Consider the following 68,816-nt stretch of genomic DNA (forward strand, 5'->3'; position numbering starts at 1 on the left):
TGCCAACATAATGGGAAACAAATAGCCTACATGTGAGAAATTGGACAGCAATGTCTCTCTCTAAATCATGAAGGGACTACTCGACAGACATCTTGTAAACCAACAGGAAATGGAAACCTAAGAGCTACAGCCCACTTACACTACTGTCATGACTACAAAATTATCATTTAAGAACAGCGACAGGACAGGATGTACTTAGAAGCACAAAACCATATCAGAGACGAAAAGAACACGGAGTACATATTCATTCACTGCAGGGAGGATGATGAGCTAAGTCCACCAAAGAGGAAGATAACGGCTTTATGAGCATACACAGACAGGTGGTCGGCTCATTCAGAGGAGGAGCGTGGATGGAGTTATCTCTTAAATATAACCACATCATTGAAAACAGTACACATTTCTAAATCCCATTTCTTCAGCTTGTCCATCGACTAAATAAACTAACTTTATTTTGAATCAATATTTCATTTAGAAGATCTGGTCTATCATGTCTTCTTTCAGTGCTGAAATTAAGCCACATATCCTATTAGCCAATGTGCCCCTGCGAGGAATGGATTTTCTTAGAAAGAATCCCGACCAGTGAATGATAACCTGAAGAACACTTTTTTCTCTCTCTCCTTCCAGTAAATCGTTTGTAAAGACCGGTATTGGAGTGTCAAGGTTGAGCCATGACATTATTCAGCTGGGTACCAGGTGCAATGAGCTGAGGCGGAAACAAACGTACCTTCAACACCACAGCGAATGTCAGCGTAAGCAAAAAGTAATTTGCGGACTGTAAATGTTGGAGATAAAAGGGAAAAGGGATATCAACAGCACATTGATGAAACTCTTACACCGCTTCACTGTTTTCATTTTCCTCCTTGTTAAATCCTTCTTAGCGGGTGAGATTAGCTCTCTGCTCAATTTGTACACGAGCCATTTCACAAAAAGACGGGCGAACCCCGGGGCACAGGGGATCTGCTGTGGTTGCATTCTCCCTGTGTAGCCTGTAAGTGTGAGGCTCTTGTGCTGAAATGACTCGTGCACCTGTGAAATCAAGCGGGAGAAACTCCCCAGGAGAGCAGGAGAAAGTCACGGCTCACGTAATCCAATATCTCATCAGTTAGCGCTTTAATCCACGTTAGCGGCGCGGCTCGGGGGCCGACAATGTCCCACTTTGATGACGAGACTGGCGTATTTCAACTAAAGGTGTTGCTATTTTGTACCCAATGTCAGGGTCCCCAGAGGATGCATCCTTTGTTGATCCCTTGACTTTCCCTCTAGGGTGTTTTTTTTTACTTGTCTCAACAACTATCGGATGGATTGCCATGACATTTAGTATTGCTATGTGTCAACAATAGCATCATTGATGAATTCTAAAACATGATTGATTTTTAGTCGACACACTGCTTTACAGGTAACGCCACACAATCGTATTGTAAGTCCTGATATATTCTTCATCTCCAACAGCACGTGATGGCAAATAGCCAGTTTGATAGGAACCGTCTTAAATGCCGAGGACCTTAAACCAGTAACTGATGGTATAATATCCCTCTGTAATGTTCTTATTGCCTGAAACCACACAAAATGGTTTCAGCTAATTAGCACAGGAAAGCACGACTGTAGGGGCTTATAGCAGGTAGCAGGTTTCACATTGTTTTTGTGAAATGATAAGTGCATTGAGGGGCTTGTTTTTACTCACTGAGGGTGCAGTTAATTAGGTTGGGAAGTGTTTTTCTGTGCTTAATTACATCAGTGTTCACTAAAACCACATTCATCATGCTGTAACCCAGTCCTTGCACTTACAAGTATGAGACTCCACATATTCGTCTTCTTTTGTTTCACATTTTGGATTGAAGAACACAAGTTTCTCTAATTAAATTCTTTTTTTTTTTAACCATTCATTTGATGGAAGCTTATCCGTGTGCAGATTTGATTAAACTACTCTGAATGTCATTTTCTATCACAGTAGCTGGTAGATAACAATATTCAAAGTGTTGCTTAGCTACACTAAGCTGAATGAAATGTAAATGCAATCAGTTCAAAGTGATCGCGGTTGGATGAATACTTCTGAGTAAAGAATAATCAAAGTCTGTTGAAGGCAACAGATGGAGAACTGTAAATGAATAAAAAAAAAATGTAATGTTTAAAAATGATTTTATTTGAAAAGAGGGCTTTTGAGAAAGAGGAGTCAAATCCTCAGAGATGATTTAAAAGAACAATGTAATGTTTAAAAATGATTTTATTTGAAAAGAGGGCTTTTGAGAAAGAGGAGTCAAATCCTCAGAGATGGTTTAAAAGAACAATGTGATGTGGAATCAACAAATAATGAAACGTTTACAACTTATATTAGAAGCAAAAGTAAAAAAACAAAAACAGTAATATCAAATAAAAAAGTATATACGTAGCTCTTTATACTAAAGTAGGCACGACAGATCACAATCTCATGTTAATTTAAAGGTGAATTCAAAATTCAGAGCATTAATATGGCAGCAAACAACAATTTGTAAAGTTGCATTCCCTCTGTGTGTGATGTAATCACAAGCTTCTCCAAGCATCTCTTTATTTACCTAGCTGGCCCCACTGACTGTTAATCTGCACTATGCTCAGACAGCGGTTACCGCTGACAACGCTGTAGCAACCCATGATCTCACTGCTGAAGCCCTCACAGGTTAAACTTTTAGCTCTGTTAGCATTGCTGCCACCGTTTGCGCTGTTAGCACCATTAGCTGCTAGCCGCTGGCTCAGCCATCACCATGTTGACAGCCGTGTGGAGGCAATCTTTCAACAAAGAAAAAAAAAAGGCTCTGAATTTGGAATTTAGCACCTTTAAGCATACACTATAGTAAACAACCTGTCTTGATAAGCAAGAAACAACGTTTCTGAATACTCAGTAAAACAAACAGCCCAAGTAAGTTTTGGGCAAAACAGTGAAGACCAAAACCTCTGCGGCCAGAAAGGCTGTACAAACGCTCCTTGATGTAAAGATGTATGAGATTCAGTCGGTCAGGCCTTGTTTCCCATCCTTCAAAAGATCTTCAACTTCAAAGGTTTTTGGGACAGTATTTTCTCTCGAACCGGGCTACGTCGAACTTCCGCAGGCAGCCTTTGTAGTTCATGTAGCGGATCTTTCCGAAAACCTCTCTCTCCTTCCAGCCCTGGTCATGGATGCCACAAATAGACCACATGCAACCTACAGGACGGACGGACACACAGTGGGGAGGGGAGCATGAATATGGCAGAAAAGTAAATTCAACGCATCAGTGTCAGACGGGGAATCATATCTACGTTCTCACCGACAAAGCCGTTGGGGTCCTGGCCGTCGAGCGAATAGCGATCGTTTAGGTATAGAGCAATTGAGAGCGCCTCCTCTGGTGACGAAGTCCACTCCAGAATCTTTTTGGCCCAATACATCCTCAGGAAACCATGCATCTTTCCCTCTGTGACCATCTGGTACTAATGCAGATAACATGAAATAAACAGCAGTAATGAACAAAGCTTAAAGTATCATGAAACAGCCGGCAAATATTGATTAAAAACAATTAATGAATGAATGAAAGAAGAAGAAAGTACCTGAGCCCCGTTCCAGAGTTTGTCATGTGTCTTCGCTTTTTCGAGCTGCTCACGCGTGTAGACATAGGGCCTCTTGTCTTTGGTATGATCCTTCAAGGTCTTCTGAGCCCACTCATACGCACCTGAATAACACACACATGCACATATAATAAAACATTAAAACAAAAACAGAAAATGTGCTCTACTACCTATCAATTTAGGAATCTAAACGGACCCTCCACATGGTCGTATTTCTTGTTGTAGAAGCAGAAGTTGTCAGTCAGCTCTCTGCGCACAACCAGCTCCTCGATGAAGGAGGCGACGGAGTGACCTGCAGACTTCCCACTGCACTGAACCTGCAGCGCCACACGCTGGGCTGACAGGTGGCCTAACGAGGAGGATGGAGAAGAGATGGTTGAAGAGGATAAGAAAAGTGGCCGACAAAGATGGATAAGTGAGACGGCCATGGTGAGTCAGAGTCGGTGTGTTTTTACTCAACTGACCAAAGCGGAGCCAGGGCGACAGCTGGCTGAGGGCGGCAGCATTCGGGTCATTGCGTTGGGTGTCAAACATTTTAAGGCGTACATCGATGAAGGACTCCAACATGGCCGTCCCTGCCTTGGTGCCCGGTTTAGCCCACTCCGTCTCTCCTACTGTTCGGTCAACCTGCAGGGAGGCCAGTGTTTTGTCCCAGTCTACTGGCTGTGAGGTGATTGTGGGAGAAAAAAAAAACAAATCAGTACAGGTCAGAAATAAAATATACACTCTGGTGTTGTAGCGAACTGGAAACTTCAAAAGGAGGTGAAGTTGTGAGCCTCTCACCTTGCTTAGGTTACAGGAAGCTCAAACTAGTGAATATCAATCACAGCACTGCAGTTAAAGGACACACGACTTTCATATCTAATGCCGAGAAGGAAATCTTAACTTTTCGACTGTTTATATTCACTCATCAATCAATGCACAGAGAAAAAGGAGCAGCTGAAGGTTTAAAGGAAGGATCTTTATTGCAGCAATCTGACTTCCAAACTACCCATCAATGAGCCCACCGACAGCCTTAAAAAAACACTTCCAAAGCAATGAAGGTTTTTATGAAAAGCAAATTATTATCAAGATGTCTTAACCGATCCAAAAGTCCTTGAATGTGACATAAAAACATAAGTGCACGACTTTTTTCCCCTCCTTATTTTTTATTCACAGCAGTCTCAATGTGCCCTTCGCTGTTAGTGCAACACTTACTTTGGCTGTTCTTGTAGCTGTGTAGGCGTGTTTCTCTACAAGAGGAAGCTCCGTGAGGAACTCTGGCAAAAGTTTTGTGATTTTCCCTCTGATTGTCCTGGCAGCATACTCAAGTTTGGGTGATGCTACCAAGCAGGGAACAATATTGTGGGCATCAACCTAGAAAATGGAAAAATATAAATGACAGCCCTCGTGGGCTCCAATAAAAAGGCAATACACATAAAATGAGAGCATGGTCATTTGCATTTATTTCATGTGAACAAATGTGATGAGGACAGGAAATAAAGCAAGGAAATAATCAGCGAACGGCAGAAGAAATCAAACAAATTATCTAACAGTGTGATAACCAAAGTGCAGGGCATCACATCAACCCTCTCTGAGAGCAGGTCTTTACCTGTATGAGGGGGATGTCCTTTGGTAGAGTCTTTTTAACATCCTCCAGCCACTGCAGTGGCTCTCTGAGGGGGGAAAAGTCCGTCACCACGGCCCCCAGGCCACGGTCAGACACAAAGCCGGGGAGGACGTCCACCACTGAACCACGCAGCAGGTGGAACTGGATGTCTAAGGCCTTGCCTGTCCTGTTTGGAGGGCACAGAACAACGTTTAACGGACTTGGTAGATGGTCAAAATGTCAAGAAAGTGGCTTTCTGACTTGTGTGCCTTCTAAACGCCCCCAACCATCACCCACTGTGGTATCAGTAACTGGGACTTTTCTATTGATAACATTTTATTGACTATAGCAATAGAACAATTTCCACTTTATCATTTGATCTTTAAAAATTGCATTCAATAGCCCACAATTACTCAGAAGCGTGTTTTGGCCAACCAACTGTTTGTTAAAAAATAATATAATAACAGCAAATGTGATATTTAAGGAGCGCAAACGAGAATGTTTAAATCTTTTACTTTGTTATCCACATTAACAAAAAACACTGTAAATCTGTACATGATTAACAATTCATCGATAGTTTTAGCACTACATTTAACAAATAAAATGTCAAAAATTTAAGTTTTCTGTCAGTTAATAAATTCAAACCATCTTAAAAACCCCTGTGTTCACTTTATAATTGTACTCTTTAAAAGGAAGTGATTAATACACTACTGGAATTTTGTTGCTGTACTAAAAAAAAAACATACCTTTGCCACTTCTTCCAGACCTTTCAGCATGAAGCTGTAATGTCTGAGTGTGGACAGCTCGGATTCTGGGACAACCAGGCAGACACAGATGTGCAGAGGGAGGTTCTCCTTGGAAGCGAGCCTCTGGGCATGGATCAGCGCCCAGTTATCTAAAACACACAAAACATGTTGCAGACGGAGACTAAACTCTATTAGCATTTGTCGACTTCACTGGTTGAACTGCTGCTAGTTGTTTTCAAGTGTTTACCTTGTACTCTGTGGTCTCTTAACATCCAGTAGAGTACTCCCTCTGATCCCTGCTTGATCTTCTTAGTGTCAGATATAAAGCGCAGGCGCTTTTTGTTTAATTCCATCTCCTTCTCCTCGGTCCTCTGCTGCTTCATAAGGTCCTGCAGCCAGCCTCCAGCCCTCTCCTTCTCCACCTCCTTCATGGGGGGCAACTTCTGCTGCTTAGGGCCGGACACTCCGGCGGAAGCAGATGTTGCCTTGCGTTTTTTGCCAGACATGCCGGAGGGAGGATACTGAAGTAGCTCTCTTGATTTCTGCGGGCAACAAGCCTGAAGAAGCGCCTTGGCGCCGAGTGGAAAGATGAGCTGCAGGGTAAAGCACAGTGGAAATGGTGGAAAATCTCAAGATAGCACGTGCAAAAAATAGCGAAACAAACAAACAAAAAACTAGCTACGGCTATATTGGAAGATAGCGACGACGCCAGATACGGTTCTCATTCAAATGACGGTGAGCTGAAGATGTAACTTACCTCCTCCGAATGAAGTGCAACACGCAATGAATACAAGTAACGCCAAGTCTGATAGTGGTGTTTTAAAGCTAGCCGACCAAAACAAAGGGCAGACGCCGTTTGCATACGTCCAACCCCTTCTTACTACCAGTTACATGTGCACGCTGATGTTTGAGTTTTGTAACACGGCTTCTGTTGCACTTTACTACGTTTCCCACAATGCCAATGGAATGTCTCCAACGGAGCATGCGCAGCGCAGCTCGCGTTCGGAGGAGGGTTGGCGAAACGTTAGCCTCAAAAGGGACCAGCAGCTAGCACGACCGCTAACTATATTTATATCCGTCTTTACATTGAATCGTTTGTCGTGGTTTTAAAGTATGAACAAAGGTGATTTTACAGCAGCTCGGGGGAGAAAACCAGCGGGTCCCGACAAAGTCGACATGTCATTAGGTAAGGTCCCCCATAACGTCAACGTTACTAGAGTAACGTTACTACAGTTAGCTGGCGTAAATGTTAGCCACTTACGGGTGGGAGGTTTGTCAGCTGCTAGCTAGCTAAATATAGCTCAGTCGAGCTTTCGGACGCATTTGCTAATCATTGCTCATGTGATAAATTTAACAGATGACATCATTCGGTTGAACAGAAAAGAGCAACAGTTAGAAAGGAGACAGGCCACTGTGAACCGCCGGCCAGTCAAGAAGAAAGGCCGTTTCGCCCAAGGAAAGGGAGTTTCAACAAGGACGGTTGGACCAGTCCAGAGAGGTGTGTGCTGATGCGTAGTTTCCTTGTTGGGTTTTTTTTTTTTTTTCTCAGTCCACTTTGTAATGCCGCTAATGTTATCTTAACCAGGAGGCGGTGTGCCGCGAGGAGGGGCACCTAAATTAAGAAACAGAAGAGTCCCTCCCCCACCTGGTCGACGACGGGGTCAGGGAGTTATCACAGGACTGGCTGCACGGCGGCCAGCTACTCTGCTGAAACGACTCGGAACACTGAACAGAGCAGCAGTCAACCAGGTAGCTAATGGACGACATACTGGTGTTGACGCCACAACAGGGACGTGTGACTGTCCTCTGATATATAGACCTGACTGTAACTATGTAAACATGTATTAGAGGATGTTTGAGTACCACATCTTAAGATAGGAGTGCTTCAACTGAGACACTGTCTCTTGAATACAACATGTAAGATGTAGTAGAGGTGTCAATGATGAGCCAAACTGACGCACACAAAACCTATAAGAAAGAAGAGTGCATGATGAGTGACTATTTTGAGTGTAATGAAACCCGGTCTGTATGGTGCCGATTGCGCTGATGCTTGACCAACTTTGTCAAAGACCTTGTCCCTGCCGACAAAGATATATTTCAAAGACTTCTGCATCCAAGCCAGTTTGGCTCGCCTAGTATACAAGCAAGCACACCAACACTGTACTCCTCCTGCTTTTAATGACCTGGATCTACCAGACGTTCATCACTACCAGAGAGTTTTCTCCACATCCTGTCGCCTGGCAACAGGCACTACTGTCTGGTATTCAGGATCAGCAAACTCACTGCCCCTACTGTCCATGCGAGACGCTCTTAGAAACTTTTTAGTATTGCTCCCATCAACCCAGAGTTGTTATTGATTTCTGACAGATATTAATAGAAAATAATTTCTCATTTTAACTCTGAACTAATCCTCTCCCTCAAACTTGTGATGTGCTAACGGCTTGCTCTCTATTTTTAGAGGCAGTGCCACTTTTCAAAGGCTTTGCCATTGGTTAAACTATATCTCTCCTTCACGGCACCTCCCTTTTCAGAAAACAAGACAGAAAACAAAGCCCTTCATTCAACGCACAGAAGCCCCATACAGGAAGCCAGAGGTACAGAGGCGGTTGTACAGGCAGCCCGAGCCACAGAGAGGTCAGAATGCAGCAGCGGTCAAGAGACCATTTCAGCTGCGACGACGGTGAGAACACCTTCATTACAATGGTGTACTTGTGCTAATGTGTAGCTCTGAACACAATGAGAATTGTGGGATTGGTGTAAGATCCCAAAGTCACGGTTTCTTCAGCTATGTCATCACACACACAAGACTCCTTTTTTTAAGATGTGTGTGTGTCGATGTCAAGCAGGTATAGAGGAGGGAAGACTGATCTAAATTGTCTACATTAGATATTTTGTGCTGTGTATTTGGCATCTCTCACAAACGCGCACACACACTAAATAAACAGCTGTATTTCAATGCTGCTTTTGTGTTGCACTCGCACAGACCACCCCCACCTGTCCAGCAGGCTCAGAGGGATGCCCGCCAGGCCACATTTCTTTTTCACAGAGGACTCAAGGTACATGCTGGGTTATGTTTGGCATTGACAGTTGTAAAGTGTATCATAATTCTAGATTCACCTGAATGTGTTCAGGGGTTTCTGTTCGCATGTGTAACCTTTTATCTGGAGAGTTAAATCTTGTCTCCAGACTAATGTCAATAAACCACTGTGTTTATTTTTCATGTTCATTACTCTTACAGGTACAGGCCCAGGTGGAAAAGCCAAATCCTCGCAGCGCTCCAGTCAGAACTCGGCAGTGAGTATTCTTAGAGGTCACTGAGTCTATTTTGGCTCGAGCTGTTCAAATGCCTAATTGCCTGTATTACTCAGTGTGAAGAAAAGGTACTGAGGAAATAAATCATTTGGAGGAAAAAGAAGTAGGGATGGAAACCCAGTATTAAAACGGGCCCCGGTGCTAAATTATGAAAGGCCAGAGGATGAATAAGCTCAGACGTTATCTGTTCTGCAATGTTTAAAAGTGTAGTTACACTTCACAAGAGGCAATGCTGATGATGCTCAGACCACAAATACAAGTATTTTCCATACAAGGGAGGAAACACAAGCAACCTGTCAAAGCATTTAACGGAAGTCCATCATATGAGAGAGCTACTCTGCCCCTCCTCACAAACATTGCAACAAGCTATGCCCCCTCTTACCCTCAATTTCTTCCTCTAACCCTTTTTTACTTTTAATTTAATATTTTTTACATATACATATATATTACATTTTATATATTTTACATTTTAATGATATTGTTATAGTCTATATTAACAATATTGTTCCTGTTTGCAACTCAAGAATGTTAATCTATTTTCAGTACATATGATAAAATAAAGAAATGTTGATTCTGTTCTTGGTTTCTTTTTTCTCTCTCAAATAAATAACCTATAAGTATATTGTAAAATACCAGCTCGATAAGCAGTATCAGTAAGCGTAGAAGTACTGTAAAAATCTTACTATACCCATCTCTAGAAAGAAGACTATGGTTTGTCATTTTAGTGTCATACAACACAATTTCTCTGTTTATCCACCAGGTGGCGTACATTGGCAGGCAGCAATGGAATGTTGACCGTTTCAATTGACAACCCCACAGCCAGGACTCAGCCTGAGTAAATATCACAAATCCTGAAAAACACGCATTTAAACATAATTTCGTAAAGTATTTCTATAATAAAATGTTTTATTTATTCATGCCAAAGAGTAGAGTAGTGTGTCATATTGCAAAGGGAAATTTAGAAATATGCATGCTGGTTATGACTTCAACACCAAACAAGACACTTAAAGATTAGAGCTGACAGATCATTTGTCAACTATCAAACTAAGCGGTAACTATTTTGGTAGTGGTTAATTAAATGGTGTGAGCAATTTTCAAAGAAAAAAAGAACAGTTTCTTTACTTGAACATAATGGTTAATTGCAGCCCTACTCCATCTAACGGTGACTGACTTCTTCCTAGGCCTCCCTCTGCGTGGACCCTGCATCCCCCGACTGCCATCCCTGCTCCTGAGAAGGTTGAAATAGTGGAAAAGAAAATACCAAAAGGAGTGCCTCTGCAGTTTGACATCAACAGTGTTGGGAAACCGGTGAGAGAATCCTACTAAGATTTATTCACTAAAAAAGAAACGCATAGGACCGTTTTTTATTTCAAGTGTTCGTATGCCCACATTGTCTCAAAAAGATTAAAGTGTGTTGACGACGGCGGTGTACTTTTCTTTCTACAGCAAACATCAATCACCCTGAATGAGCGATTCCGCATCCTAAAGGATCAGCGCACCACCGCAGCACCGAGCAGCAAAGGCGGACGATTCGTCACTGTGAGTTAGACGAGAAGACTGCGATGAGTGATACTCGGAAGCTCTTTTTTCCTGCTCGCATAGTAAACCCCACCTTTTGTATATGATGGGAAGTGCTGACCCACTGACATGTGGGACACAAGTATAGCATGGCACGACTGGGAACTCAAGTGTCAATGGCAGAGTTTGTTTAAAATCTGTTCCTGTTCATTGTCCCATGTCATTGTACTCCACTGTTTGTAATGTGGATCTCCTATACTGGGAAGGAAGGATCTTTTTTTCCCCCCTTTGGACTTGGAACAGTCAACATCATGAACTGCCCGGAAGTATTTCTTCACAGAGAGGACCGCTTTATATTTGTTAGGGTGGCATATATGATTTTTTTTTTTCCAAGAATTGTTTTGTAATGTTTCTTCAAATAAACAAGTTTCACTTTAAATATTTTGTAGACTTGTGAAGCTTGGCACATATTTCAGGCAGTTTACCAGTCAAATGTTTAAAATGCTCTTAAAAGTGTCTTTGCAACAAAAGAAACCAACATATTTTGGAATCTGAATATTGCTTTTATTTAAATACATTAAAATTTGCAATGTAACAAAACTATTGGCATATGAAATTCAAACACCATTTAATGAACAAAACATGGCTCACTTCATTTTTCTGTGACTAGTGTCAGTAACACTAGGTTATTTTTCTCTGCTCCACATCATTTCCCCCCCTCCCGCCCCATTTACACTGTTCACAGACTATCTTACAATAAGAGTGCTGAATAAAAATGAGGTAAGAAAGTGGTTTGAAGATTACAGATCATGCAGAACATGCTGAACAGCAACAAAATAGTTTGTGAAGGAGGAAGTAAAAAAAAAAAAAAAAAAAAAAAATACATGAGTGTGCATTTAAAAAATAATCAATTTACACAGCTTTGCATCTTTGGTTACAAAGTAGGTTGAATGATTTCACAGCTTCCCCCCCTTGCCCCCCTCAGGAAAAACATAGGGAGAGAAAAAACAAAATAACATGAAGGAGGCGGGGAGGTGGTGGCAATACTAATTCACTTTTAGATAAAATGACCAGCAGAATTTAATCTCCGTCAAATACCGACTGCAGGCTCGTGTTAAGATTTGATGTCAACGGGTGAAAGGTCACCCATCAAGGCTCTTAATACTTACAAAATGTACATTCACACCGGATCTCAACTATGAGCTATAAATTGGCAATTTGCAGCGTAAAATTTAAGTTAGTGTTAAACATTTGTCAGATCTTTTTTTTTGTTGTGTTTTTTTTTTTTTGCCTCCATTTTTATTAATATAATTAAACATAGTAGTATTGGTGCTGGGGAGAAAAGATGGCCAATCTGTTGAAACGCTGTAGAAGGGAAAGAGGAAACAAAGTCACCAGGCTACTGTTAGACAGGTTTCATGAAATTGTTCATTTGTGAGAATAGCAGCCCTGTAATAAATAAAACACTTAACAGTAGAACTCAAAAGACAGATGCATGGGTTGGGTTTGATGTAAAAGTAACGGCAGCAGTGTGGCGCTCCGGAAACAGACTCTCTCTCTCTCTCTCTCCCCCACTTCTTACTTTACAACATGAAACAGTGAGGCTAAAAATACCCCTTTACCCACTCAATTATCTCAGTTTAAAAAAATAATCACTCTCTTTTGACAATCACTCCCGTTTTGTCCCTTATGTGGAGGTGGAGCCCTCCCTTATCCAACACCCTCGGGGTTCAGCAGGTTTCGGGGGGTCAGGTCGCGGACTAGGTCTAGCTCGGGAGGGCCTGGTCCAAGAAAAGACATCCTGTACGTGAGTTTGAAACCCAGCAGTCGACCGCTCTTGGAACGCAGCCAAGATGAAAACAAACACCCCGACCTTCCCCGACACTCCGTCTCCGCTCACAGTTTCTCTGTCTAAGTCTCTCTCTCGATGATTGCATTAACACTGGAAAGGCCCACAGTACAGATGCATACACACCAACATTCCAACACCGAGTCACAGTCACACCCGCTTTGCTAACTCGCCCTGACACACACGCACACATCAAACACACAAGCACTGTACTTTGTGGTCAAGCTGGTGGCTAAGAAGACAAAAGTTTTGTGTTTTTTTTTTTCTTCTTCTTTTTAATTTCACATACACTAATTGTAATAAGTTGTAGAGAAGATGCTCTTCTTTTTTCTTTTCTTTTTTTTTTGTTTCTGCCTCATGCGAAGCAGGGCAGATGCACTTCAAGCGGAGGTGACGTTGGGTTGCATTTGTTGTTGGCTGGGATCAAGCTGAGGCTGAGTCTGGAACTGCTGGGGTTTGGGGTGGAGCTGGGGCTGCGGCTGAACTTGAAGCGGAGGCTGGACCTGCTGCTGAGGCTGGCTGAGTCCTTGCTGGGGGGGCGTGGTGCCGGGGGCGGCGGCCGACTGGGCGGGCAGCTGAGACAGCTGCTCGCTGTTGGCCAGAGATTTCAACACGGCGTTCTCCCTCTCCAGCACAGAGTTCCTCTCAAAGAGCTCCTTGATCTGCTCCTTTAAGACCTCCACCTCCTCACGCACCGCATACATCAGATGGCTTTTCACCAGGTCCTGCAGGAGACATGAAATGTGCCACTGGGTCACCAACATAAAAAAGGACCGGCGACTCATCATGTCGCATGGAGCAGACAATGACATCCGAGTGAAGCTCAAGGCTACATTTGACCATGGGGTTGCTCTAGATGCATGTGTGTTTTCAGACTTCATCTATATCAATTAATCATGCATAAAGCAGTCTTATTCACAGGGAGAAAAGGAAGATGGTGAGAAGAATTGGGGATCTGGGAGAGTTGGAGGGAGGTGAAAGATAAGAACGTGAGTAGACATCACATGCCCGAGACCCGAACGACAAGAAAAAGGACTTGAATACGGTAGAATATACTGTAAAGATTGTTCTTTCTGAATACCTTACTTCATACAAATTAAAAAGGGAGTGTATGATCCACGGTAAATGCATTACTCACCATTGCCTGTTCAATTTTATTGTCGATGGCTGCAACATTGGTTCCCGAGGCCCTGTTGAAAAGAAAAGACACGTTAGAATTAATCTCATTTCAGGATTCAAAACCTGGGGGAAGGGAGAAATTTCAGCACTTTTCCATAAAATGCTGATGGCCAAAAGCAGACAGTTTTAAGCATTTTCAAACTGGGAAACACAAAATGAATGACGCTGGTGCTCGATTAATCCCATCGGCCGCTATCAGATCACCACAGGAATGTAGGGCAGAGTATGCTGGCCTATACCATGTGCATGATGACCACTACCATGTGCATGATGACCACTATGTAGGTCAGGTCGGGTTTGACAGGAGACATGAGAGGATCGGTGCTGGCAACGCAGCGCGGATAACGCATCGTTCAGTGGAGGTGTGTTAACGGAGTCTGCCAGAGCGACAGGTAGCCCCGTCCCATATGCATATTTCTGATGAGCCCCATTTATTTGGGAAGACTCGTTTACATCGCAAATAAGTTGCATTCCCGCCGCTCTGAGACCCGCGGAGCAGCGGTCGGACCCTCCGTTTACCTGCGGCGTGTCTGAGAGAAGAGCGGCGGCTCGCGGGTCGCGCGCCGGTTCGAGTCCGCGGGGCAGCACGGTGGCTTGAAGGAAAACGTGCACGGCATTGACGCTGAGCGCGGCTGAAGCTACATCCGTAAATAAAGAAAAGAAAAAAGAAGAGGCCCACCGGAGTGCACCGTGCCTTTTAGCTGGGCAGCTTTGACCACATTTAGAATAATGAAACCTGAACCGGCGGGAGGCGGGGAGACAACTTCAGCTCCGCCCGCTTCAGAGGCGACCGTAACAGTAAGCGTGGCCCCACTGTGTGCAACGTCAGCTGGGGGGCGTATGGAGGCTTACGTGTGCCAATAAGTGAACCATTCACTTTAATTAATCAATCCATACATACATGGGGAAGTACACAGTTAAATTCTCAATTGAACCTGTTTCTTAAGAAAAATACAGATAAAAGTTTGTTTGTTTTTTTGTCAATTAAATGTAGGCTTGATGAGTAGGCCTACTTTATGTTGCTCAGTAAGTTGGTCAAACCTAAACTAATAATTGCAGCACTGATGGACCATCGCTGAACTTATTCCAGAGCCTGAAGCACCAGTAACACTAACAAGAAAGTACAGCGCAGAAATGTCAAAGATGAAGTATGTTTTAGGCAATTTAGAAAAAGATGTCCCCCATCAGTTTCTCCACCAGATGGCAGCGACAACCTTAATTGTAAAATGTCCCAGTGCTTGGCCAAAACGCTTAACTTCTATCTAATATAAATCCAAATGTTTGATTTAATAAAAAAGGAATATCAGCAGATGTGCCAGTGCTGTACATGGATTTTTACTCAAATTGATCGCCTCAAAGAACCCTGTAACAGTCAGGCTCCAATAACAATCCTGAATGTAGGTGTGCTGTACGTCTGCAACAAAGGGTGATGGAAAACACTACAGTTGACAGGAAGATGCCTGGGAGTAGAACCCAGGTTGACTAAAGGACTCCTTAGGACACAATGTTCTGTTCCTCCACGTTGTGCGATGTATGTGTGTGAGGCCAGAGGAAGCACTCAGTAGATTGCCATCAGTGGGCCGTACCAGGGCAGGAATGTTCTCCATACCTCCGCTGCTAAGAAACACTGTCACTCACATCCCCCGTCCTACACCGCCACCTTTGATCTCTGGCAGATATGATGTGTTAACATGGGTGACATGCTCGTATGAACAGTAATGAACAGAGAAGTCCCGTGTTGAGAAACATACACACGGTGTCACTCAGCCTAGAAACACCCCCCCCCCGTCACTTAGAAACCTGAATTACAAACAAACGCACATCTCAGCATTTCTGTCCCTCCCTCATAGACCACATGATGTGCCCCCACCCCCGGTTACATAACCACATGTTGTAAAACTTAAAATGAAAACAAATTCAATAGAGTTTTCAATAGACCTTTGCCTAGAGGAATCTCACAGTCTGTAATGTATGGACCCTGAATGCGCCCTCTGGGCTACACCCTTGTTGGCATGCAGATAAAAACCATGCTTTACCATTAACAGAACCACATTCCGTAACAGCGCAGTACGCAACATATATTTAATAGAGTAACAATTGAGTTATTGCCCAATCTTAGCCACCTTCATTTTTTTGACAGGGCATTAACTCTTTTTTTTGTCTTCCAACCAAGCTCAAGAAATAAACAATGGGAATTCAGTTTGAAAGCTGCTGCAAGTCCACCAACAATTATTAGTTATTATAGAGTCATTTGAACTGTGTGTATGACTCCATATTGCGAGTGAATTAATTGCAGCATATCGAGAATGACAACGTTCCAGCACGAGTCAACTGAATATTTGGCGATCCATATTCAGATATCGGGGTTTATTCCACAACCGTCCGATTTACATGACTTGACTAATGCTAAAAATTAAGAATGAGTTGTGAAGATGTTGTTAAGGCAGCTGTTCTGGAGACAAACATTCTGAGAGGATTCACACAAGAGTTTCTGGATGTTGATAATATGCAGACGCTCCCTGGATTACAGGACAAACAGATTTTGTGGAAATAATTACATCTCGGGAGAGAAATTTGGGCCTAAACCTAATATGACAACATACGCGCATGTTTTTTTGCATCTGAATGTTATTAGGAAGAGAGAAATTCTCATCTAGAGCTTTTTATTATAGATTTTCATCTTTGAGCACCTGGAAAAGTGCTATATAAAATGTATATATTATTATTATTATCATTAGAATTATCTGACGGCTATTTGATGAACTTAATATCTGGTCTATATCAGAAAATAATGAAAAATGACTACAATGTGAAGAATGCTATGCAATTTCATGTATTGCTTATATTGTTCAACCAAAACTCTGAAACCCACAGATATTCTGTTTACAAACAAACAAACTATCAAAAAATGTATTTCCGGCCAGTCGACTACATAACTAATCGTTTCTCAACTCTTGTCACTCGTCATCTCAGGGTGTCAGCGATGCTTTCTTATTCTTCCTTATCCTGATGACTGAATTACCTCATTGCCATTAAAGCAGGAGGGGGTACGAGGCATTTGTCCAATTGGCTTCGGTGGCGGCAACAGACCAAAGGACATGTCAGCAGGCCATGTGATGGGCTTGTGATGGGCTTGTAACTACGGAGACTGGAAAACAACAACAACAACGCAATAATACTTCTCAATGTGTGTGATAGAGTGCCCACGGTGCAGTGGTCCTGCTTCCTGGAGTCAGGACCAGTTTGCTAAGTCATGACGGTTTGGGCGGCTCCTCCCGACTCCATTAGTTACACTGAAGCCAGCAGGAACGACAATCAAGTCAGAACCATATTAGGATCCCATCTGGTGCTCCAAGTAGAACTTCTAAGAACAACTGGCACTGGGGAGGGGGGGTGATTTCTGAAACCACAACTCGAGCGAGTATGCCGGGTTAAAGCACCACTCCTTACACGCATGATCTTGTTTAAGCCTCTAGATCTCATGTCAGAGCCAAGAACTTGTTTGAGCGCCCTCCTTAAAGACAAAACCTGTTTAATGCACAGTAAAAGTCTCCTCCTGTTTTCCAAACGTTGCAAAGCTAACAGCATATAACTTCTGGTGTAAGTAAGGTCAAGCCCCGGAGGCTGAGGGCCGGTTGCACGATTATGCAACCGACGCGTCCAAAGACTTCACCCTATGCATTCAGGAGGACGGACGCTTATAAGCTCCGGGGTTTGGTGCGTTCCCCTTATAATGTTCGCTGTAAAATAGGAATGTCAATAAAAAGTCCATTAGCGGGAGAAAAGTTTAGAGCGTGGACAATGGAGGGTGGGGGTGGAGGGGCAATAACTCATCTGAACATTGAACAGTTGTCCTCCCCTGCCTGCTGGCATAACTGTGTTGCCGAAGGTCTATTTTCCTCGGCCCGAGACATGACGAGACAAGTCCACGGATTAAGAGGCGAGGCCTGTCAATATGCCCAAAGGACAACAGGTGCACAAGTCAATCTTACCTAGACATAATTGAGCCATACAGTATATACACTAATTTTAAATCTTAATGTATGGACTTTATTCATCGAGATCCTTTAGGTTTGTAATATAAAGTATACAGGACCAGCTGACCCAAAAGTAGCAGAAGTGCATACATTTACTTACATTTTATCCCAGGCCCGATCACTTCCACCATTAGTGACGATGATTCTATTACACAGCTGGGCATTTAGTGGGGGGGCATGGCAGTCGGCCAGCAGAGAATAAATGCGGAAGTGCAAACGCATCAACCACGCAGGCATTAAAACTGTCCAAGAATGGCACGACTCGGGGCTGATTACAGAGCGAGCAACAGACAGACCGTCTTTATGGAGGCTGTAATTTGGAAGTTTACACTTTCACACCTCCGCCATCAAGACAAAACCCAACACTGTAATGGAACAAACAATGGGGTTTGATGAGATTGTGGTGAGAACCAAGTGTGATGGAAAAGATTATGAAGGAAACTAAATCAAAAATAAGAACACAAAAAGCTGACTGAGGGTTTCTCACGTTTGTTTTAGTTTTACAATGATCGTTTCATATCGTCACATGGATCCAATTTGGCAGCATTTAAACAAACATTTGGAGAATAATATTTTAAACAAGCTTTAGTTTCTACAGCCACGAACATATTGTATATGTTCATGTTGCTCTAAGTTCACAATTGTGGTTGAGATGTTCCGAGACTGATGAGGAGGAGAGAAAAAAGGAGAGACGTACTAATACAATCCTCTGCCAAGTGAGCCACGAGAAACCGTTTCATCCTCGAGTCCAAGTGGACATTCGTGCCAAATTTGAAGGAATTCTGAGATATCGCGTTCACGAGAACGTTACGGACCGCAAGACAGGCCAAAATCATAACAACGCCTGTTGTCGCCTGTTGGCATACACTAATAAAAACGGACTGATTAAGGGTCAACACCAAACGCTACCAAACAGTCTCAGACAAAGCCCTGATTATCTTTGCTTCCATGGAAACAAAAGCAGCCCTTTGGCAGAACAGCGTATCCACAACAGCAACACTCAAAAAGAAATTAAAAAAAAATAGAAGCAGCCCTCTGTTGAGAGAGGAACTCATCTTTAAGTGGGAAAAGGTCAAACAGACGCACTTGTGTCTTCCAGTAACAACAGTACACACAACATCTCTGTTAAGATAACGCCACCACGGCTTTTGCATCTATAAAGTTCAACGGCGGCAGTCAAGGCAGCAAATGGTTGCTGTGTGTGTGTGTGTGTGTGTGTGTGTGTGTGTGTGTGTGTGTGTGCGCGCGCCTCGGTGGCTGTTGATGGTGTGTCAGCTCTATATTTCTCTAAAAACACTTTCATTTCCTGTCACTCAGATATGGTTTCATGCGCTTCCCTTTTCATTTTTTGTAAAAAGGCAAAATAAAAATACCCAAGACTCCCTCGCCATGACAGAGTTCACACACACACACACACACACACACACACACACACACACACACACACACACACACACACACACACACACACACACACACACACACACACACACACACACACACACACACACACACACACACACACACACACACACACACACACACACACACACACACACACCACAGTGTCACTTATGAATTCAAACGGATCACTGATGAATTAAAAACTTAACTGTGACTAAAAGCCATTTGACAGAAACGGTGACACAGTTGAACATTTCACTTCAAACCAGGCCACACGCAGACTGTTATTTAAGTCCCCACACACACACACGCACGCGCACACACATACACACACACACACAGGTTTAAATTCTTAATTTCTAACAATAGCATTAGAAACCTGAGCACGTTAAGTCTGCGAGTCGATCAGGTGATCAGACGAGTTGCAAACAAACTTACTTACTGGGAAGTTAAAATTCACATGAATGATAACACTATTAACACGTGGTTGCTGTCAAGACTTGCAGCGCTACTTCCTGCTTCGACTTTGATCATCGCATCTGTAGACGCTGCAGTGGACAGTTAGGGAGGACACCTTGGTCAAATGACCTCAATTCTTCTATTATTTACTCAACAGAAAATGATTGAAACAACTATTTCACCCAGTCTCTTTCATAAAATACTGGATTTTTTAGGCAAATATTGATCGATTTTTTATTTAGATATTGGAAGGTTTAAAATATGTAATATAAACATAAGAAACAATGTCTTGATACTTCAATTTTTTTGGACATTTTACGGCGTAAGCTTAGCAAATATTTTATATATATATATATATATATATATAATATTTATCTATCACCTGCTTTTTGAGTAATTCATCTTATCTAATTGAATTGAGAAATTAGAACTGAACTTGTATATTTGAGGTGTCAGATTCTGTGTATGTGCACAAATGCGTACACTCAATAATTAAGCTGATTCTGAATCTGTTTAACTGTGTGGTTTGTCTCTGCAGCCCGCAATGAGCCGGTACATAAGACAATAGAGATGGTGGCCAGACTTGAACGCCCACGCAGTAAACAAAGCGTGACGTTTAAGTGACACAGACGATGCTGTTACAGACGGAGTGTCAGAGAAAGCAACAGGGGCAGCACTTCTGAGAAGTCCATTGGCCAATCCTGCTCTGGATGCCGGGCTTTGTTTCCAAACTCAATCCATGCACTTGGAGGAAGCAAAGCTCACTGCTACTGAACACAGCACACGCGTTGTTACACTACTTGCAGACCAGTCCAGTCCAATCCAGTACAGTACTGTACCTATCACTGTGGGCCTTTGAGTTCCTTAATCTGCTGCCAGACTGGAAGGCCTGGTAGAAAGCCTTGGAGGGGTTCCTGTGTCGACCACATTCAGGGGAAAGAGAGAAGAGACAGAGATGGAGAGGAGTTGAAACAGTGACAGCAGACTATTCCTAGAAATGTTTCCTTACGTAACTTCATCCCCCCTGGGTAAAAGCCTCTGCTTGTATCGGTACCTCGGTTGGAGAAATGGCTCTTTCAATAAAGCAGGTATGGTACATTGGAAAACGCAAAAAAAAGGGGGCTGGGGTCCTGACCAGAATGCAGGAATGTATGTTCAAAGGTGGGGACAGCTTCATAAACGTTAAGGGCCTCCCCCAGGCCATTTCCCTACAGTATGTTGGCCATCACTCATGCATAGGTTGTTTTTCCACCAACTAATCACCCCCCCCCCCCCCACCCCCCAAAAAAAGAAAGAAATGTCATTACCTCTGGGGTTGCAGCTGAAAAATGTTAATCTTTCTTAGTTGCTACCCGTGGTGAGAAATTACGAGTTCATTTAAAAACCTGGAATGTGTTGACTATTCATGTTTTGGAGCGTTAACATTACCCCCCATGTCCCTGGTGATCAGCTACGGGTACACTATGTTCTACCATGAGATGTATATACGGGGAAAAGGAAAGGAAATCCCCACTCTGACCTCTACACACTCGCACTCAAAACACACACACACACACAAACACACACTTAATCTACTCCAGGCTCGGGCTTTCAAAACCAACTGCTTCTCTCCCTCATTCACACAAATATGAATGTACACACATACATACACACAACACACACAACACACACACACACACACACACTTTACAGCATGTGTGTGAATAGTATAGCAGCCAAGGCTCTTTTCCTAGAAATTCCTGGCACAAACTCCCTTTGTCACATTACCTCATGACTAAACACTCTCACAACCCCCCCACACGTCCCCCCTATGCCTTTGCTTAATTTGACTTTTTGGGCAGCGGCCCTAGAAAAACCTCCGCAGACGCACGCGCGTGGCGGCGCACACACACCTCGACAGAAAAGCTCTCTTCTTCAGAGCTCGAAGTCAAAGCTCTGTGCCGTCCAGCAGCCGTCGGGGCTGAAGTCACTGGGGGTCAGATAACTTTGGAGTCCGGCAAACCTCTCCGTGCATGAGGTAAGCACCGGAGCAATCGTCCAAAACCTTGTTTTCAATTAGCAAACACTCAGCTCTCAATGGCTCTCTTTGTAACTCCAATGTCTCCAATGTGTCAATAACCATTTATGAAAGACCCTCTTTGTAAACCAACCAGTCAACAGCAGTTGAGCGGTGGTGAAAGTGTCGTCACCCCCATAAACCCAGAGAATGTAGTAATAATTCATCGGACTTACATAGCGCTTTTATGAATACACAAAAGGCCGGGAGCACAGACAGACGAGGGAGTGACGACACACACATACTGTAGGAGCACAATTCTCTTTTCTTTTTCTAAACCTTTTTCTAAAAATAAAAGTAAAAAAAGCTAACCTGACACAAAAAAATGCTCCGACGTTGGCCGGTACTGCCCCCGGAGCAAATTCATGAAACGGCGGCCGACTAAAATAAACTTTTTGGGTGCATTCTTGCTGGTTGATGTCACACATCTAGCTCGAGCATGACACATGGGTTTTTCCTCCCCCCCCCCCCCCCCATCAACGTGCCTGAGCTGCAACCCCCGTGGCCTCATCAAAGGTTAAGTTTCACAGCACTGAACCTCTTAATAACCTTGGAAACGCATTGAGCACGAGAAAAACCCCATGGTGGCCTCAGGTAACGAGCAAAGAGTGCACGCAGAAAGTACACAGAAAGTGTTGTAATAGTTTTACTTCTGTGTACTGCAGTTGGTCGAGTTAGGGCTGCTTATGTATTCTCCCATGTGTCCAGTTCGGTAGATGATAGTGAGCCAATTACAGTGCAAACGCTTTTGTGTGTGGGGGAACAGGAAAGTGGGGGTAGCAGTTGACAGACAGGTATAGTCTGGTAGTGTGGGGGGGGTGGAGAAAGGTACTGAAAGCTCTCACAGTTGGTGCTCATGAGGCTTCAGGTTCTCTGCACCATCCATCCATCTGCTAAAGTAGGTCAACACTATTTAGATTCCAGCTGCCCTCAGGGAGTTCCCTTCAGCAGGTTTCGGGTTGTAGACGATGGAGACGGGACGACAGGAAACGACCCAGCCATTGTGTGATTACACCACGGCCACCGGTGGCCACAGAGAGCTCCGATGCCAACATCCCACCGGCGGGCAGAGGACAGCGACACGGAAAACATTAGCTGCGTGACGACCACAGGAACCCAGTTCGACATTTTGATCCTGAGCTAGTCCCCCCCCACCACCACCACCACCACCACCAAAATAAAGCCCCTTCTTCCATGGTAACCCTCACAAGGTACTTCCAACAGCCAGCAGTGTGGAAACAACCATAAACCGCTTTATTGTGTACAGAATGAACTCCGGCTACAAGCAAGCACTGTTTGCAGCATCAAAGGAATTATAGTTATATTTTCACACCAGGAATCTTTTATCATTACTGAAAACCAAACAACAGTTTTGCAGCCGAACTTCCCCAAACAAATAGAAAATAGAGATAAAGAGAAGGGAAGTGAGAGGCACTAAATCGAAACCTAATGCCTATATATTGATTCTTTCATTTGCCATACTGTATTAAAGGGGAACCACCTAGTGTGTGTGTGTGTGTGTGTGTGTGTGTGTGTGTGTGTGTGTGGAGAAAAGGCTGTATAAAGCCTTTTGTGGATCCAGAGAGAGGTTCATAACATCATCATAAATTGGACCTCCATTTTAAGTAGAATTTGATATGAAATAAAGGACAGTACTAACCTGACTGAAGTCAAGTAGTTATTATGACATAAATCTATAATTAAAAAAAGGGAAACGTACAAATGAGCTGAAAAGTGAGTCCAAGTTAATTACGTACTACTTTAAAAAAAAAACAAGATAAGCATATTCTGAGCTCAACTTATCTGCAGCTCGGGACACCACGTCCTCAGTCAAACACGCCGATGAAAGCTCGGACTAAGTAGGTGACGCTCTTCTGCCTGTCAGAACAATGGAGGGCCTCCGTACCTGAGGGGTGGAGGTGATGACTGAAGCAAAGCCTACAGACATAGGAACTAGTAGCATCGCTCACACCAGAACAATACGCCTTTCTTGTTGAAAAACAGCTCAAAGGCCGAGAGCAGGGAGGGATCCCAAGGATGCACTGCTTGGCTTGTGTAAACAGAAATGCATACAAAATGGTGACTTGACTGTTGACTTGCATGGTCTAATACTGAGAAGCTCTTTCAGTAGGAAAGTACCAACAAACAGACAGAACAGTCGCAGGTAACCCTAACCCTACAAACTCAACTCAAAGATGTCCAAAAAAAAAAAAAGAAAGTGCACACTTCTACCTCTGAGAGGCACTCTGGATAAAAATGTGCCCACCGACTGTCATAGGATATGAGCAGAGAGCCCCAGTGCGGAAGCGGGGAGCGAGCTGAGGATTATTAAATGAATAGAAGGTGGGGAGCCGTGTGAGGGACTCTAGTTGAAAACAGGATACAGCAGTAAACCAGAGGTCACAGAGGAGCGGGAAAGACCCCGTACCACAAGTAACACCCACAATTCCATGCCTAGAATTTAAAAAAAGTACACCGTTAAGGTATGGTCAGTTTCTGCAGAAGTTATGCCTCGGTTCCTCAGTGAGTACCCCCCCACCCCCAACATGGAGACTTGCGTACACATAGAGGAGCACACACCGAGTGGACCCATCCCCTTTTACAGACACACCCCTCATCCACCCACACAGACAGTCTCCCGATTCATGTTGGCAGTGACTGCTCTACTACATCCCTCCCCCCCCTTTTACGTAAGCTCTCATTGCTCAAGGAGAATAAGCCGTACCCCCACCCCCCCACCCCAAGCATGAGTTCAATTACACACAAACAACTAAGGCAATGCATTTCTCCAAATGATGCCGCAAAAAAAAACTAAAAAACAAAGACATCATGACAGTCCGCTGCTATTTTACGCCTTCGGTTACAGAAAGCCATCTGGGAAACGTTAAGCTGACGGAATCATATTCCAAGGATGAGAACCACATCTTCAATCTGTAGTCTCTATCTCCACTCGTTTGCTTTAATTACTTGCAGGGGAAACTACAGGGTGGAGGGAGATAGGAACAAACAATCGAGCCTATCAAATGGTCGGGAGAGGTTTTCCAGGTGGTGCGAGCACTGGAAAGTCTGCAGGCAAGACAAAGTTATGTGCACGTACAAGAGGGAGTCCATTTGAGGAGAAGATGTTTTTTGCTGCGTGGGGCAATAAGAGACTAAATAAACAGTACGGCGGAAAAAGTAGAAATTAAGCAAGAGACAAAAACATGAATGTGGGAAGGGAGGGGTGGGGGTTTACCAAGCATAGCTTAAATGCCTGGTGAAGTGAGGCACAACAAGTTTCACTCTGCAGCTTCCTCCACCTCTTTTTTTTTTTTTTTTTAAACATACCACAGTTGCTGCTGCAAAGGAATGTCATTCAGCACTTCATCTGTACATGAACAACTGTCACGGCACATCCATCAGTCAATCAGTAGGTACAAAAGCACTGATCGTACCGATGCTACCACCAGTGGTAAAGAACCCCCCCCCCCCCCCCCACAAACAAAACCAGCAAGGAATGTGGATGGCTGGTCCAACATGCCCACTCGCAGGGGGAGTGTGCAATGTGGGTTTAACCACGTCTAAAAAAGACCGAAACAGAACAGACACTAGTTGGGCTCACATTGTACTCTGAGAGAAAAGGGCCAACAAACACAGTTGGCTGACACACCCCGATGTCGGCTCTCTTATCGGCAGAATAGGGGCCACAGTGGAAAGACCACTGCTCAATGTCTGATAGGCCCAGCTGTCGTAAGAGGCTCCGGCTCTTATCAGCCCGGGAGGTGGGTCCTCTCTCAAGCAATACATAGGTAGTCCAAAAACACACGGCCCCGACTCACAAGACTAAATTGTGTTTTAAATGGCACGACTGGCATGATCGTATAGGTCCAGCTAAAGTAATTTGTAAACAACTTTGGCACTTTTTAAGTAGTAAAATAGCTCTCCCATTGTCTAAACCACACTTTCAAAAGTGAGGCAGGAGGGTTGAAAGGTGGGCGGCGAGGCAGAGACAGGCAAGCGAAGATACTGCGTGAGATGAAAGGGACAGCTGCATGGGGTCTAAAAAACAACGGGATTGTAGTTATTGTATTTGTATTGACCATTCCAAATAGTGTCCACAAATCTGCATAGATATCGGAAACATAATAGCTAATAGCAGACTTAGCTAATAGCTAAGTCTGCATACTTTTAATGGTGCCATTATGTAAACAAATACAGGCTACAAAACATTAATATTAACTGTTGCATGTTGCACAACCATGCCTTTATTTTGAAACCTTGTTCTACAGTGTGAAATGGATTCACACACTGGCCATGCATTCGGTAGGCAACACCCCTCGGTGCTGGAAACAGTCATTCCACTTATTTGAGGTTTGAAGAAGAAAAAAAAAGGCTAACTTGTGATCAAATGTGGATCAACTTCCCTAAAGCGCACTGCATACTAAAAACACTGTAAGAAGAAAAGTAGCGCTGGTGACCTGAAGGCTGCATATCTTCATTCTGGTATAATCTGCAGATTAAGACTGTAAACGGAAACCACAGAGATTTCAGACACTGTATCATTTCTAATCACGTGTGCCATCTATTACAAGTGAAACCAATCGCTTAAACTGCAGGAAATTAAGAGGGAGATTCATTTTTGGAAAGGAAGCAAACGCCATGACCCATAATAACTCCAGATGCGCACAAATATTTTGCTGCTTACCATCTAACTTAACTTAATTATGCTTATCTCCGAGATGTCGGCCGTGGGTTGTATTTATTTGTATGAATTTATGAGATTTAGTGCGACATAAATGTCCATAAAGTCTGCTTAGAAAGAACTTGTTGTTTAAGTTTTGCGCAGTCTGTGTGACCTGATGGGATCATTCATCAACATATTATCTACAGTACAAAGCTAAAGCCGTTATTTCAGCTGACACCGTAAAGTCCTCTATAATCATATTCCCAATGAGAGCCCGGTGGGGTGGAAACCATGATGTCATAAACGTGGCAACACAAAATGAAATACTCTTGGCTGTGTTTGTGTTAGAAAGTATTTTCCTGAGCGAGGACTAACTCGTTGAAAGGTCAGACTTGCAGCACATGTAGCGAGTGGCCAGTGGTAGCCGGATGTTCAGAGAGACCAACTTTCCGTGCGGTGACAACCAGCAACACATCCGGGATGTTAGCGGCTGAGGCCATCACCTCGGACCTGGAGGCTGGCGGTTACAGTGGGGGGGGAAAAGGAGGAGCAACATGCTTCTGCGAGCACACAAATTCATGGCATGAGCACGTTATTACACTTGATATTAAGATCTAGAGACCGTTACCTGTCCACATCCCCATCCACAGGTATGTGGATTCCAAACAGGCTGTTGACAGTCGGGGCGGCGAGCTGCAGGCTCTCGGGCATGAGCGGCTTCGCCGGTTCCTTCCCGGAGATGACAGGAGACTGTGCGTTGATGAGACCCTCCAACTTCCCTCCGCCGCCGCCCTCCGCGTGTCCAAATCCAGTTGCTGGGAGGCCCTGCATCCCCAGAGCTGCTAGAGTCCTGCTGTAGGGGATCTGACCTGGAGGCAAACTGGAGGCTGTCACATTTGGCATGGCTGCACTGGAGGCACTGGGCACGGCGGTGGGCACACTGGAGCTCACTGCGTTGGCAGGCACATTTTGTACAACGGAGGATGTAGGGTGGAGGCCGTGGGGTTGAGGCTGTCCAGCAGCTGTATACTGACTCACAGCCTGCTGCTGCGAAGGGGATCCACCAACCAGCATCGAGCCTCCCATTCCTCCAGTCTGCTGCTGCAAGAGGCCTGGAGCAAGCTGTCCGCTGGGTACAGATCCTCCTCCAGCTCCTGCAACATCTCCAACCTGACTTGGCACAGCAGCCCCTCCGGAGGCCGGAGGCAAGACTGAAGCGTGTCCTTGTCCGACGGGCTGCGGCCCTGCAGAGAGGCTGGACACTGGGAGGGACTGGCCAGTGGGAAGCCCTGGCTGCATGGAAGTGGGCTGCTGCTGCTGATAGTACTCCGTATGGTTCTGCAGCAGTCCAGGAGACTGGCTGGTCAGGTGGTGGCCCATAGGAAGCTGCTGCTGCTGCTGCTGGGGATTGTAACCGGTCGTCTGGGCTGAAGGAAGCATAGCGGGGGACTTCTGTATATGGACAACAGATTGAGGCAGGCCATTTTGTCCAATGGGCAGCACGCTCTGTGGAGCAGAAGGCTGGAGACCTCCCACCGTCTGCTTGCTGCTGGAGAAAGCACTCTGCGTGGACGGCGTGGCGCCGTAGTTTGGATGGTGGATCTGTGGCTGCTGCGGCGGCATCTCCACCGAATGCATGCGGGACGAAGCCAGAGTAGCCTCCGCCACGGAGCCCAAGCCCTGACCCGAGTGCGTCGCCGGGGCAACCACAGATCCTCCCGTATGCCCGAGCCCACTGTCTCTGTCTGCAGCAGGGTCCAGCGTTGTCACACTGGCATGCCTGATGCTATCTACAGTCCTGCTGCCCTCAGAGTCTTTCTCGTAGAACTCCGTGCAGGTCCACCTGCCTCTCCGAAAGGGTTCTCCGGTACCATGGTCTAGTTTGATGACCCTGAAGCGTGACGTGCAGCTCACTGTAGAGGTGGGAGGAGGAGCGGAACTGGTCACTGCAGCAGGTTGGGGTGCGTTTCCTGATACAGGCTGCTGCATGGTCCCAGGCTGAGTGCCGGGGGCCACCCCGGTTGGAGCGCCGATCGCCGTCGGCCTCTGTCCCCCTTGAGTTGAGCCCGACACACCCACCTTTCGAAACTCCCCCATGGCGTTGCCTGACACGGCAGACAACTGACCGGCTTGAGGTATGTGCGCCTCCGTCTCTCCAACATTACTCGGGGCTTCTTCTGGGGAACTTCTGTCGCACGCGGGCTCGTAATCAGCCCGCGACATGTCGTAGATCTCGGACGACACATCTTCAGCCCGCGACTCGTCCGGGTCGTCCAGACTCTCCGTGTCGTCGGCGGCACCTATGGCCGCCACCTGGGCCTGAGTCACACTTGTGATCTGAAAACAGCTCTTTTTCTTGGCCGGCATTTTCGACATATTGACAGCCTGATTCCCGAGTCCCGTATGGCTATGTTTCTCCTCCGTCAGAAAGGGGAGAGCGCTGGTCGCAGCTTCTCAAAGCTTCGAACACATTAAAACAAGCCCACTTGCGTCTGTTCGACTCGGCCTAGCTGACGTTGACTGTAATCAAGATGAATCTACGCCATCCTTCCTCTCTCTGTCTCCTGTTGCGTTTCATGAGCCCACAAACGCAACGCCACACTTCGTGTCGTCTCGTCCAGCAATGCGGCTATAGACGCGGATCCCAGCCGGCTGTGGGGTGATCGATCCGGGGCTCTCAGTCAGTCCGAACCGGCCTGCGAATGTCCCGGTTGTGCAGTTGTCAAACGGCCGTTTTCGCAGTGTGTTGCCCAGCTGCAGGACCTACTTTAGGCTGAGGAGGGCCCGCAGCCCTCCACTCTCTGAGCTAGCTAGCAAGTCAAGCCAAGTGGCTGCTGCACACTCCCCCTACGTCGGAACAAGTATGTGAGACATCTTCCCGAAAGCACTCCTTTAACATCCACTCGTCCCAACGGCCCAAAGTCACTCGGTGACGACACCTACTTTGAAGTCAACGGCGATCGACGGAGGAAAACGCTCTCACAGTTCAGCTTTAAAACAAACGAGAATCTAAACAGCGCCTACAGTTACCTCCCTCACTCAGACACTCTTGACAAGATGGCTATGGTGAATGCAGCCGCGCTGCATCGTGGGTATGTAGTTTGCGCAAGGATGTTTACGTACGAGGCGTTTCAGAATCCCTCACTCATGCTGCCTTCAGGGCACCGTCGGAAAAAACAGCACAATTACGTAGCGCGCACAAGCTCAATCCGAATACAATAAAGAAGGTGAATATTTATAATGAGATAGTAGGCGTCAGTCCTTTGGTAATCACCACCACCACGAGTAGCTATGCAAGTTTGAGTCCCAGACCATCTCTGTATAGTCTTTAATCATATTGATAATGTAGGTCAAAGTGCATGGCCTTTTGTGGAACTAGGCAAAACCTCCCATTCCTCCAGTCTGTTTCTATGCTGGAATACTACCGGAATACTTGCTGCATATGGTGATATGATTAAAAACATTGTTTTAGGACTACCGACCACAGAAGCACAAAACTGATGAAGATGAAGCTTGTAAATGACATTGACAATTGAGGGACATGTCTGGGCACGATCATACGGTTACATAACAGAAAACACCTTAAATTGAAATCTGTTCATTTTGTCCTCGATTGAGTTGATTTGAGAACTACTTTTCATTATCAACATATGTGCAACCTGTGTGAATAATTGATGGCACTGAGAATACTCCCTTGTTTTCCCTCTTTGAGTCATCATGCATGTTTTTACAAATAGTGGCAAGATACTGAGCTGTAGTAGTAGCTACTAGCTTTAATTCTAAAACAAAGCAGCCATCAGAATTCAGATTTCTACTGTATATAATCTGATTAAATTTGGCGGCCAATCTGACCAATCTATTACCTAATTATACCTTTTTAGCATAGATGTCAGACTCTATTCAATTGCACTTGAAGGTATCATCTCTCTCTCTCTCTCCCTCTCTCTCTCTCTCTCTCTCTCTCTCTCTCTCTCTCTCTCTCTCTGTGTGTGTGTGTGTGTGTGTGTGTACAGTATATGCTGCAGAATATGATATTATCAGAGTTCATTTCACTTGGTGTTACTACTGTATATTGTACTGTTTCATAAAAATAAATCACAGGATCCTACTTCTTGTTTTGTGAGGATGTTTTGTTAAAAATGCCTTGTGTGCACTTTTAAGGAAAAGATTATAAGAATATCAAACTGAATGGATAAACAACAACTCATTGCCTTTTAGAGGATGTTTGATTACATATCTAGCAAGCAAGGGCATTTGTTTGTTCCTTTTGCAGTTTCAAGGTTGTTGATACAAAGCTATTATTCATAATACGGCATTCACAAGACCTTCAACACAAGTTGAACTTTCTTTCTAAATTAATTCTAAAGATTGCACCGTTGGTTTTCCACTTGGCCTTTCTTTATTTGTTCTGGAGGATTACAGCAGACAGCGTATGACAGAGCAAGCAGTGATAACCACACTATGTATTCCTTATCAGTCAAGAAAAAAAACATTTGAGCATGTCATAGAAAGCAGTTTGTTCTTAAGGATTTGATAGAGTTTGATTTACTAAGCTTTGGTTGAAGGAATAGTATGCATTACGCATGAGTAAGTCACAGCCCTGCATTGCATCTGCAGCATTCGGTGAGGTGAAGAAGTGAAAACTGTATGGGCTTTTCATGACCTAAAAAGGGCAACAGAAATAATATTGTATATATATATATATATACAATATTATATATATAGTAGATTTGTACATCATTTAAAATGTATTTTGTTATTTTGTTTTGTGTGTTTTTTTTAAAAGAGGCATTTACAAAACATTTCTCAAAATCATCAAAAGGGTACATACCTGTTTTTATGACAGGGGTTTTCATAGCTCTGCACCAGAGAAATGCTGTCATGAGTATTTACAAATCATGGAGGACAGTGCCTCTGGTGGCCAAGAAGTGCATGTTTCACTTCGAAAGGATGTCATGCTTCATTTCCTTTTTTGGATATCTTCAGTGAACCTTGACCCCTCCACCATCTAAGATGGCTTGTTACCATTAATGCTTGTTTTATGCCAATATTTTATGCCAATATTTTTGCCAGCATATCGAGATCAAATGCAAATGTAAACAGTGCACTATTATTGACTCACTGTTCTCCAAAGAAAGAGACAAAAGTGTTGACCCAACATGATAAAAAATGACCATGCTGTATGCTTTTCTAGAAAAAATGACATTTACACATGTATACATCAACTCATGTCGAATGATTCCATCACATATTAGAGGCTGACTTTGACTGTTTAACTTTGCGTCATATAGCATATATAATACATGTTTATAATGCACACAATTAGCTTTTATTCATTTATTTGAATTGCAGGTGTTGCATCCACTTACACAATGTATCAGATGTAGTTTTCTCAAAAAGAAAATCTTGTTTAAAACCCAATATCTAAAAGATATTAAATGAGGGAAAAATCATCCTAAAAGTTGCCTATTGAGCTGATGAGACATAAGTATGCTGTTTGAGCTGACCCCCCCTCCACCAAAACAGGGGTCACTGCGGAAAAAACGTAAGTGACAACTCGGATTTAGCAGGAACATGTGGCTTGTTAGTACCCATCAGTGAGCAATCTCCAACCAGTCTCTCACCGTTTACAAATGCATGTTATTATCAGGCAGATGGGGTCATATTGCTTGCATAGGCAGCGACGGTAATGCTGTGCTACACAAACTGCCTGATGTGATAATCCGTCTTTGTCATTATTTCTATAACACCTTCAATGAATTAAAGAATGATCAACTTAACTATTCAATCAGTAAATCCTCATCTGCCTGCATGTGTAGCCCGGCATTCCCATAGACAGTTGACTCTTGGCCGAGCTGATAAGTCCCTCTTTTTATTCCGCCGACTGTTGCCATAAAAGCGCCGGGGAGCTCATTGTGCGGAGTGATCTGACACAGACTACACCCAGCCGCTGCCGCACTACCCCGGCTTTCTTTGCTGCCCTAGCCTTGACGTTGGTTAACGTCGAAGTGTGGGTTATATTGGAGACTCTAAATTCGCCTCTAGGTTTCTTCCCCCCTCACATTTGGCTGTCTCCTGTTTGTCGACCTTGCTTCCGAAGCTGTTGGGATTTTTGTATAGCATCAATTTCTTGAATATGTCTTGGCAAAGCTACGTGGACAACCTGATGGCCGATGGCAGCTGTCAGGATAGCGCCATTGTTGGATATACGGACGCCAAATATGTTTGGGCAGCACATACCGGTGGTACTTTCAACAATATCACGGTAAGGGGTCACATTTGGGTAGATAAGAGAGGAAGCGCGGCTCCGTTTGAAAGTGTTGTTTGTGTATCACCGACGCAGACGCTCGCCAGACTGAAATGCGTTAAAAAACCGTTACCTCGCAGGGTCTGAATGACTAGCAAGCTAACGGTGCCGTGCTAGCTTGGTGCTAGCTAGTTTATCGGTGGCCTGTCTCGGGTTATTTCCTGCTAAGGTAACGTTGCGGGATTAGACCTCGTGTTGATCAGATAAGACTTCACCCATTGTGTCTTGCAGGCTTCATAACAACCTAAAACGATTTGTTGTCGTTAACGGGCACGGATAAAAAATGCCAAGGCACTGCTATATTAACCGGACACACATTTAAACCCAGCGAGTAGACGGTGTCTGACTTAAGAAAGCAGGCATGCTTTTGTGTGCACGGCCGCTTTGATTAGCTAACGTTAAGCTGCTGCTTTACCGGCTACCTGTGGTTAAAAAGGCTAACTGTGGCGGACGATTGGTCAGCCTACGATTATGCTCTCTTAACATCAAAGCGATTAATCAAGCCGCATATTCATGCATGTATATTTTTGGATGGAAATTATATATTTTTTTCATTCATTGAGAAGGGTGGCATGAGGGCTAGACCGGTGCATAGGCGTCACTTTACTTCCGCTACCCACTGCAGGAATGAGATGTTGAGTCCCATAAATTGTGCAGGTTTTAAAGTTCTTCTCTCTTAATACCGTGTTTTTTGTTTATATGTATCCAGTGCTGGTGCAAAGATAGCAGTGTTACTAATGTTTGGGATAGGGCTACAACTATCATTAATTTTCATCGTGGATAACCATTTTCTCGATTGACCACGGTGTATAGAAAATAATAAATTGGCTTATTGTTGATATTGAATTGATGATTGATTGAAATTCATTATCAGAATTGTTGCTTGTACATTTTCTGTTTTGTTTGGATAATCTCTTCAAATATAGCCTACCTAAACATGACGACCTATTGTTTTTAAATAAAAACAAGTACTGTGTCAATGTAACAGCAAGCAGGTGGTCCTGCAGTGCCTTTTGATTTTCTGGGGAATTAATATTTTTTTGTTTGTGGACAAAAGTTAATTAATGTGCTTATTTATATCGTGCCTCTTTTTAAACATGTTTTTTGCATCTGGTTGAGGATATAAAAAAATGACCTCCCAATCCTGTGGTTTTGTGGTTTTTCAGTCTCAAGAAATTGATATCCTTATCAGCAAGGAAAGGCAGGCCTTTTACACCAGCGGTCTCACTCTGGGCTCAAAGAAGTGTTCAGTGCTCAGAGACAGCCTCCATGATGATGGGGACTGGACAATGGACATCAGGACAAAGAGCCAAGGAGGAGAACCTACATACAATCTCTCTGTGGGGAGAGCTGCAAAAGGTTGGTGTTTCCTCACAGTTTACTTCATAATCATAAAATAATGTCTCAATGGGGACTATATTGTTTTCTGTATAACATCACAGGGGAATATAAGCTACTTCACATGAGTTTGTGACTTAATGTAGTGCAGACTGATGCATAATACATTTAAATGTATTCAATTTATTGAAATTTCCCATTTGGTGTTTTTGTTGAATATGTTGAATATCCCTGGACAACACATTTCTGGTGATGATAGTTATGAGCTGTATTTACTTTCCTTAACTGTGCCTTTTTCTTTCTTCTCTTTCAGTTTTGGTTTTTGTTATGGGCAAAGAAGGGGTCCATGGAGGTGGATTGAATAAGAAGGCTTACCTGATGGCAAAATACTTGAGGGAATCAGGGTTTTAATGTTTTCAAGCTCACTTAGATCAAATTGAGAGACAAAAAGAAGAGAAAAGAAATATTGCTGTTAAGATTTCTCCTGCAAGCAGTCACATGTCTTGGAAACTTTTAATAGCAATGAGTGGTAAGATACTGTCACCTATGGTTTCCCCTCTTCATCCTGTAGGGGGGGACATTTTGTTAAATTCTCTCTTCCTTTTTTTTTATTTTATTTTTTTTTCTCCTTGTGTGCTTCAGTATTGGTTTAAGTCATGGGAAACGAGGCGGCCCATGGTGGAAATCTTAACAACAAAGCACATACAATGGCTGACTACCTGAGGAGGTCTGGATATTAAGCAACCACTCCACACATCCATCAACTTAGCAGCCCACTCCCACCCACTGCATTGTGTTGACATTACTTCCAGGATAAGATGGCATACAATGTTACTTTCCCTCCCCAGTCTGCTTTTTATAAACAGCTTTTTGGTTGCTTAACTCCTTCCACACTCCCTTTTTTTATATATATAAATTAAATGTCCCCACTTAACATTGTACTTCTCATGTTTATTAACCAAAATTGTGCAGAAATGATTGAAGTGTAACAAAAGTATAAAACAAATTTGGACTCACCTTGTATTACATTCACTTAGCAACTGGCTAATATTCCAAGGGGAAGTACACATGTAGTGGTGGTGATAGTTTGCATAGTTTTGCTTTTTGAGCATTACTTAAAGATGGCTTTCTTTTTTTTATTTTATTTATTTAATGTGCATGTGGGCATTTACAAGTTGCATGCATGCATACCCTCTTTAGCATACAGCATCCCAGCCCTATCCCCCTCTCTGTCCTTATGTAATATCCAGCCAAAACCATCTTCACTTCTGCCTCCATTAAATAAAAGACAATTTTCGTCTGACAAAGTCCTATATGTGTGTACCAATTCACCACCCTCAAGCACAACGTCTTTCACCCTCCATCACATGCTTTTGCTGTTGTACCTGAATGTGGTCTTAAAAGTTTAATGATGTGGTGTTGGGCTGTTGTTTTGAGTGTAGTGTATGGTCAGCATTGCTGAGGTCTCAAGATATGTCATGATACTTCACCACATCCTGGAGTCTCAGTGGACATTCCACCTCTGTGACAGGTCGGTCATTTGTCAGTCCGCTTCTGCCATTTGTAAATTTTCTGTAAATCACTACACACCTGTAACGCAAAGTTATTTTCCCCCCCTGCTCCTCTTTGGACCAATTGTCAATATAAGAGGATTGTCAGAATTACTACAGCTTATTCTGATGGATGATTGTTGGCGTCACCTGTTGACTGTAAAGCATTAAGATGACTTCAGATGACTGTAAAACATTAAACTGTTTCCTTAGACATCAACACTACTTAAACTTCTTCACTAATTGATTTGTTGCTAACTTAATGTCCATTAACCAATGAAACTGCAATGTCATTTTACTACAGTATGAATGCATTTTGACATAAACCAAGGCTGTTGGGCTCCAACACTTTGGAATTATTTGCCTTGTGCTTAAGTCATCAAAGGTGTATTCACACATTGTCATAGTACGGTAATTAGAAGTATATTTAAAAGAGAAAAAACATGATGCTGTGTACACTAAACATATTGAAAATGGTGTTGGTTGGAATAAGAAAATTTGTAAGTTGTCTTGTGAAAATTTTCTGAGAATAACTGTGTATCCTGTGCCATAAAATCGATCTGATCTGTTGCTACTACGAGTTGGATTTTTAACTGCTGCCCCAGCAAGAAGTTACTTTTAATGGCACTTTTAAGGGATATTTTGGCATCAGTAATCTCCAGACTTTGTGGAATATGTACAGAATTAAACCATAGAAAAATAAGTTTGCGATATTTTGTCTTTTGTTTTGTTTTTTTAGTTGGAAATTCCTTCTGCCACAAAACCTGCTATTTCAAATGCCATGAATTGATGAACATCTTGTTTACAGACGGATCAAATAAAAGTTATTCCAACCAGAGGTAAAGCCAGTATGTCCTGTCTATTACCTTGTGAGTACACACTTGTATATTGATGACTGAAGAGTTTTAAATACATAATTTCAATTCAGGTGTTCTTTTAAAAAATATGTCATTAAAAGATCAACTACATAAGCAACAAGGCTTTTGGGACAGATCATGTGTGGAATATGTAATGTACACTCAAACAGTGAAGCACGACTAGACCATTCTTGAAATAATGGATTCCACTGTTCTCTAATATGAGAGTTGTTTCAGGGGATGTAGTCAACTTCTATCTCCCTTTGGTTTTAATTGTTACTTGTTACTAATTCCGAAATAGCATAGCCTTTCAGTTGTTTCTTTGTAAAAAAAAATCAACCACATTCTCAATGAGCTGCTACATGCTCATTCTGTCTCTGTAATGATTTGCTTTGAAGGAAATCTGCCTTCTCAAGTAGCGTAAGGTATTTCAATCAATACGTTATTGTTAATATATACTTGAATTTATAAAGGACGATTGGGTAAACGTCTAATTAAATAAACTTGGATTTGGTATGAATGAGAAGAAACAAACATTTTAATTTGACATTTTTTAGACTAACCACAATCAGACCAAAGGAAAAATGATGATTCGACTAAAGGAATAAACTATTGGATTTCACCAATAGATCATTTTTAATCATTTAAACCTTGTAAAAAAGTAAACCACGTACAGATGATTTGCTCCCTTTTATTTCCCCCATATGATGTTTTATATCTGCTTGTGCTGACAATGATGACACTGAGTGAAACGTTTGACCCAATAATTTATTTTGGCTGCACAATAGATTTGAAAATAACAGCCATAGAAACCATACAATTAGTATGTAAACGCCAATGCTTTATGCTATATTCATTTTGAAGAATTGTCAATGTCAAAAACTACCCTCTGCAGGCTCAGGGAAAGCTCAACAGGTATAGGCTGAAGCTAATTCAAATCTTATGACTAAAGCCTGAAAACAAATATGATAATCAAGCCTACAATATTTGGCAAGTCTGCCAAATAGCCTTAGAACAACAAGTCTTTCTCCAACATGACAATGACAAATGTACTCTTATGCATTTCCTGCAATTTGTAGTCTTCCACTTCCAAAATCTACATTTCAGCATCTTCGTACTGGAGGCTCAGGGCTGCAGATGATTGCCGCACTCATAATTGCTCAGTTGCCAACACCTGCTGTGGTCACGCTGTTGATAAGTCTTGATTAGGACCAGAGCAAGTGCTCAGTCTTGAACACTGCCTGAGTAGAGGACAGTTCAACATTTGTGGCACACTACTGAGGCATTCTGCCAATGTTTAGTGCTTTTCCTTTGTTACAATGGCGTGTCAAGTGACCTGGGGTGGCAACATTTTACTATGTTTTGGACTTTTAGTGGTTGCTCCTTCTTTTTGCCACTGCAAAAGCCTGACAAAGCTTAAGGCATCGAGTAAATTAAGAGGAAACACTACACTTCACAAAGCTCAAGCCAAAGGTGGCGACCTACACCATGGAAGACTTTTAATTGGGCGAAATTCTCCGCCTATTGATGAACTCGGAGGAACCAAGAACTTCATGGATGTTGATACAGATTACCAAGAAGACATGGGTATGTAAAGGTGAAGTTCTGAACAATGGGATTACAAAAGTTGTCTGTGAAGATCCTCAGTTATCCAAGTCATGGTAATCTTTGAAAGCTTTATCGCAGGCATCTGGACATCAAAAGTTTATTGTGACATTTAACATTGTTAAGACACACTAACCCTTATGCATGTTTCAAACATGTTTGATCATCAGACTTGTAGTTGAATCTGTAATTGTTATAGGACAGTTAAATAATGGCTGTGCCTATTTGAATGTAATGGCTTTTTTTTATCTTTAAAAGGTTGGGGTGGACACATTGAACATCAGGGACGTGCTCATGGCATTTCAAGATCAAATTCAAAGACGTACAGTGCAGCAGTGGAACAGCTCCTTAAAATGGAACCTACGGTTGAATGCACAGGAGACTCCATGACTCTTCAAGTCCAAGATGTTACTTCTGCCACTGGATCTCTGTTTGTCGACAGGGGTATGGTTACATTATTTTGGAGTTGGCAATCTTCATTCTCAAGTCATTTATACTGTACACCATATTTAGACGTATTCACAGAGCAGTTCAGTGCACTTTTATTTTAATTTGTTTCTTTGCACAGGAAGTCGGCTATCTCCCCTACCGCTGTCAAAGTTGCCCCTAAGCTGTGGTCACTCAATCAGGTCAACAGTCAGAGACTTTGTGTTAGTAGCACCTTATGATGGTTGCTTCGTTGCACATGAGGTGAGATCCCCTCCTCCTTTTTGTTGTTCTTCAAAAAAGATATCTGAAAGCTCTGCACACTTGAACCATGTACACGTGTAACATTTTGCTTCATGTTTTAAAAAAAAAAAAATGTTAAAGGAGGATAGCTATGTTCTTCCCTTGCGTTGGTCGGGGTTACCAGTGAGGATGTCATGTCCTTTGATGAGGCAGTCTTCACCTAACCCTGCGATGGTCACCTGCCACACTCGGGGCATGGTTGTGAAAACAGGATGGATGGCACCTGTTGCTGAACTTAAAATAAATTGTAAGTTTTTGCCTCTTTAGAAAAATGTATTTATTTACCCTGCTATCACACCACACCTCTGCTATTCCATGTCAGATGTTCGGAGTCTCAAACTCGGCACAAAGCACATCCCAGGCAATGAAGCAGCACAATATTTGTTGGGGGGAGGGAGGTGGTGGTGAGGTTGTATTGTCCTGGAAAAGAACTTATCCTAGAAGCCTTTGGTACAAATTTTACAATCAGACTATGGCTGTCCCAACTCTGACTGTAATTGAGCATAATTTCTTTTCAGTCTTTTATGGGGATGTTTGTGTAAATTTAGAATAGTTTCTCAATTGTCTTTGTCTGATTTTGAGCCATAAGTAAGAATGTGGATTACTGGTATCCTTGTTTAATGGTGTTTAAGCGTTTTTTAATTGGTGCAGTGAAAATGTCCTGATTGTTAATGTATGACTTTACAGTGAATGGTATCTGGGAAACACTGATGAAGGCTTCATCCAGATGTCAGTTCACTGTAGTTGTACATCCAGAAGGTTTGGTCATCTCTGTTCAATATGCACCCTGCCTGGAAAAAAAGGTATGTTATTTATTTGTTTATTTCGGGCATGTCAATCAAATCGTCATCATCACACTTTGTTAAAATAATACAATACACATGGACGAAAGGGAAAGCGGGAGAAGCCAAAGCTTATCTAGTCCCGCCCCCATTTCCCACAGGATAAAATCTTCATCTTTTCTTACTTTTTTGCATTTTACATTTTGACATAACATTTTCTTTTACTTATGACATTTTGACATAACATGCTTCAATGTTACAAATTGTGTTTGATTCTAAAAGTTCCCCTTTTTAAAATATTATATAAAGTATAGTACATTTTACCTTTTGTGTTCCAGGATGGAATGTACACTCTTCAGTTGGCTGGAGAGGGAGAAACTAAAATTTCCTGTCCATCACTGTCACCATCTCAAACTGAACACCTAATACCTGCCAGTGGTCAAAAAGGGCAAACTGAAACTACAAGAAAAGTAGTGTATCCTTCCACCCCTTGGCTAGTGAGTCATGCCGTTACCCAGGTACCAGGTTTTCCGATGAACCCAGAAGGACCAAACGAGAAACTAAATCAAGGGCCAAAGCCGTCTGAACAGCCAGTGCCAACAAAGATCCCAGTTTCTGAGGAACCTCTTGGACAGAAACCTTTCTTTCCATATCACTTCCCCTTCTACCAAGAACATGGAAAGCCAACTGATGCTCCAAGGTCTCCACAGCCTGAAGCCCCTCAGGGCCAAGTACAGAAACCCTTCTATGCCTTCCCCTTCTACCAAGAGCCTGGGAAGCCAACTGCTGCTCCAAGGCCCCCACAGCCTGAAGCCCCGCAGGGCCAAGTACAGAAACCCTTCTATGCCTTCCCCTTCTACCAAGAGCATGGAAAGCCAACTGCTGCTCCAATGCGTCCGCAGCCTGAAGCCACTCAGGGCCAAGAACAGCAACCCTTTCACCCTAAGCCAGAGCCTGAAAAGCTAACTGATGCTCCTAGGCCTCCACAGTCTGAAGCACCCCAGGGCCAAGTACAGCAAACCTTCTACCACTACACCTTCTACCAAGAGCCTGGGAAGCCAACTGCTGCTCCAAGGCCCCCACAGCCTGAAGCCCCGCAGGGCCAAGTACAGAAACCCTTCTATGCTTTCCCCTTCTACCAAGAGCATGGAGGGCCAACTGCTGCTCCAAAGCCCCCACAGCCTGAAGCCCCTCAAGGCCAAATCCAGCAACTCTTCCACCCCAAGCCACAGTCTGAAAAGCCAACTGCTGCTCTTAGGCCTCCACAGCCTGAAGCCCCCCAAGGTCAAGTAAAACAACCCTTCTACCCCTATCCCTTCTACCAAGAGCATGGAAAGCCAACAGCTGCTCCAAAGCCCCCACAGCCGGAAGCCCCTCAGGGCCAAGTACAGCAACTCTTCCACCCCAAGCCACAGTCTGAAAAGCCAACTGCTAGGCCAAGGCCTCCACAGCCTGAAGCCCCCCATGGCCAAGTAAAACAACCCTTCTACCCCTATACCTTCTACCAAGAGCATGGAAAGCCAACTGCTGCTCCAAAGCCCCCACAGCCTGTAGCCCCTCAAAGCCAAGTACAGCAACTCTTCCATCCCAAGCCACAGTCTGAAAAGCCAACTACTGCTACTAGGCCTCCACAGCGTGAAACCCCCCAGGGCCAAGTAAAGCAACCCTTCTACCTCTATCCTGTCCCCTTCTACCAAGAGCCTGGAAAGCCAACTGCTGCTCCCATGCCTCCACAGCCTGACTCTCCTCAGGGCCAAGAACAGCAGCCTTTCCACCCCAAGCCACAGTCTGAAAAGCCAACTGCTGTTACTAGGCCTCTGCAGCCTGAAACCCCACAGGGCAAAGAACAGCAACCCTTCTATGCCTTTCCCTTCCCCTTCAACCAAAAGCATGAAAATCCAACTGCTGATCCAGGGCCTCCACATCCTGAAGCCCCCCAGGGCCAAGTAAAGCAACCCTTCTACCTCTATCCCGTCCCCTTCAACCAAGAGCATGAAAAGCCAACTGCTGATCCAGGGCCTCCACATCCTGAAGCCCCCCAGGGCCAAGTAAAGCAACCCTTCTACCTCTATCCCATCCCCTTCAACCAAGAGCATGAAAAGCCAACTGCTGATCCAGGGCCTCCACATCCTGAAGACCCCCAGGGCCAAGTAAAGCAACCCTTCTACCTCTATCCTGTCCCCTTCTACCAAGAGCCTGGAAAGCCAACTGCTGCTCCCATGCCTCCACAGCCTGACTCTCCTCGGGGCCAAGAACAGCAGCCTTTCCACCCCAAGCCACAGTCTGAAAAGCCAATTGCTGTTACTAGGCCTCTACAGCCTGAAACCCCACAGGGCAAAGAACAGCAACCCTTCTATGCCTTTCCCTTCCCCTTCAACCAAGAGCATGAAAAGCCAACTGCTGCTCCACAGCCTACACAGCCTGAAGCCCCCAAGGGCCAAGTACAGCAAACCTTCTACCCCTACCCACTTACCTTCTACCAAGAGCCAGGGAAGCCAACTGCTGCTCTCATGCCTCCACAGCCTGACTCTCCTCGGGGCCAAGAACAGCAGCATTTCCACCCCAAGCCACAGTCTGCAAAGCCAACTGCTGTTACTAGGCCTCTACAGCCTGAAACCCCACAGGGCAAAGAACAGCAACTCTTCTACGCCTTTCCCTTCCCCTTCAACCAAGAGCATGAAAAGCCAACTGCTGCTCCAAGGCCTACACAGCCTGAAGCCCCCCAGGGCCAAGTACAGCAAACCTTCTACCCCTTTCCCTTCTACCAAGAGCATGGAAAGCCACCTGCTGTTCCAAAGCCCCCAGCAACTGAAACTAGTTATCCTCAACCATCCAAGATCCCAGGTTTTAAGGCTCCCACTGTCCAAAATGAACAGCTTCCAAATGTCAAACCTCCAGAGGGCCAGAAGCATATTTTTAACCCATACATCTATCCACAGCAGCACCACCAGCCTGTAACGTCACCCCCTGCTACCTCCACGCAGAAACCACATGTCATACCTCACGCCAGTGATAAAAACTCCCAGGAAGCTACTATTCCACACCCTGGTAATGGTGGTAAAGTCCCACAAGGCCCTCAACCGGGCTCTCCATCTATGCAACCTTTGTACTGCCCAGAGTCTTGCCCATCTGGATTGATTTATTGCTGTCCACAAATAGCTTTTCATCATCATCTCCATCAAATTATTCCTGTTGGGCTTGGCAGTCAATTTGCACCTTCTCTCTATCCAGGACTGTCGTACATGCCTTTAATGGCATATCCTGTGATTGGCAATGGCTTGGGATCTGCTCCCCTTCCTCAAAAGCAAACTAGCTTAATGTCCACCTCTGCACCAATTTCAACACGGTCCCCTCCATCTGGAAATGAAAGGCAGGCACATCTCCAGTCACAGGATGGCAACCCTGCTGCATTTCTCGATAATGCCAGCAAGTATATAAATCCTGAATGGTCAAGTTACCCTTATGTTGTACCTAACTCACAATATCCTAATTGGCCAGATCCAGCTAAAAACGAGGAGCTGCAGAATTTACCACAAAGCCAATCACAAATTCACTACAATGTGCCCTATAAACCACAGCCTTCGGGCAATGAACCAGTAAATTTTGTGCTGCAATATGAACCAAATGTACAGCCCCAAATGCAGCAAAATCTCCAACAATTGGGTGGGGACACAGACGCGCCATCTTATTTCATGTCTCACGCTGGCCAGTATGTGCCACAACTTACAGCCAAGAGAATACCACAATCAATCAAAAACATTGAACCTAAAGGGCAAATGCACCCTGCACTTGATCCTCTTCTGGTCCCTTATAACGTGCTTCAAGATGCTCCAGCACAGACTTATGGCAAGTCGACGTCCCCTAACAATGCCTCACAGCCAATTGTGAGTGGCTCAAATAAATCTACTAAACATGCACGGACTGTGCCCTCTTCTGAACCAAAGAGTTATGTACTGCTGCAGCATGGCCCACCAGGTAGGGAGGCCAACAGTTTCAATGAGTCACCACTGCCTACTTCATGATGCAGACTTCCTTCCATAAAATCTTGCAAGGCATCAGTCAAACCTCAATATCCTCAGAATGTAAAGCCTTCTCAGGAAAACACCCCAAGTAGGTGGGCAAAGGAATCCGTTACTTGATGTAGACTATATTCCAAGGCCTGGTAATAAATCAGAAGCTTAACAATTGTTAGATCACTGGATGACATAATTTGTGCCTTTGCCCCAGGACCCCTTTGTTTGAGTCTTGTACAAACCCTAACATTCTTCATCGTTCAAAGTTCTATGGAGGCCCATGACAACTCTACACTGAAATTGATTTCAGCACAGTAGTTCTGCAGGTGACCAAGCAAAGGGTACGTTGATATTTTATATATTTATAAATGAAATTATCATTTGATTATTTGAATCGTGTCTGTGTCTCTTGCAGGACAGAACTAACCCATTCAGAAAGTGGAACTGGAAACCATGCATATATTGCCTTCCAAGTGAATAAACATTTGAAAGACTACCTCATTTTTATTTATTTATTTAAATATGCATTAAGGCATACGGTTGTGTTTGGGTTTACTTTTTGGTAATGAGTGGGGTAACAATATCTGAAAAGTGGGTGTAAAAAGTGTTATAAAAGTCATCATATGGCATGGGCAGTTGATGACATTTTTCTTTTTAAGTAGTTTCAAAGTTGACATTACTCTTAAAGGTTGGCATCATCTATTTGGATCCGAATGGGGGCATTGCCCTTGTTGAACTTATTTGTCTTGCTTATTTTGCCATGCCAGGAACTGGTACCTTCTGAACATTGACCCTATTCATGTAAATATGCTTACTAGAATTTCCCCATTCAACAGTGGCCTCAGTAAGTACAGTTATTTTCTTTTGAACTTGTCATAGAATAAATTGGCATCAAAATAAACTACCTCTTAACATAACTTGTGAACTGCTCCTCCAAACTGCCAGACGTTTGACTGTAAAATCTAACCATTTTGAGAAATGACGAGACTTTTTTTTTCTTTTCTTTTGTGGACGTGTCAATGGGTTCACGGGTATGTCATTGGCACAAGTCGACGCAACTGGTAAACGGCACAGTTTTGCAATCATTCTGTGGCATTAGCCAATGTCACTGACAACTGCTATAAAATTCACTGAAGTGATAAAGAGTGCATGATTATCAAAATGTAAGACCACAAAAAGCTTTGACTTGAAATTTATTCAGCATTGAATTTGTCAATTTTACAGAAATGTTGATACAGCTACCTACAGGACATGTTCATGTATCAATTAAATTACACTTTAAAGAATCTGACCTTTCCCGGGCACACTGGCATTATAAGAATGGGCTCTATTTGAGCTGTAGTGGTGTTCAAAACCAATTCATTAGGTGCATCTCTCTTCACCACAACAAGGGGGACCTCGGCACTGGTTGAGGAATCTGAGACTGATCCAGCGTCGGCAGTTGGAGAAGGATCAGCAGCAACCGGAGCAGAATCGGCAGCCGCAAGGACTACAGGTACCACTTCAGCTGACTCAGAGGATTCTGCAGAGAGATGGCCACTCGAGAGAGGGTTGTGGAGAGTAGTCAGTTTATGGTACCTCAGACCATGCTTGGGTGGCAGACTGCCTGTGTGTACGTGGACTACTGGTGGCACAGCGGGAGCTGCAGTGCTGTTGGTATCGACAACAGGCATCTGAAAAAGTGAATCAACAGAGGCTTAGGAAAAGTATCTATTTAAATGAAGTAGTTTGACTTGTTTTTGGGCAAGTTCAAATGCTGTATTTACCAGAACTTGAAACATCTGGCAGTCCACATTGTGACTAGTGCTCAAACCTTTGGCAATACAAAAACCACGTGCCTGGTGGAGAAGGGGGGGGGGGGAGAACAAATTGTTCACTGAGTTTTGTTAATTGGAACTGCTGTAAGGTGAACTTTGGTGACCAAATCGATCATTTTCATATTCTGCAATTAGCTCATCAGCAGGGCTATAAAGCATATATGCCATGATTCCAAAAATTTGGGGAGCATCTGCTCTTCCATTATTTAAATGTTTTTTTTTGTGTAAAACTAAACTGATGCTTTGTGTACTTACAGCCATGGGGTCTTGGAGGGGCACGCAGGCACCATCAGTGCAATTAGCCTCAACTACAACATATTCCGCCCTATAGATTGGACCACCAGACACAACCTGAAACGAGGCATTGAGAAGTATTATGTACCGAGAGACGCATGATAAAACAGTTTGGCAAGTGCATAAAAAACTTGGGGAGGAAAAACTGAATTTAACATATGTTTCGGCCCACCTGTGATGACATCCTTCCAACCTCCATAACGGTGAACGTTACATTCTCAGTCATGTTGTTGAAGGTTGCCAAAGAGGCTTGGACAAAGTCCAGTGCATTGGTGTGATTGAGTGGAAGGAGTAAAGGGCAGCCAATGCAAATGTCCTCTGTTGATTCTGTATGACAACATGGAATGAACAGAGAACGACACATGCGGGATATTTGTAGACACTTTTTGAATGTGTGGATGCCATATATATATTTGATAGTATGATCAGAAAGTTACCTTCTGTTTTACACTTGAATCCGGTGACGGACAGCACTCCGCTAACCTTCTGCAGCACTACATCACAGTCTCCTTCTACTGCCTGGTAGGAGACAAAAAACAATCCAAATCATGCATCAGTCAATTTGAACATCTCTATTCTCAACGTTTTATAGAAATATATAAAACTGCCTGTATCTTGAAATTGAGTTGAATTGGTGTAGCTCAAGTACGAGAGCTTGTAATGGTATGCAGTCTCACCGTCAACCTTTTGGGCCTGACTGTGCAGTTGGCAAGAGGTGTGGGATCCAACACATGGCAGTCCGTCTCCAGCAGGTCAATTTCCAGCACATATGTGCTGTTTCCATCAGGCTAAGGAGCGATAAAACAAAACATTATTATTGCTATTATTATTATTAAAATGCACTATGTATTATTTAATCTATATTACGCAGTTTTCCCTCATATTTTTATAGGATGTGCTCTCCCCATAAATTCAGTATTCATTCAAAGTTTCACATTAATATCACAGTTGTTTTTTTTTATCCTGTTATCCAGTGGCCACGCGGGAGATAAATGTGGTCTGACGTTCCTGCCTCAAAGTTGGAAAAACTGGAGAAGAGAAAGGGTAACTATCCGTTTGAATTGTTTGGTCTATAACTCCATAAACTCTACAGCTGCTGTCTTACCATAGTATAGACCTTGATGTCTTCGATCCTGTTCAGTGCATACTTGTAGCCGTGAGTGTGCTGGGCGTTGAGGTAATCCTGAGCCACCAGAGCAGCCTCCTCAGCCTCAATGGAGTCACACATAGGGTGAAGCACATTGCTCTGAGCCCATACCCCCGCCAGTAACCCCAGAACCACGGTTACGACCAGGGCATTCATTTTCAACGAGAGATGCATGGGCAAGCAGGTAGCAGTCGAGCAGACGAGGGTAAGGAGGCGAGGCTGAGCTGATGCAGACTGAGCCGTATATATCCTGTACTTTAAACAGGAAAACAGAGCCAAGTCAAACATCATGAGCATCCGTCCTGGCTCGTTTTTGACATGTGAGTTGTAATCTGTTTTTAGGACAGCTGCCAAAACAAATGTTACCTGACAAAATCTTGTCTGGGATGAGTTTAAACCAGAGATGGTTGACTGTGTTTTACAGCGAGACATCTAGAAACATCTCACACTCTCTCTGATTTGATGATGTGATATGATACGAATATCCCTTGAATGAAAAATAAAAAAAAAGATAAGATAAACTTTATTGTCCTGACAGAGTTTTGTGATGGTCTAAAAGTGCCAAGTACAGCTGCACATTAACAACATACATAGTGGCAGCACCAACAATACAGCAAAGAACAGGTAAAACAAGAGAATTCATGACGTAGGTAGGTTGTATATTGCACAAAGTTGGATATTGCATGTACTCCTGAGTAAACATGGACTTGTAAGGCACATAAAAGAAGAAAACATTTAAAAGGTTCAATAAATAATGCTGCATTAAGCATTAAAATTAAAACCTATGTTAAAAAAAAACTAAAAATCCTAAAATAACATGTAGTATACAAACTATGTGGTGAGTCTCATGTTCAAACACCCATTGTGTAACTGGCAGGGACTCTGTAACTAGGCAAATAGGATATTTGACAAACAGGAAGGACATAGTTGAGGGACAGGGACACTCATAGTTGCTGCCCACATATTTGCTCTGTACTGGACCATTTGCCCAACCCACTCGTGTCTCTCCAGGTCAGGTCCAGGCTACTCACAGTGATACTGATTTAAGAATTACTAGTTAAAAAGACCAACCTTTATTGTTTTTATCTTTATTTTGTGGTTTACCTTTCTATTTTTCATGCTATTTGAGATGAGAAGATGTTTTTCTGAGCTCTCAAGAATTTTTTGATGACTTTTTCGAAATACATGTGGTTTCATCACACCACGGGTTAAATATTGAGACATCTGGTTTCAGTACCAGGTATCCCCCAGATATCCTAGTTATTAGTGCTGTGTGGTTTGGCAGGCATTCAAATGCGATAATGACAAGTTGTCCAAAGAAAATGGTCTCACTCCCAGACTGAATTAGGTCTCTCCAAATGACAGTTGTTATAAATAACAATAAATACATGCTACATAGTTAGACATATAAACTGAGCAGATATAGAACAGATATAGTTTTGGTTACTACTAAAAATCATTCCAAATGAAATGGAAACAATAGATTGGGCATTTTAGGAGTAGATGTTTAAGAAATAGGAAAAAACAAAACCTCAGACCAAAGAAAAGTGCAATGAAACGGGCAAGATTTATCTAGCCCGAGTTTTCCAACATAAGCATAGTGCTGCAAATGGTGAATTACATTTTCATCTATTTTGACTTTTATTTTTTTATGTAGGGCTTGCAAGAATGCGCTAGGCCTACTATCGTACTCCCATCTCTTTGGGTGCCTTGGATCCTTGAAATGTATTAAATTAGATGTTCCCCACAGGATTCTCTGGTTCTTAATTTGAGGACTTTATACACGGTTTCTCTTCGCTAATGATGCTGTGGTATCTTTAATGAATGTAGGTCCCCTGTACATGTTTTTTAAGCTCAGATACTTTTTGAAAGAGTCAAACCAAATTCCCATTGTGGATAAATATTCCCTGCTGCGGTTTAATTGAAATCAATGTGGACAGGTGCCCATTACATGGTGTGAATTTGTATATTTCTTGCATCTGTGGCTCCAGAGAGATTCCTCTTGAAGAGGTAGAACTCTATTAACAAAAGTTGTTTGTTTGATGTTTTCCCGAGCAGGTGCACTTGGACGCATTTAGATTGCAAACCGGGAATCACGACTCGGAATGACCGCCTTCCGATTTGCATTGGATTGCCTTACATGCAGCAGAGCTAAATGCGGCACCCTCCCCCTCTCCTCCTCTTCCTCCTCTTCTTCTTCTTCTTCTTCTTCTTCTTCTTCTTCTTCTGTGTATTAGTGTGCCGTTAAACCATCTTTACTGCGCATTGCCGCCACCTACTGGATTGGAGTGTGACTCAGTAGATTGGCAGGAAAATAAAATAAAAATAAATAACAAAAAACCAACAACTAATTGTCTTTATTATTGCTGTTATTCTTAAGAAATTAATTCGAGTTTCCTTTGTCGCTTCTTCTTCAATCTCTCTCAGTAAAAATTGACTGGTCGTCGCACGAGTGACGCGTTTGACACGCGACGCACAATGAGCAATGGAGTGCTCCTACGTGCGCTGCAGGTTGAGAGGGCCAAACAGCCCAATTAAAACTACAGTAACTCTCCAGACAGTCGACATAGAAGGACTTTATCGGACCTTGGTTCATCCCACGCCGAAGTTCCAATGAGGCACACGATGCGTTAACGGTGAGGCAGATTCTAGCTAGCCATGGATTACCCACGTTTGTTGTCAGTCAACCTAGCTATGTTAGCTAATGTAGCAAAAGGTATTTGCTTGGAAACACGTGTCAAGAAGAGCCAGACTGGTACAACGATGAGCCTGGAGGAAGTATTAATGTTGGTTAACATCCGTGGGGCTCACACGTCCAAAGCTTTGACAACCGCATTTTATCTCCGGAGTCGTTACTGAGTCATATGCACACGGTCCGTCAGTATGTTTTCATTTATTCTTTGTTGTTTTGTTTGTGGAAATCATTCTCCCAACGTTCTAGTTGCTTTGGTGAAAGAAGTATTCAGATCCTCCATTTAAGGAAAAGTACTAGCTATGGCTCCTCGCTGTTATATTATTGTATAACTGATATATTAGTGTTATTAGTGATGTGTTAAAATGTCAGCCTCATTTTGCTGATAAAAGGGGTCTGATTTGTTCGTTTGTGTGTGTATATATATCTACATAAGACCCCCTGTGACCCTCCATTGTTCACTCTAATCTCTCTCAGATGCACCGGACACAGAGCCATGGGGGCAAAGCAAAATACCTCAAGAGAAAAAAGGGATTCCTGTCTTCAGTCAAGGGAGTTTCTTATTTCTCCAGGCGAGCCAAGAGACGCTTGTGTTGTAAATTACAGCTTTGGATGTGGAGAAAACGGAGGGAAAAATGCCGTTTTGGGATATTCAGAGCAAAGAAGAAGGTCAGCGCCGGCCACTTCCAGAGTGTCAAGACACAATCGCAGATAAATAAAAGCAAAGTCCCAACGTACCACACGCCACACCTAGAAAATTCAGTCAGGACATCACCTCTTGTGTCACCTCATGGATGTGATACTGGAGATTCAGAGGACACGCAGAATTCCCCACCGAAGCTTTGTGAATCTGGCAGTTTGTCAGAAACGTTAAGCGTTTCCGGTCATTTGCAGACCCTGGTTATGGACACAAGTGTTTCTGCAGGGGAAATCGTTCCAACGCCGTTGGTGCAGTCTCAGGATACCGATACTTTGGTACATCACAGTGATATTCCTGACCCTTTAAAACTCTCTTACTCTGACAAACCCCTGTTGAAAACAGATAGCGATGCCTGTGGGTTAACTGTACATTTTAAAGAGCCAAGGACAATGCTGCCACCTCAAAGGCTCAAGGTTGACGGCCCATCGGGACAATTCACTACTGTCACGCCGGCCCAGGAGGAGGCTACAAACGGAGACACTGATGAGCAAATCGCCAGTAAAAAGACTTCTCAACCTGATGTCAGCCTACTGATAAAAGAGATCCATGGTATGTATCATATATATATATATATATATATATATATATATATATATATATATATATATATTATCATTCCCCCCCCCCCCCCAATATGTTTACATTTCTGTGTTTCACAGCTCTTTGAGGTGACAATGTTTCCATGTCTCTCCAGAATTTCTTGATGACTTCTACAGAATATATGGAAGTTTCATCCCTTTACAAAAGAGAGACGTGTTGAGACATCTGGAGAGGAAGTTTAACACCGTTTTCAACGACAGGTAAATTCTTGTAAAAAAAAGCCTGTGTGTGTGTGTGTGTGTGTGTGTGTGTGTGTGTGTGTGTGTGTGTGTGTGTGTGTGTGTGTGTGTGTGTGTGTGTGTGTGTGTGTGTGTGTGTGTGTGTGTGTGTGTGTGTGTGTGTGTGTGTGTGTGTGTGTGTGTGTGTGTGTGTGTGTGTGTGTGTGTGTGTGTGTGTGTGTGTGTGTGTGTGTGTGTGTGTGTGTGTGTGTGTGTGTGTGTGTGTGTGTGTGTGTGTGTGTGTGTGTGTGTCGTCATGGCAAAATGTGGTCCTGAAAACACAACTGATCTAGCTGGAACTACAACTGAATCGGTTTTAAGTACTTTGCCAGGTGTTTATACGGCTGTCTGTCTGTCTTTTTGTGGGCAGATTATGTCAATGCAATAGCAACCGTGTAAGATGCAGCACAAAACTTAGTAGGTGTATGGTTGGGATCAAAACGGCTGGTTGGGATCCATTCGCAAGATAGAGTCTAGCATATATATTTTTAGTTGCACTAATGTTTAGATGTTTAGATGTGGACTTACAGTTGTTTCTGTCATGATTTTATCCATGGACCAAGTTCTTTGTATTTTTCTATCCGTGCAGGAAAAATGTCATCTTCTTAGAAGTGATCAAATACCGAACTGCGATCGTTCAGAAGCCGATTCCCTCCTTCCATGTGGTCTACAAGAAACACACACTGGCACTGGATGACTTGTCCACACTGGCAGACCAGAACTGGCTCAATGACCAGGTCAACATTAAACACAGCAGAAAATTGCAAAGACTCATGATAAAGAACAACCTGAATGTTTACGCTATGTTTTCTTTTTTGTTTGTTTTTTGTTTTCTGCTTAAGGTCATGAATATGTATGGAGAATTAATTCTGGAATCTGCCCATCACAAGGTAATATTCCACGTAGACACTGTGTTTTTTTTAAATATTCTGCAATTGTGATAAAATTGCCAGATGGGTGACCTTTTTTTTAACTGCCAGGATTATTAAGATCTTGCCAGTAATTAAAAGAATGGTTTACATTTTCATTTACATTTTGGGAAATAAGCTTATTCACTTTCTTGTTGAAAGGTCGATTTGAAGATTTTCATATCTGTGCGCTAAATATGAAACTACAGCCAACATCCGGTAAGCTTAGCTTAGCATAAAGACTGGAAATGGGGGGGAACGTGTGGGGTGTCATGATATCAAATATTCACTACACAATGATAATGATTTCAATAGCCATATTATCCAGATTTCTAGAGAATTTGAATGTCTATTTTAAAAGCTTCACCCATGTGTTTGACTGTTCTAATCTGAGAACTGCAGTTAGTGTTTTTTTTTTAAATCTAGTTTAATTTTATTAGCAGGATAACCCCTTGAGATGAACTGTTGAATTAACTGAGATTTCTTTGCTGCCCCCCCTCTCTTAGGTCCATTTTCTCAACAGCTTCTTCCACAGACAGCTCATGACGAAAGGATATGATGGCGTTAAGAGATGGACAAAGCAGGTTAGCTCTTAAACCGTAGTGATGTGATCGTTTCTGTGATTTCTGAAGTTTGGAAGTCTGCGGGATCAAATTCACTCATTATTATGAGACAGGATTGACAAAGAGAAAGCAGCGTGACGACTGATTTTTTATTGACAGCGTTTTATTGTCATATATTATATTATAGCTTTTTAATGTTTAATGCAGCCAATTATGGGTCATCTAAAGGATCCACCATTTATGCTGTTTAATGTTATATTTATCACACATAATTTTTCTAATTATATTTTTGACACACTATGCTATTACTTTTTTATGACGTACTTTTATGACACAGAATGATGGTGTTTTTATGACCTATACTATGAAGTTTTCATTACATACTATAATATGACATTTTATCACTGTACTATGACCTTAATTGCACTTTTTTTTGTCATTCTATCCCATCACTTTCTATGACATACTCTTCAATGAAGTTTTTTTTTTCTTTCTAATTTTTGTGTCATACTGTACTATAACAGGTCTAGAGTGTTACTTTTTAAAACTTTTTGGACATTTCTTATGATGTACTATAATATCACATTCTAATGAAATACAACACTGTGCTGATTTGGCATAATATACTATGCATTTTCCTTATATTTTTGAGACATACTATTTGTATATGATATTTTAATGGCATACATATATACTATGACAGTTTTATGATACACTATATACCATACTATGACTTTTTATATTTTTATGACATCCTACACTGTGACATTTCTTATGACATTGTCATGACAAACTATACTTGACCTTTTTTCATATGGCATACTATGAGATTCTATTACATTGTATTTGACATACTATGCGACGACTGCGCACACAAAATTATGACATTTCTAATCACATCCTTGAGTGTTTTTAACCCTGACTTTTTTGCACAGGTGGATTTGTTTTCTAAGAGTTTGCTTTTGGTGCCTATCCACCTGGAGGTTCACTGGTGTCTGGTGACGGCCGACATCGTCAAGAAGAAGATCTGCATTTACGACTCTCAAGGGAACGCACTCCAGAAAGTTGCAAGGGTACTTATATGTGTATAAATCTTTGTAACTCTTAGCAATCTAGATAAACAGTTTTCCTTCAGCATATTCATATCTGTTTTAACTGTGTTTTTCCTCATGCTTTGCTTGTGATAGAACATCCTGAAATACTTGATGACGGAAGCAAAGGAGAAGAAGCAAACCGCTTTTGAAAGTGGTTGGGCGGTGTCGTTCGATGAGGTATGCTCCGTCCGTGTGAAGTCGTAATGGGGGACTACAAAAGCCCAAGGGAATAAAAGAGACCTGATGTCTTGTCTCCCCTTGCTGCTCTTTTCAGATAACCCCACAGCAGACCAATGAAAACGACTGTGGAGTTTTTGTCTTGGAGGTAAGAACGTGCTTTTCAAGCTTCGTATGTATGACTCATGATGGTGCCTGATTGTCTCAACTCATTACACGCTGACTGCATTTTCTATCTCCTTTACAGTATTCTAGATGCCTTGCTCTGGCAAAACCTCTGCAGTTTTCACAGAAGGACATACCAAAGATACGCAAGAGGATCTATAAAGAGCTCTGTGACTGTAAACTCCATGAGCAGGGCTGATAACCATCTTACAGTTGTATGTATATATCGCTGATAGCGTGCTGCTTCTGATTCGGGAAGGAAATCAGCGGCCCACGCTTGTCTCGGTTTAGGGCGTCTCTGCCGTTCGAACACTGTGAGTGCCACGGCATACCTCACGTGGGAGAGTCTAATGTCAGGTGCACTGTTCATGCTGAATATTTGTAATCCATGATGGTTACTGTATTTATATGGTCAATATTTAATCGGGCATGTTATTTTAGAAAAAATTCTCCATTTTCCTGTTAGACCTTGATTTGGAGTTTTCCCATCTACAGTGCACCAACAGAGCCTTACTGAGTGGACTGCCTGTCGAAGTGGATCCAGTCTGTTAGGTTTCTCGTCTGTGTTAAAGTGTACTACTCATTTTCGGACATCAGTACACCTTATTTGCACAAGTCTCATTTTGCTGTGTTTGACATTTGTTTGCATCATTAGTGTACCTGTTAGCAGCAGACAAACGAGTAGAAGCTATGTGTATTTTGCTCGTAAAGAGAAATAGGTTGTCTTACTGGAATCAATGTTGGGGAAAAAGAGTTCTGTTGTTTATAACTATGTAAATAAAAGAGGACGTTTTCAAACATTTCAAAGCTATTTTGATTTCAGCCTACAGATCATATAGATATACATACAAAACAAACTGTTGTTTAACAAAGACTGATCAAACAAATGAAAACGTTTAACACGATGTATATTTATCGAAAGTGTTTGTGAAGTGTGTTTATAGAGCTAAGATCGGAAAAAATGTTTCATGACTTTTTTACAATTTCATATTACTATAAAATGACTTATGATATACTATGATGTTTTGATACATTTTTATGACATACGATACCATTTTTTTATTCATTTTAATTACATTTAATGGTGTTTTTTACTTTTACTATATGATTGTGACTTTTTATGATTTTTTTCAACAAGTACAAAAAAGTAATAGTTTAGCATGTCGAAAAACTCATAAAAATGTCACAATATAGTATGTGGAAAAAGATAATAAAAAAGTCAAAGTATAGTATGAAGAAAAAAGTCATAAAAAAGTATGTCAGGAAAAAGTAAAAAAAGTCTAGCATGTCGAAAAAAAATCATCAGTCATAGTCTAGTACCGGTATGTCAAAAAATGTCATTAAAAAAAATCATAAAATAGTTTGTTTAAAAAAGAGCATGTCAAAAAAGTAAAAAAACAAGTAATTTTATAGCATGTCGAAAAAAGATATAGTATGTAAAAAAAAAAAAAAAAGTCCTTAAAGTCAGTATTGAAAATACTTAATGAAATAAAGTCATACTATCGCATGTCAGAAGTTATAAAAAGTCATAATATAGTTTGTCAAAAAAATATTAAAAAAGTAATATAATAGCATATCAAAAAGTCATAATATAAAATAATAATAAAAATAAAAAATAATAAAAAATAATCTATGTATAGCATGTTAAAAAATTTAATAAAAAGTCATATAATAGCATGTTGAAAAAGTCATAAAAAAGTCATCACTTTTTTGGTGACATTTTTTCAATTACTTTTTCAATGTACTATGAATTTTATGACTTTCTTTGTCATGCATGAGTATGTTTTTTTTCAATATTCTATATTTTGAACTTTTTAATACATTTTTTTACATGCTATATTACTTTTTTTATGCCTTTTGCAATATACTATACCATGATATTCTTGGCACCTTTCTATAAGTAATGCAATATTTTACAATGAAAGTTGTCACACTGGAATCTGTCAAAGGTATATTATTTAATTGTTTGCATTAACGAAATATGTGCATAAAGATTTAAACATAAGTAGTAGTTTCCATTTCACAAAATGTATTTAATGTTTTCATCATACAAATCAGGTTCTGTGTGCACTGCATACAGAATAGCCTTCATGATTTAAATTAAGGTACATATTATGTGTAAATGTACAACTTCCTAGCTATAGACAGGTATAGTATTCACATCCAATAGATGAATAAAGATAAAGATAAAGCAGCGCTTGAGATAAAAAGTGGATATTTAAGGCACAAGACAAAATCTAATGTGTGGTTTTCAGTATGAGAACCAGATGAAATGTTTACTGTATTCATATTCATTACCAAATAAATATGTTCACAACAGACACATTTCTATTACTGACCTCTTCAGTAACCTAGATACAATGAAATACACACATAATGGATTTACTGTAATTGTCCCCCGTCTCTTCTTGTGAACTCACTCCTCCTTTATAGAGCTGAGAGTTTAACTTCATTAGAGAGACAGAGAAAGCTGAATCCACCAGCAGATGGTGTGCCTCTTTCCTCCCTTTAGTATGAAGCCTTAAAGATCGGCTGATGTGCTGTGTGCCCTCCAGGCTCCTGGTAACACAATACATGATTTTTGGGTTCTACATTGTACTCCAGCGTGACAGTCAGGAGCCTATTCGTTAAATACCCAATCGATTTCTGGTTCATCGTCGAGGCGCAACACAAGGTAGGACACCAGCTGGAAGAGGTTCTGCCACAGGCCCAAGAAGATGTACAGGTAGAAGTCGCTGACGTCCCTCTGACAATGTATCCCTGAGTAGTTTATATCACACACACACTCAAAACTGTTCACGTAGTTGATACAGAAGCCTCCGTTCATACACGGGTCTGAGGCACATTCATCCACATCCTTCTCACACCTGGAAGGAAACATAAGGATGGAAAGATTACAAAAACAAGAAAAGGCAAAGTAAGTAAAAAAATAATCTAAAAAGTCAGAGTTATCCCAAACAAACTGACTGAACTTTAGCGGCCACAAGAGGGCACAGTAGCCATGGTGGTGGCAGACTGTTCTAATTGGTGTGAAGGAGAAAAGGGTGTGGTGTAAGTGCTGAAAATTGACATAAAAAAATCCAAATGGGAAACGTAATCCTGCTGTAATATATTTTTTTGGCCACTTTGGCAGCAGAAACAATCTCTAGTTACACATTTTAAGTGATGTGTAAATGCAAACAGTGGCTTATTTGCACATAGCATTTATTCTTCTAATATTTTGGTCTACACCAATTCCTGTGGGAAATATTCAGCTCTGTAGCTGCTGAATCACTAACCAGCTAGTTATGAGTTTTTATATAATATTTTTGTTGAAAACAGCTCCCTGCTGGGGAACGACACGCTTGGTCGAATAATTGTCAATTCAAGCAAAAGCAGCCATTCAATCCAATGTTCATATCAAAACATTGATGACAATCACCTTCATAACAGTAATATTTACAAATTACAGTGTGACACTGGGCGACGTACGATATTCAAATTTAATTTTTTTTATGTCATACTATTGTATGACTTTTTAATGCATTTTATGACATAATATTACATCAATTACTGTGCCTTTTTTTGGAAAAACAATGACTTTTTAGTACATATGTGGCATAAGAGTGCAACTCTGTATGACATACTCAATTATGAATATTTATAACGTTACCATTGAATAATATGATTTATTTCCCCTGACATACTATATGATTTAGACATTTTATGTGGCATACTATTGTATGACTTTTTAATAACTTTTTCATGACATATTATATGTTAAACTATTTTATTTACGTTTGTATGTATACTGTGACATTTAAAGTTATTTGACATTTAATACTATTACTTTTAAATGCCTAAACCCGAAAAATGTATTCCAAATAATTTTGTTTTCATTATGTATCAAAGACATTAATACGTCAAATCTGAGTCTCCTCATCTGGATATCTGGGGACCCTATGTAGCTGACCCCCACGGTTGAGAAACCTCAGCAAAGACGATTAAATATGTTGAATCAAGTCTTACCACTGTCCTGTGAAACCAGGCAGGCAGTAACAGCCGTTGTCTGCTTCTGAGCAATTTCCTCCATTAAAGCAGCTATAGTTCCATCTTTTCCCCGCGCATGTAGATACAGGCAACTGAGGAAGTCTTAACAAATAAAAGAACACAACAGGAAATGTCAGTGCACTCCAGTATAATATGGATTTAGTGAAAAAAATGGATATGTTTTTTTTTTTTTTTCAAATAACTTACGGATTGGTCTCGATGTACCATGGGATTTCAGGAATGTTCTCCCTGTAAGAGATCAGTTTGTAAGTCAGTATGCATCTGAGCCCGTTACAGGCGTTCGCTAAAGAAGCCATGGTGTCACCGAGATATTCATAAACAGTGGAAAAACTCACTCGCAGTATTGGCCCGTCAGGTTCTGAGGGCAGAGGCACGTGTAGCTCCTGAAGCCTTTGAGGCACGTCCCGCCTCTGCTGCAATTGCTGTTTTCACACATATCAACTACCACCTCACACTGTTTACCACTGTACCCCGGCTCACACACACACTTGAATCCCCCAGGCAGGTGGATGCAATTGCCGTGGACGCAAGGGCCGGACATGCAGGTGTCTGTCGGCTCTTGACACAGTGGCCCTGTCCACTCAGGCGGACACGTGCAGTGGTGCAGGTCAAACGAGTCCACACACACACCCTCGTTGTCACAAGGGTTGGTTGCACACACACTGGCTCCCCAGCAGCCGTATCGTGGGACGGCGTTGCCGTTTATCCTCTTGAACTGCTCCTCCTGAGGTCTGGGGAGTGTCAACTCTGTGTCCAGGTGGAAAGGGAGAGAATGGCCTCCGATCGCCACCGGGCCCAGACAGCCAGAAAGGTTGGGTGGTGCATCCAGGCTCAGGCCTCCCAGGAAAACGTCCCCTCCCTCCTTAAGAAAATCCAGGTCCCCCGCAGATGTTCTGGACATGCTTAGCTCCTCCTTTTCTCCATCCACAGCAATGATCCACATGGAGGTCGGGAGCGTCGGATTCTCCATGCTGAGCTCGACAGTATGCCATGCTCCATCACTGACCGGACCCTGGCTTTGAACCGTCACCTTGTGGGAGTCTTTGTCAGTCCCAGACTGGAGCTCCATGACCACATGAGAGTCCAGGAGGGCAACGTTGAGGTAGTCTGAGTCCTTTTGTGCGTGCAGTAAGGTGGCAGCGGACTGTCTTGTGCGGAAGGTGAGGGAGACGCTGCTGAGTCGGCGATTGATCTTCCCATTGCTCTGGTAGTGCAAAATACTGCTTTCAGCCCGAAATGTCACATTATTCAAACCTGAAAAATAAGAAAAATGTAATTGTATTATTTACAGTAGTTTTCCCATTCATTTTAAATCTATTCTGATGCCAAGACATCCTTAATCTAATCATCCCTGCTGAACATTAAGGCTAAATACATTTGATTCATTTGAATTAATTTGATTTTTACATTTACATTTGTTTAAATGTGCTTTGAATTCAACAACAGAAAGAATAAAGAAATAATTGAATCAGATACATTAATTGAGCTGCTCATTCCTATTTTTCTTATGGTGATAAAATACAGATTATAAGGTTAAAAGTCTTAAAATGTGAGGAAGAGGAATCCACAAAATGCAAAAGAATGAGAAAATGTAATCAACGCTATGGGGGAAAAAAACTTGAATTGGCAGCTACTCTCTTTGTGAACATGTGACATCTCCAGGCAGACTTGTCATCATAAACTTCCACAGACATGTGGCGGTAGACTTAATCTGACGAGGGATTACAATGTCTTAGATGTCCTATGTGGGATCCCTGCCTCAACGCTGTTCCCTTCTGTAATCAGCCACACTGTAATTAATCAGTGCCTGCACCAGCGGGACTGCACACTGCAGAGTCCCTCCAGTGGATACAAACCAAGATCAGAAATGGGCTAGTCAAATGAAAGACATGCCTCATGGATCCTCTTTTGGGCTGGCTGTGCACATGCTACTATTAATAGCATAAATCCTATTCTTCAGACATTCTTAAAGAGTCTCAGACACGTTTTTTTTATTCCGTGTATTTTGAAGATGTTCTTTCTAAGACAGAACCACATCTCGGGACACTCACAGTCAAAGCCCTGAGAGTGGGCTTGACAAACAGCAGTGGCGGGGCAGGGATACAGGTCACACCATTTCACCTCCTCGCAGCGCTGCCCTGCAGTGTTGGGGGGGCAGTTACAGATGAAATCGTCCCACATGGAGTAACAGACCCCCCCGTTGAGACAAGGGTTGACCTAATGAAGAAAATAAATAAATTAAACAGTGTCCTTGGTCATTATTAGTGCATATAAGTAATGGAAATTTGTCACAGGCTCAATAAAGACAATATAATGACTCACAGCACAGGCGTCGTCACTGCTGCATCCTTGTGCGACGTTGATGAGTTGCTCCAGGCTGTAAGATTCCACCGCAGTTGCAATGGGATAGAACTGTAGGCGCTTGCTGTTAATCCTCAGGTCCTGGACACATCCCTTAAAGTAGCCACCAAACGAGGCAGAGGCTGCCGGAACTGGTAGCCCTCCAACGAAAACCAGATCCCCGCGATGGGTCTGGATGGGCCTAACGGGCATAGAGGTCTGACTCTGGGCTGACTGGAACAACATGGCTGCCGTTCCGTCCAGCTTCACAGTCACCAGATGGAAATGGCCATCATTGACTGCACCCCGACCAACGAGGATCTCAAAGTAGTTGACCTGAACTTTGACCCTGCCCTCTTCCAGCCACAGGTGGAGGTACTGGCTGGTGCTGTTGGCGAGGATGAGGAGCAGGCCACTGGACCGCCTGGTACGAATGAACATGGATATGGTCACAGCATCACCTGGGTCATCGTCCAATGAGAAGAGAGCATAGCTCTCCAGGTAACTGTTCCCAAACCTTGCTGTTATATGCTCTGCAAGGGTACAGGGAAGAGAGAGAAAAGGCCTTGAAAGTCAAACTTGGACAAAACCTGATAATAAAATAATAAAATCAAATACAAATGAATTAAAATAAATAAGTTTAAATATTTACTTTCAGCAATTTTGTTAATGCAGTAGCTGACAGGACCAAAGCTGTTGCCGTAACAACAGAAGGGCAATAAAAAATGTCTATCGAGCTAACATGCTGCTGACTGGAGCTTCATATCTAATAGACAGATACAATGGTTGCATCGATCTTCTCATCTATATCGCAACCAGAAAACATCAGAATCCTGCAGTTATATGTGATGGATCAGAAGCTTTTCATCAACTTAATAAAAGTGAGGTTGTTGACTATATTTCCAGCATTGTTTTAACTGAGAGGAGTGCTCTCTGTCCATTGAAAGGAGGAGCTGATGAGGAAATCAACCAAAGAAAATCCCTCTGCATGGCGCGATCCATGCGACTCCCTGATTTGTGACAGGTGAGCTGCTGAAACCCACGTTTTCTTTAATCCTCAGCCCAGGTGTGGCTGAACGCGATGCTATTTCTACTGACTCTAAGCTCCTTTAAAGGTCTACTCACTAATTTCATCATCCTGCTGGGTTGTTCTCTAGCTAACTATTGAGACTGACCGTTGAGGTGACTGAGGTTGAACTTTACTTGAACTGTACAGCATGTCTTCTAGTAATTCTGACCAGAGGTGTGTCATTGAAATGCTGCTGGTAACTTAAGTTTTCTTAGCATGAAGAGGTAAAAGGAAGAAAAGATTTGGGGTAAATTTTAAATTGCATGTAGTGGTGAGGGAGAGAAAGAGTGTGTGTTTGTACACGTCATACCTTCTGCACAGTTGTCTCCCTCATACGGCCTGTGGCACTCACACATGTAGTCCCTCCAGCCCTGGCTCACGCAGCGCCCTCGGTTCTGACACGGGCTGTCATCACACTTGTCTCTGTCGCTGCATCCCACTGTGACGTTCTCCTGGGCGTCTGAATCTCCAGCAGGCAACATCAGACGCGAGTCCACAAACACATCTCTGAAGCAGCCCAGAAAAGATGGTGGGTAGTCTTTTTCATCCGCCACTCTGCCCGAGCCCCAGTTCCCCCCGACTGCTCCTATAAAGAGGCTCTGCCGAACTGACCCTGGCTCGGGGAGACCGGAGGCCTGCTCGAGCAGCTGGACGTCAGCGCCGGAGTCTCTGGCGCAGCTTCCCTCGGTGCAGAGCAGCCTGATGAGGCTGACCACGCCGCCCAGTGACGCTTCCACTGTGTGCCACTTGTTGTTTGACAGGTACTCCGGCAGCTCCTGGACCAGCGTGCTGGAGCCTTGACCCCTCAGGCTGCGGAGGCAGAGCTGCCCGTTCACCAGCTCAACGCTGAGGAGCAGGTCGTCCACCCTGCGCTGTAAGAGGGTGCCGACCGGTCTCGCTGTCCTGAAGCTGAACGTCACATTGAGAGGAGCCTCTGGGTGTAGAAGCTGAGTCTCTACGTACATGTGGCCTCGGGACTCAAATGAGAAGATGGTGGGGGTCTGGCATAGAGGGCCGGTGAAGCCAGCAGGGCAGATGCATATGTGCTGATCATTGACAAGAAGGGGAGAGCATATTCCTCCATTCACACACTGGTCGCCAACACACCCGGAAAGTACGGTTGTGCAGTTCTCTCCCCCGTATAGACGTCCATTTAGGCTTTGTTGGGAGCAAAGGCATCTGAAACCTCCATTGTGGCTCTCACACAGACCACCATTGTGGCACGGCTGCTGTTCACATCCACCGATGTCCTCATCGGACAAAATGCCTGGAGAGGCGAATACAATTTTAAACATGTGTCAGTCAGATTCTGCACACAGTCACAAAATATGTGTGTAGAATCAAATTAAATCATAAAAATGAAAAACCAAAATAACAGAACTGCTTAATTTGAAGTTTATAATAATCTATAAATGCATGTTGTGCATTACAAAATACATGTTGGACACCTCAGTCAAACAGTATATCCAAACACAACAACGATCAGGTTAGACACATCTATTAGTTACTAACCAATATGATAAACATTCACAAACAACATTCATCTCTAATGACACACTGTATACAAACATTACCTGTATAAAGTAACCATAACATCCACACATGCACACTGAATCTCAACATTGTCCTCAACAAATCCCCCGGAATCAGTAGATGTTTGGCAATATCTTCATTTCAGTCAAAGAGAGGTGGGGAGAACGTGTGTGTGCGGCTCCATCTTCAGCTGTGCTCCTCCGCGCATGCATGTGTTCAGTGAGATGCTCGGAGCAGTGCGAGCCAGATAGGAGGGATTAGGCTAATGCACTTACAATGTCTTACACATTAAACATGTTTGCCATGGGTCAGGTTCATCCAGGAGACTAATTGAGCAATTCCACACAAAAAAAACACCCCTTGATGAAGTCTGGTGAAAACAATTTGAAATGCCCACATATAAACTATAAATACACACGCTGAAACATGGACTTAAAATTAAACTACACATGTGCACATGGATGCACGTGCACTACAGGCTGTGTCCTCTGTTATTTGGCTGCAGCAGTTGGCTGGACCGAAGCCCGGTCTTTCAAAGAAGCTGGTGGTTCTAATCTGGGAACTATCTGTCATTAAAACTCCACTGACGTCTCCACCAGTGATTTATCCGAAGAGCCCTAAGAGCATTGTGTGGGCTCATTCGTTACACTAACTGATAATTTTAGTGTTGCTTGTTTTGCTCTGACTCGGGTTCGATAAATAGAATCATAAACCATGAGTTATGACCAGGGTTTGAATAAGTATCAAATATTTTACTAAAAAAAAAGGTAATACTGGGATTTAAAATACTAATTTACAAGTAAAACTCCTGCAATGAACATCGAAATGTAGGTAATTACAATCAACAGGAAGTAGTTAAAATACTCACTATGCAGCCAAAATGGGCTTAGTCTGTGTTTATATAATTATATAATATATATGACACCTCCAAATTATCATTAGTGATATGTTTACATTTAAGCATGTGTGTTATTTGTTGTAACGGCAGTATGGAAATCATTTAACATAACTGAACATCATTTAATATAATTTAATTTCAGGGAGACCGTGGACGGTTGCAACACTTTTAATATTTCTCTCAATATTTCAGAGAGAAAGGACTATGTGGTCTGTGATATGGTTGCTTAGGGGATCCAGCTCTGGCAGCCATGACAGAACTCCATGTGCTAGCTCGACATATTGACCTTGCACTTGCTAACCAAGCCACCGAATTAAAACATAACCAATTTTTCAAACTAAGTACACATGTTAGTGTACTAAAAAGTAGCCTACGCCATTTTCCTTTTGTGGAATAAAAGGACAATCATTTAAGATACTAATATGATGGCCTTGGTGTATGTAATGGTATTTGCTTCGGGTTCCACCACTGTAAAAGACTGAGCTCCAAAACGGGTTGGCAAAAGCTCAGAAAGAACGTTATTACCTTTCAGACTACATTACCCATGATCCCCTCGTCTCATGAACCTTCTCGTGAACCTTTGTGATGGTGCTCAGACGACGCCTCATCTTCTTTTAATTCTTGTTTGGGCTACATACAAAACCAATCAACACTTGCATGTGTGTATATGTCCGAGTTAGTTTCCCTCTCGCCGTCGCGTTAATGTTTACGTTCGTTTACGGCCGCAAACGAGCCCTTTAGAGAAAAACAGAAGCAGCCAATGGGCGAACGGTTTGTTGCGTTGTCCAATATTTCCCGAGGATGGGAATGTGGGGCGTTACGGTACTCAGGGAATGATTATTCATCCGTTTGTTTTCAACGTTACCTGTCAGTATTGTCGCTTGTAAACACGTCTCGTATCCCTAAGGTAAGTCGTTTTTTATGGTTCGTTTTTAAACGCACGGATGTAACGTTAGCCGTCCATTTCCGGGGTAGCAGTAAGGGTCGTTTGTCAACACTCTCCTCGGAGGGGGGCCCGTCCGTCACACTGGTAACACGTAAGGGGTCCTTGAGGTGGAGAGACCGATGCAACCGTTTGACCGTTAATAATTGAGGATGTCAGTAAGGTTACTAGCTTAGTCGCACGTCTCCGTCGGGCCTGTGTCGCCCTTTGACTACAGTGTTGATAAAAGTTAGCTGTTCTTCTGCCTTTCGTTGAATACATGGGAGAAATATCCCTCAAACGTTCGCAATAATTCGCTATCGTGCTTCTTTTTGCGCAATTAAAAATAATTAACTTCTCACTAGTGCCCCACTCGTGTCAGCGCCATGCTGTCAATGCTATTGTTGTGTTGTTAAAGTCGGCCACATTTACACGCTACATCATTTGTCCAGTATGTCACTATGGTAAACCCAGTCATTAATGAGAGTTAGTACAAATAGGTGTTTAATCTCGGCTCTGTTTGTATTCCTCTGGTTTTCAGGAGTGATTCATGGTCGCTCAACAAACCCACCAATGAAGAAGAAGCCTTGTAATCCGCCGCGTCCCAAACGCAGCAGGCAGGTCGGTGCCAGCAGTGAATGTGCTGCTACAGAGCCGGGCGATGTGCTTGGCTCCAGCGCCCATCCAAACACTGGAACTGTCCCAGAGTCAACCTCGCACACCAGGAACCTGGCCATGTCGCAGCACAGTCACAACCTCCTCAAGTTCTTGAATGAGGACCGGACCCGACAGCGGTTCTGCGACGTGTCGGTGTCCGTGGGTGGGAAGCTCTACAGGGCCCACAAAGTGGTGTTGGCCCACGGGAGCAGCTACTTCCACGCGGAGCTGTCCAAGAACCCAGCTACGGCGCGTGTGACTCTGGACCACGTCGAGGACTCTGTGTTTCAGCACCTTCTGGGCTTTTTGTACACCTCTGAGTGCGTTGTCACGGAGACGGACGTCCCAGCTCTAACTGCAGCGGCCCGATTCCTGGACATGATGGATGTGCTAAAGCTGCTGTGTGAAGAAGGGGACAACAACCAGCCACAGGATGAGATAAGAGGGTCTCCTGAGCTGGAAATGACCTCCAGTGACTCACCAGCAGGTGATGCAGACATCCAGAGCACACGTTACGTTCAGTACGACGTGTGCAGTCGCCAGTTTAGTCCTGAGAACTCCCTGCGGGACCACTTGGCCGAGAGTCACATTGATGCAAAGCAGGAAACCTCAACGGAGAAAGAGACGACAGCAGCTCAGGGGACCGCCACGACGCGGAGATCAGCTCGCAGGAGGAGAACACCCACCAAGTACCAGAGAGACAATGCGGAGTACACCATCAACACTCCCGAGGAAAAACAAAGGACTGTATCGCCAAGAGATCAAGATGAAGAAAGAATGGACGAAGCAAGAAACGTGGTCGTGGAAAACCAAGAGCCTAAACTAGATGCAAATGACGCATCTAAACCAGCTCTGGGGGAAGATGCAGTGGACGAGGAGGAGGAGGAAGGAGACATGAATGAGGACGTGGTTGCCCTGGGGAAAGTTGCTGAGGTTTGCGAAGCCGACAAGAGCACCGGTCAGCAAGGTTTAGATGTAGAAGGGGCAGGGCAGCAGGCTGGTGGAGAGGTGGAAGTGCGTGTGCCAGCAGCAGGAAGCTCTACCCAGAGTCCAGTGTACCCTGAGGGTCTGGCTCCAGTTATCATCCAAACCTCCAGCAAGAAGATTCTCAAGTGCCCCAAATGTGACAAGACCTTTGACCGTGCAGGTGGGAACCATGGAGTAAAGTCTAGATGATTAGTGTAATTATCAATGTTATCTCTTAGTGGCTGTGTTTGTTCAATATATCATCTAATCCACCCTTTCCTGCATTTTATAGGGAAGTACGAGAGCCACACCAGAGTGCACACAGGAGAAAAACCGTTTCAGTGCGACATCTGTCTCCAGCGCTACTCCACCAAGTCTAACATGACGGTACACAAGAAGAAGCATGCCAGCGACGCTCCCTTCCAGAAGAAGGAACACAAATGCCCCTTCTGTAACAAGCTCCACGCCAGCAAGAAAACACTGGCCAAGCATGTCAGGAGGTGAGACACTGCAGCATCACAACATCCAGTCTGTTCAGTGTTCAAGGACCATCTACATGCCAGACGACATAATGAAATATGCATTTATTACAAGAAGATATGACGGTTTATCCTGGGGGGAAATTATTGCCTTTACCATATTGCATGACTGTCTGTTGAGATATTTAATTCTCGTCACAGCTGACAGTGCAATGTTTGTATTATTGGGTGTAGTATTTGCAGTGCACTTTATAGTCTGGTTAAATTTGGAAAATGTTCAATTAGAGTCCTAATTGGAATTTGCATTGGAAATTCTAAGTAAGTTTAAAAAAAACAACAACCCAACAACTTCAATTCTCATGGAGTCAACTCTCCACTAAATCTCCATGCTGTGTTTTCTGCAGTTATATAATATGATGTGATGACATCGTGTATCTTCTCCATCTTACCAGGTTTCATCCTGACCACGTCCAAGAGTTTCTTACTAAGAGGAAAAGGAAGAGTGAAGGCTGGAAATGTGCTGTAAGGATCGGTTTCACTCATTATTGCCTGATTATGCAAGTTGATGCTAAGTAGATGATGCATGATGGTAGATACATTCATTTTTGCAAAAAAAAAAAAAATGTTACATTCAAAGTAAAGAGTTAATTTTGATTTTAACAGTCTGTAACCTTTTGAACTAGATTTGCCTGAAGACCTTCACCCGCAGGCCTCATCTGCAGGAGCACATGATCCTGCACACCCAGGACCGGCCTTTCAAATGCACCTTCTGTGACGAATACTTCAAGTCTAGGTTTGCCAGGCTGAAGCACCAAGAAAAATACCACTTAGGTGAGAAATACACAGTGAAAATAAATATGGTAAAACTGAACATTAAAAAAGAAAGTACTATTTTTGTAACACGAGAATAGAATGAATCGTGTTACTGTGGCAATCGATGCTTTAGATGAAAGAGTTTTCTATTGTTTCTCACCTTCAGGTCCGTTTCCTTGTGAGATTTGTGGCCGACAGTTTAACGACACCGGCAACAGGAAGAGACACATGGAGTGCACACATGGAGGCAAAAGAAAGTGGACCTGCTTTGTTTGTGGGAAATCTGTAAGGGAGCGGTACGTCTCTATTATTAGTTTTTCTACAACTATTTTGACATGCTGAAATGCAAAAAAAAACATCACACATGAACCATGTGCTGGCTTATTAAGATGCATATTTGTTTCTTCTGATAGGACAACTTTAAGGGAGCACTTGAGGATCCACAGTGGGGAGAAGCCTCACCTCTGTAGCATCTGTGGCCAAAGTTTCCGTCATGGCAGCTCCTACAGGTGGGTATATTAGAAGAATGTGACTGTTTTAAGCTCTCCGTTTTGAAGAGTGGCCTTTTAACGAGCAAACTTTTTCTTGGACAGACTCCACCTCAGAGTCCACCATGACGACAAGCGCTACGAGTGTGACGAATGTGGGAAAACGTTCATACGCCATGATCACCTGACCAAACATCAGAAAATCCACTCTGGTAAGGTATCAGGCAAACAAGCAATTTGGACAGAGGAGACACTGCTTCGTCTCATTCACACATTTTATTTACTGCTAACCTTTCACTGTCTCCAGTCAGTATTTACTGTAACCAAACCTATGTTTATTACAGGTGAGAAAGCACACCAATGTGAAGAATGTGGCAAGTGCTTTAGGCGCCATGATCACCTGACAGTCCACTACAAAAGCATTCATTTGGGAGAGAAAGTTTGGCAGAAGTACGCTTAACCACTCACACTAAATCTGTTTTTTGGGTGATATTTATGTTAGCTGTCTCTGGTGTTCTTGATTTCCGTCTTTGTTAACGAGGAGTTTTGTTTCCCAGGTATAAAACAACTGTACATCAGTGTGAGGTCTGCAAGAAAGAATTTAAAGGAAAGTCCAGTCTAGAAATGCACTTCAGGACCCACTCAGGTAAGGTTTTATTCTACC

General features: G+C 43.0%; 8 protein-coding genes across 9 annotated transcripts in view; 4 read left to right on the forward strand and 4 right to left on the reverse strand.

Annotated features, from left to right (window-relative positions):
- Window positions 1–2,304: 2,304 nt before the first annotated feature.
- On the reverse strand, window positions 2,305–6,929 carry cpdp (CPD photolyase). Its single transcript, XM_084007804.1, has 10 exons — window positions 6,662–6,929; window positions 6,152–6,497; window positions 5,901–6,053; window positions 5,162–5,340; window positions 4,768–4,926; window positions 4,035–4,233; window positions 3,767–3,919; window positions 3,553–3,674; window positions 3,276–3,435; window positions 2,305–3,172 (listed from the first exon to the last, which is right to left on the reverse strand). Exons 1-10 carry the CDS (start codon window positions 6,764–6,766, stop codon window positions 3,024–3,026), a joined length of 1,725 nt encoding a protein of 574 aa, XP_083863930.1. The 5' UTR covers window positions 6,767–6,929; the 3' UTR covers window positions 2,305–3,023.
- On the forward strand, window positions 6,894–11,147 carry LOC311012367 (UAP56-interacting factor-like). The gene is made up of 9 exons (XM_084007805.1): window positions 6,894–7,090; window positions 7,262–7,402; window positions 7,490–7,653; window positions 8,436–8,584; window positions 8,888–8,960; window positions 9,143–9,198; window positions 9,977–10,051; window positions 10,398–10,524; window positions 10,663–11,147. Exons 1-9 carry the CDS (start codon window positions 7,018–7,020, stop codon window positions 10,762–10,764), a joined length of 960 nt encoding a protein of 319 aa, XP_083863931.1. The 5' UTR covers window positions 6,894–7,017; the 3' UTR covers window positions 10,765–11,147.
- A 129-nt stretch (window positions 11,148–11,276) lies between these two features.
- LOC311012365 (TSC22 domain family protein 2-like) lies at window positions 11,277–29,453 on the reverse strand. Its single transcript, XM_084007803.1, has 3 exons — window positions 27,010–29,453; window positions 13,722–13,773; window positions 11,277–13,308 (listed from the first exon to the last, which is right to left on the reverse strand). Exons 1-3 carry the CDS (start codon window positions 28,755–28,757, stop codon window positions 12,964–12,966), a joined length of 2,145 nt encoding a protein of 714 aa, XP_083863929.1. The 5' UTR covers window positions 28,758–29,453; the 3' UTR covers window positions 11,277–12,963.
- A 2,853-nt stretch (window positions 29,454–32,306) lies between these two features.
- Window positions 32,307–36,414, forward strand: LOC311012866 (profilin-2-like). The gene is made up of 3 exons (XM_084008629.1): window positions 32,307–32,646; window positions 33,855–34,047; window positions 34,340–36,414. The coding sequence occupies exons 1-3, from the start codon at window positions 32,518–32,520 to the stop codon at window positions 34,435–34,437; spliced, it is 420 nt and encodes a 139-aa protein (XP_083864755.1). The 5' UTR covers window positions 32,307–32,517; the 3' UTR covers window positions 34,438–36,414.
- An 8,355-nt stretch (window positions 36,415–44,769) lies between these two features.
- LOC311011892 (alpha-2-HS-glycoprotein-like) lies at window positions 44,770–47,046 on the reverse strand. The gene is made up of 7 exons (XM_084007084.1): window positions 46,779–47,046; window positions 46,351–46,461; window positions 46,111–46,192; window positions 45,846–46,000; window positions 45,635–45,730; window positions 45,329–45,400; window positions 44,770–45,235 (listed from the first exon to the last, which is right to left on the reverse strand). The coding sequence occupies exons 1-7, from the start codon at window positions 46,992–46,994 to the stop codon at window positions 44,834–44,836; spliced, it is 1,134 nt and encodes a 377-aa protein (XP_083863210.1). The 5' UTR covers window positions 46,995–47,046; the 3' UTR covers window positions 44,770–44,833.
- Window positions 47,047–49,298: 2,252 nt separating this feature from the next.
- Window positions 49,299–54,757, forward strand: LOC311012527 (sentrin-specific protease 5-like). The gene is made up of 10 exons (XM_084008002.1): window positions 49,299–49,456; window positions 49,990–50,761; window positions 50,907–51,012; window positions 51,620–51,767; window positions 51,873–51,920; window positions 52,445–52,522; window positions 53,437–53,574; window positions 53,689–53,772; window positions 53,870–53,920; window positions 54,020–54,757. Exons 2-10 carry the CDS (start codon window positions 49,990–49,992, stop codon window positions 54,134–54,136), a joined length of 1,542 nt encoding a protein of 513 aa, XP_083864128.1. The 5' UTR covers window positions 49,299–49,456; the 3' UTR covers window positions 54,137–54,757.
- A 1,342-nt stretch (window positions 54,758–56,099) lies between these two features.
- LOC311012708 (protein crumbs homolog 1-like) lies at window positions 56,100–63,122 on the reverse strand. Its single transcript, XM_084008318.1, has 8 exons — window positions 62,971–63,122; window positions 61,707–62,663; window positions 60,310–60,860; window positions 60,039–60,204; window positions 58,323–59,241; window positions 58,174–58,215; window positions 57,946–58,068; window positions 56,100–56,804 (listed from the first exon to the last, which is right to left on the reverse strand). The coding sequence occupies exons 1-8, from the start codon at window positions 63,017–63,019 to the stop codon at window positions 56,558–56,560; spliced, it is 3,054 nt and encodes a 1,017-aa protein (XP_083864444.1). The 5' UTR covers window positions 63,020–63,122; the 3' UTR covers window positions 56,100–56,557.
- Window positions 63,123–64,538: 1,416 nt separating this feature from the next.
- Window positions 64,539–68,816, forward strand: part of zbtb41 (zinc finger and BTB domain containing 41) — a 6,353-nt gene continuing 2,075 nt past the window's right edge. The window contains exons 1-10 of one of the 2 annotated variants that reach the window (XM_084008320.1): window positions 64,592–64,734; window positions 65,291–66,553; window positions 66,665–66,872; window positions 67,304–67,373; window positions 67,535–67,682; window positions 67,831–67,960; window positions 68,078–68,173; window positions 68,258–68,364; window positions 68,497–68,602; window positions 68,710–68,798. In XM_084008320.1, coding sequence (XP_083864446.1) covers window positions 65,323–66,553; window positions 66,665–66,872; window positions 67,304–67,373; window positions 67,535–67,682; window positions 67,831–67,960; window positions 68,078–68,173; window positions 68,258–68,364; window positions 68,497–68,602; window positions 68,710–68,798 — 2,185 coding nt within the window. In that variant the 5' untranslated portion in view covers window positions 64,592–64,734; window positions 65,291–65,322. Of the gene's footprint in view, window positions 64,735–65,290; window positions 66,554–66,664; window positions 66,873–67,303; window positions 67,374–67,534; window positions 67,683–67,830; window positions 67,961–68,077; window positions 68,174–68,257; window positions 68,603–68,709; window positions 68,799–68,816 lie in introns of both variants that reach the window. The other variant, XM_084008319.1, reaches the window with a different exon arrangement.

The sequence above is a fragment of the Eutrigla gurnardus genome (assembly GCF_963514095.1).
Source record: "Eutrigla gurnardus genome assembly, chromosome: 4".
Taxonomy (NCBI): Eukaryota; Metazoa; Chordata; class Actinopteri; order Perciformes; family Triglidae; genus Eutrigla; species Eutrigla gurnardus.

Excerpts from the sequence above, each read along its gene's own strand:
- cpdp (XM_084007804.1), bottom strand. The coding sequence starts at position 6,766 with ATGCAAACGGCGTCTGCCCTTTGTTTTGGTCGGCTAGCTTTAAAACAC. Across the intron at positions 5,341-5,900 it reads GGAAGAAGTGGCAAAGGTAT|GCAAGGCCTTAGACATCCAG; the intron begins GTTTTTTTTTTA and ends CAAACAGGACAG. Across the intron at positions 4,234-4,767 it reads CAGCTACAAGAACAGCCAAA|CCAGTAGACTGGGACAAAAC; the intron begins GTAAGTGTTGCA and ends ATCACCTCACAG.
- LOC311012367 (XM_084007805.1), top strand. The coding sequence starts at position 7,018 with ATGAACAAAGGTGATTTTACAGCAGCTCGGGGGAGAAAACCAGCGGGT. Across the intron at positions 7,091-7,261 it reads CAAAGTCGACATGTCATTAG|ATGACATCATTCGGTTGAAC; the intron begins GTAAGGTCCCCC and ends TAAATTTAACAG. Across the intron at positions 10,525-10,662 it reads TCAACAGTGTTGGGAAACCG|CAAACATCAATCACCCTGAA; the intron begins GTGAGAGAATCC and ends TTCTTTCTACAG.
- LOC311012365 (XM_084007803.1), bottom strand. The coding sequence starts at position 28,757 with ATGTCGAAAATGCCGGCCAAGAAAAAGAGCTGTTTTCAGATCACAAGT. Across the intron at positions 13,774-27,009 it reads GTGGATGGGGATGTGGACAG|GGCCTCGGGAACCAATGTTG; the intron begins GTAACGGTCTCT and ends TCTTTTCAACAG. Across the intron at positions 13,309-13,721 it reads ATAAAATTGAACAGGCAATG|GACCTGGTGAAAAGCCATCT; the intron begins GTGAGTAATGCA and ends TGTCTCCTGCAG.
- LOC311012866 (XM_084008629.1), top strand. The coding sequence starts at position 32,518 with ATGTCTTGGCAAAGCTACGTGGACAACCTGATGGCCGATGGCAGCTGT. Across the intron at positions 32,647-33,854 it reads GTACTTTCAACAATATCACG|TCTCAAGAAATTGATATCCT; the intron begins GTAAGGGGTCAC and ends GTGGTTTTTCAG. Across the intron at positions 34,048-34,339 it reads TGTGGGGAGAGCTGCAAAAG|TTTTGGTTTTTGTTATGGGC; the intron begins GTTGGTGTTTCC and ends CTTCTCTTTCAG.
- LOC311011892 (XM_084007084.1), bottom strand. The coding sequence starts at position 46,994 with ATGCATCTCTCGTTGAAAATGAATGCCCTGGTCGTAACCGTGGTTCTG. Across the intron at positions 46,462-46,778 it reads ACATCAAGGTCTATACTATG|CCTGATGGAAACAGCACATA; the intron begins GTAAGACAGCAG and ends ATCGCTCCTTAG. Across the intron at positions 46,001-46,110 it reads ATTCAAGTGTAAAACAGAAG|AATCAACAGAGGACATTTGC; the intron begins GTAACTTTCTGA and ends GTTGTCATACAG.
- LOC311012527 (XM_084008002.1), top strand. The coding sequence starts at position 49,990 with ATGCACCGGACACAGAGCCATGGGGGCAAAGCAAAATACCTCAAGAGA. Across the intron at positions 50,762-50,906 it reads ACTGATAAAAGAGATCCATG|AATTTCTTGATGACTTCTAC; the intron begins GTATGTATCATA and ends ATGTCTCTCCAG. Across the intron at positions 53,921-54,019 it reads GTGGAGTTTTTGTCTTGGAG|TATTCTAGATGCCTTGCTCT; the intron begins GTAAGAACGTGC and ends TCTCCTTTACAG.
- LOC311012708 (XM_084008318.1), bottom strand. The coding sequence starts at position 63,019 with ATGTTGAGATTCAGTGTGCATGTGTGGATGTTATGGTTACTTTATACA. Across the intron at positions 60,861-61,706 it reads GGGAGACAACTGTGCAGAAG|AGCATATAACAGCAAGGTTT; the intron begins GTATGACGTGTA and ends GTACCCTTGCAG. Across the intron at positions 59,242-60,038 it reads CCACTCTCAGGGCTTTGACT|GTTTGAATAATGTGACATTT; the intron begins GTGAGTGTCCCG and ends CTTATTTTTCAG.